Source organism: Nelumbo nucifera, chromosome 6 (genome assembly GCF_055504915.1).
Source record: "Nelumbo nucifera cultivar China Antique chromosome 6, China Antique-T2T, whole genome shotgun sequence".
Classification (NCBI taxonomy): Eukaryota; Viridiplantae; Streptophyta; class Magnoliopsida; order Proteales; family Nelumbonaceae; genus Nelumbo; species Nelumbo nucifera.
The window spans coordinates 53,833,466-53,905,554 of NC_142654.1; the positions used below are offsets into that span (position 1 = coordinate 53,833,466).

Genomic DNA, 72,089 nt, shown 5'->3' on the forward strand with positions numbered 1-72,089 from the left:
CACATAGGATACACATCAGTCAACCGTTGGGGGAAACGGTTCATCGATGGGGTCCCGATTTTCGAGGCATGCCCGATTTTTTAACAATCAGCTGAACCAAACAATTAGATACATGGGCGTTTGTTGAAACGCCTATGTGGATCCAACGTAACACCGTTTTTTTGAAAAACGGCCACGGTTCCAAACATCCCCTTACAAAACCGACTGGTTTTGTGAAATTTTTTTTAACATGTAAGTGCAAACTTCTAGAGGTCTTAACATTACGCACGAATGTTTAATGGGGGTGAATCTTTCTTTTGATTATTAACTTTTCAAGATATATGTGTTCCCAAGGTGCCTTGTCCCACTATTTTTGCCAAAAATTGGCTTTTGGCCTCAAATCTCAATTTTTAATATAAAAAACTGAAACTAAAATAAAAATATGTTATAAAAGAACATAATTATGTATTTTGAATATTTGCATGTAATTATTATAATGTATATATCATATAACTGTGCATATTATTATATGAGAAAATTCTCAATTAGTACCTTGTACTTTGGATGACATGTAATTATTATAATGACAATCTAGTACCTACAGTTAAATAGTTGTTAATCAGCCGTTAAGTGACATTTTAAAAAGACACAAATGCCCTTTCGAGTGTTATCTAATTTTTTTATAAACTATGCAAACATTGACCAAAAAAATTAATAGTCCCAAATCCTTGCTTCTTCTATTCAAAAAAGTTGGGGTCACCAAAATGTCCACTCAAACGTAACCCCAACTTTCTTGAATGGAAGTAGCAAGGATTTTGGACTTTTAATTTTTTTTTTTTTGTAAATGTTTAGATGGTTGATAAAGAAAATCAAATGACACTCGAAGGGCATTTGTGCCTTTTTTAAATGTCACTTAACACCAAGTTAACTGCTAATTAATGGCAGTCAAGGTTCAAAGTATCGACACGTATCGACCCTTATCGACCGATACATATCGTTCTGGGAACCCTCCGAACACCCCTACAATGGGTGTATTGGAGGTCCGACCGGTTCAAGAGGTAGAGGAGACCTAACCGGCCCCCCTGAACCGGTTACAAAAAAAAAAGACCAAAATGTGTATCGATTCACCCGATACGCCCCTACCAGCATATCGAGCATATCGATATTTTGAACCTTGATGACAGGTACTGGATTGTCACGTTTTGAAAATTCAAATACTGAATTGTCGTATTTTAAAATTTGGAGACCAAAGTGACACTAAGCACAAAGTACAGGATACTAATTGGGAATTTTCCCTTATTAAGTTATTATATATATGTTAAACCTCCGACCCATAAACCTCTCCTTCCCTTCCCCTTTGAATTCTGATAAAATCCATGGTACCACTTTTATGATATTGATTGGTTACTACTTTTACGATACCAATCGATTGCTCGCAACTTACACAAGAAAATAAGTTATTATATATATGTTAAACCTCCCACGCATAAACCTCTCCCTCCCTTCCCCTTTGAATTCTGATAAAATCCATGGTTCCGCTCCGCTTGATTAGTTACCACCTTTATGATATTGATTGGTAACTACTTTTATGATACCAATCGATTGCTCGCAACTTACACAAGTTTTTCTTTGTATCATAGTCGAACCCCAGAATTCAAGTACAGTGAAGCTTTGAATTTTCCCTTGCGAAAAGTTTCAATACCAAGAAAAAAAAAAGAAAACCTTCCGCCGCAAGTTGCAACTAAATAAAAAATAGAAAACAAAGTTGGGTGATTAAATTTGAAAACCAGATCGTTTAATCACAATATTGATTGGAACTTGGAACACTCTCAACACCTGCACCTTCGATAATAAATTAGGTTTTGAAAATAATGCTGAGGGGAAAATAATGAAAGAAGGGGATGGATTCTATTTACTGCAAATGAATCTAAAAAAAAGTATAAAAGCCGGGCTGTCTGCCGTAGAGAAAATCCTGGGAACATGATTACATTAACTCTTAACGACAAGCTCTATGTTCTCCCTGTTATTTCCCTGTCCAGTTTCATTCTTTTGGCACTGGGAATGGGGGGTTGCTGCATGGTGCCAACCCGCTGCTGAAATGACGAATCATGCTGATATGCACAATTGGCCCCATGCCGACATCCCCTAGAGCTGTTGAAGTAGATGCAAGGCTTCGGGATCTTGGGTTTTGTGCTCTGTACTGGTTCTTGGTTTGCACTTAGAGTTTGAGGGCTGTGGCAATTACTGAACTGCGGAAGGGTGAGATCCTGAGCTTCTGGTCTTTCTCCCCCATGTTGTTGAATCAGGCTTTTATAGTAATTTACATCTTTGACGGGAGGTGCTTTTGCAGCAGGATTGGGGATTGGAACGACTCCAGGTGGATGTGGTCGTGGATTTAAGTTGGGTACCGCTGCATTTGTCACGGGGTACAAGTTTCCCGTTGCAGGGGCTGCTGAAAAGGGTAAATCTGATTCTGTCCTACTGATGTGGACAGGATGTGGGCCTGTCAGCGGGCCTAATGGGATCATAGGTGGTGAGCTTGGCTTGGGTGTGATTTGTGGATTTGAAGGTTTTGTATAATCCGTAACCAATTTCTCAACCAGCTTTGGGTTGCTCAGTATTTTAATGAGCAACTCATGGTCAATCAGACTTCCCTGCTCGTTGCTTCGCATGATTGCAGTAAATACTGCAGAGGCAGCAGCAACCACGTCAGGTTCTACACCAGGGATGGTAACAGAAGCAGGCTTTTCATTGTCTGCAAGATTTGGAGCAACTGTTAAGTCGCTTTTAGAGGTGTATGCAGATCCAGGAACCAACAGGCCTTGTGGAAAAACTGGCTGCTGCACACTCAAAGAAGTGGCAGTTGGAATTACAGAACTGCATGATGGATCTGGTTCTTCATCTTCGATGGGCGTGATGGGAATGATAGGAGTCTGACGATCATCCTGATAATAGTTCTCTATATCTGGTGAAACAGATGGGCTGCAAGAATGGATGAAATGAAAGTAGGATTAAAAGAACAGAAAAACCACGAACAGACAAGGTTGCAAAAGGAAAGACAATATGCACCTTGGAGGAATGGCAGAAGGGCGAGGATACACTGCTTCAAGCACTCGCATCTCTCTCTGGTTTTGAACTTCAGCCTCTTTGCTTTCTTCCCCGGCCACCACTTGCCAATTGTGATTCAACACAAACTGTGCAAATTAGAGAATAAAGGAGATGGTAATAAGATTGCGGTGTTTTGGATTCTAGAGCAGGAATTCAAACACTTCAATGGAGTAAAGTCTTGCTCATGAATTGCAAGGATGATGGGTTTTAATTTAAAATTGAAGACTCGGAAAGAAACATAAAACATAGGCACGCTTACTCTGGGAGGACATTTCCATTTAATAAGAGGGATCTGGGAGAATTCTTTCTTCACTTGATTAAAAGGTTGAGCACCTTCAAACCCAGGAGGAAGATGGTCATCATAGTTCATTCCACTTGAATGCAGTAGCCATGATGCCTTTGCTTGGAGGTGATCTTGAGCTCCGATTCCAACCTGTGAGGGAGAGTCCTCAGATAGGAACAACCTCACCTGTGTAACAGAAAGCATTAATTAATTTACCAATTTATGGTGATCATTTTGGCAACTGGTGCATAAGACCATCTAGCTAGCATAAATTTCAGAACTCCCAAAGGACCAAAAGACTTTGATAAAAAGATAAATTGTATTAAAAATTCCAGACTGAACCCTCAAAGACTCCATTCAACTGAATTTCTTGCATTTTCATTATATGAATAGTATGAATGTCTTTTTCTGTTGATAAATGAATAATAATTTTATTAATAATAAGAAATGAAGTGTACATTCACCCTAAGAGGAGGCTCGAGATGTTACCTCCCCTTAGAGAGTATGAATGTCTTGATGCATTATTTAGGACTTTGTTTTCAACCATTCCAAGTTTATCAAGAGATCATCTTTAATTTCCATGTCACAAGGATGGGCAATTAACCTAGATGTCTACAACAGCAAATTCTTGGAGACAGCAAACCATGTGAGATGCACTTCTTGTTAAATATGATAATTTACTTGATATATGTTATCGAAATTCAGTACACATCAATCAAGATCAAAGCCATATCCCAACAACTTGTATATAATGATTAATGACGGTACTAAACATTCATACAATTGATTCACAATTTGTGGCAACTTTCCTATAAAACTACAAATGTTAGCTAGGTCGACATTTTATATGTTTATTCCTAGAAAACTGCATTGATCTGAATTTGTAGGGGGGTCACATATAAAGAATCAAACATTTACTTGCAGGATAGAAACTTCATGATCCCACTAAATTTATAATTAGAAATAGATTAATTTTGAGCAATCCATTAGAGGACATTCAATCCAATAAAGGGCTTCAATATTATAAATCAACCTCTCCTGCTTTAATTTAAACAGCATTTAACATGTTTATCTTAGCTATCTCTTGCTTTAATTTAAACAGCATTCAACATGTTTCTCTAATCTCAGGAAAAGAAATTTGAACCAATGATTATTAAATATAATCAATCTTGGTTTAAGCATGAACCAAGTGCATTCAATTTAAATAAGCTGAAGCCATTGAAAAGAGTATCTTATGTTTTGGGGTTAACCCACTTCAGTTTTCCAAGGAAAGAAAATAGAACCAAGGAAATAAATCAAACAAAACCAACTTTCAATAAGCTCAGTGAAACATCATGGTCTTAGTTCCTTCTATTATGCTCTTCAAAAAATTCCCCAAGGAAATAAGCTTATAAACAAAGACCCTCAGGTAGAATATTTTTAGTGTTTAGTATGAGCCAACAAATTGGGAAGTTCATTCCCTCTTTGTGCTTAAACTTTGGCTAGTTAGTTGATACTTCTAAAAACTTCAGTATGCTATATGATAGAACAATACAAACATATTAGATTTTAGAACTTGAGTATCTTAAAAAAATTTGAAATCCCTTTTTGCACTTGGCAAAAAAAAAGGAACTAACAACATATCAAGGGAACTTACTCAGGCTATTCTCATGCCACAGTCAACAATTACATGGAGGTTCTACTTTAGCTCCATATATCCATCCCTGACAAGAAGGTCAATGATTGTTTTTTCGATGAATGGGAAGGTCAATGATAAATTGCAAAAGAATTATCCACTCAATAAATAAAATGAATATAACCCAAGATAGGTGGCCCTGAAAATGGATGTGTCAAAGGTCTATGATCAGATGGACAGAAAAATTCTGGAAAAAGTCAATGGATGGTTAAAACTTCATTCTTGATCCTTAATGGGGAGGTGGAAGAAAAATTTTGTAACCAAGTGCTCTGAAATGAAGCCTTTGTGGTTCTATTGTTGGGATGGAATTATGACCCAGATGCTGATTAAAACTAAAGCTGAAGTAAGGATAGAGGTATCAAAAATTCAAAATTAATAGACTGACCCCTAGCATATTATACCTGTTCTTTGCAGATTCTTAATGGCACTTTGGAAGGTAAACATATATGAAGTTAAGAAACTTAAGAGATTCTTGAGGAATTCAGAGATGTTGAAACAACAGATAAACTAATAAATATCAGGAATCTTATTTAGCAAGATTATCAACCATCAAGCAACACAGAAGAATACTAGATTGCACAATGAAGATGAGAATTGTGATATATGAAGACAAATACTTGAGTGCATAGTTGTCAAGGCAACGCCTAGGCGACAAGGCGCCCTTTGAAGCTCACCTCGCCTAATCGCCAAGCAGTTTTATACTTCCTACTATAAAATACTTTTTTATTCAATCTTTTTTGAGAATATAATTATAAAATAGACATTATTAAACTAAAATAATCATTTTGTATGTTTATATACTAATTTCTTTTTATTATTTTCTTATTTATTAGGGTTTGATCAATACAAACATTGCTAAATGCTGTATTGCACCCTCAAAGACTTAAAAACCTGATAAGTAAGGAAGAACTTAAAATTTTATCTAATCAACACATTTTCCTCTTCCATATATTCTTCTTCTACTACTACTACCAATACTTTTTATTTTCTTCTTTTCCTATAACAAAAATAAGGGTTCAGCCCCTATATTTTTTGAATTTTATTTTCCTTCTTCCTTTTCTTCTCATGAATATGTTGATTTTCTATTCAAGAGCATCCCCTTGGGATTCTAGCAAGGACTACAACAGCATCCCCCTAGAAAGCCATTCAAACTACTTTGCCCGTGCACTCTCTCTGGATCAGGTATGACTTGCACTTAGGCAACCTAATTAAATTCTGGGAACATGTTTGGGTTGGGGATTCCCCTTTGAAAGATCAATTTCCAACTATTTTTGCTATCTCTACCCTTAAAAATGAATCAGTTTCCTCCTTCCTAGTACCTTCTAACTCACCTTCTAGATTCGGTTGGAACCTGGGGTTGAGAAGAGATATAATGGAAACAGAATTAGGTTGTATTTCAGCCTTATTATCCATCATTGAAGGGATTTTCCTAGAGCCAACAAAGGAAGACAATAGAATTTGGACACTCATTCTCGGGCTCCTACACCAGTGCCTCTTTCTTCAAAGCCCTGATACAACCTTCTTCTGTTGGACTGTCATTTCCTATTAAAGAAGTGTGGTGTCAACCTATACCTCTGAAGGTTGGGAGTTTCTGTTGGGAAGCCTTTCTGGAAAGAGTTAATACAGGAGATTTACTTCAAAGAAAAAGACCCAATAGTTGCTTGTTTCCTCATTGGTGTGTCCTCTGTAAATCTGATGGTGAGTCTGGATACCATTTACTAATTTCCTGTCAGTTTGCTAAAGCTATTTGGGAATGGCTTACTTATTTGTTTGGGTACAGGTCGACTCCCCCTTTGAATGCAAAGCTTATTCACGTCCATGCCCAACTGCTCAACAAAAAGGGCAAAGTTCATGTGGAGATGTGTAAGGGCTGCAGTTTGTTGGACTGTTTGGGAGGAGAGAAATCGCAGATTTTTCTAGACAAAGAGAGAAGCTTGGAAGTAATATTGGAGGTTATTCACATTAGGGTGATACACTGGTTAAAAACTTTGGAATTGTTTGTTGATTTCTCAATTGATGAGATGCTAAGGAATTGGAAGGAAATTGCAGAATCAACTTCAGCTAAGAAAGCTTCAAGTTCTTGTTGGACCCCTCCACCAAGCAGCTTTATCAAACTGAACTTTGATGGCAGTAGTTTGGGCAATCCAGGGTCCTCTGGAATAGGGGGAGTGATAAGAGATGAAAAAGGGAATCTGTTAGCTATGTATTCTGGTCCAATTAGGGTGGGAGACTCCTTGAGGGCTGAGATATTAGGAGCTCTTAAAGGCATACAAAGGGTCAAAGACATGCACATTAAGAAATTGACCATAGAAGGTGATTCTGAAATTGTAGTGAACTGGTTAAAAGAGGACAAATCCAAGCTCTGGAACTACAGCAATGAAAAGAGGAAATTTAAGTGGTTGAGTAACGACATAGAAGTTAGTTGTACATGGGTAAAGAGAAGTGCAAACTCATTGGCAGATGGCTTAGCTAGGCAAGGGGTGAACAGAAACTCTATTTTTTGGGCTGTTCTGTAATTGTTTACGGTTTGGGTGTACATTGATGTATTAGTGAGTTAAGATTTTTTAGCTCCTTATCTATGTACTTTCTCAATCTTTAATAAAATTCACTGTTATTGATCAAAATATATATATATATGGTTATGGTACCTAGGGAACTACCCTAGGATCTATGTTTTTAACATAAAAAAATCCATCGCCTAGGCGACTAGGCGACAAGGCACCCCCCAGTCGCCTAGCCTTGCCTTGGCGCCTTGAAAACTATGCTTGAGTGCAAGGCTACTAATTGGAAAGAAGACGTAGAGTGAGAAGGTGAAGACCCAAGTTGGTTCAACAACAGAGTGAGAAGGTGAAGACCAGAACTATTGTTGAAGATGGGAAGGAACAGCTGACCCAAGTGGTGGCTCAGTCCATTAGGCTCCGTTTGGGAAGAGTGCAAATACAAATACGTATAGTGCATTCTGGCCCATGCAAATGCAAAGTTGGTTTAGTTTTTCATTGATAAATTTACTTTCTTGCCAAACGATTTTTAGTTGGGGTAAAATACAAAAACCTCCCCTCAAGTTTCTGACAATCATAAAAACCTCCCCTATAGTTTCATTTTAACAAATACCTCTCCTGAACTTTTGAGAAACTCAACAAAAACCTCTCTTCTGTCACCTTTCCAGACGGAAAACGTTAGACTGATGCACCCGTTTTTTTTTCAAATATCCATTCTACCATTTCATAAATTATTTTATATACAAAATTATTGAAATAACCATGTTTTAACTTGACAAAAATGTTAGAATATGACCTTTAAAGAAGGTTTTTGTCAAATTAAAACATGGTTATTTCAGTAAATTTGTATGTAAAATAATTTATGAAGAGGTAGAATGGGTATTTGGAAAAAAACTGGCTCATTAGTCTAATTTTCCGTCTGGAAAGGTAATGGCAGGGAGGTTTTTGTTGAATTTCTCAAAAGTTCAGGGAGGTATTTGTTAAAATGAAACTATAGGGAAAGTTCTTATGATTGTTAGAAACTTGAGAGGAGGTTTTTGTATTTTACTCTTTTAGTTGTAATGGGTGCAAATGCAAATCCCAAGATTGAAATACACCTTTTTAACACACCTTTAAGTGCAAAATTTGCATCCAAATAATGCAAATGCAAAGTTGGTTTAGTTTTGCATTGATAAATTTACTTTCTTGCCAAACAATTTTTAGTTGTAATGGGTGCAAACACGAATCCCAAGATTGAAATATATCCAAAGGTGGTAGACTAACTCTCATCAAGGCTACACTCTCAAACCTCCCTATCTACTTTCTCTCACTTTTCAAAGTACCAGTTAAGATAAGGAATAGATTGGAGAAAATCCAAAGACATTACTCTGGGAGGGAGGAGAAGATAAAGTTTGCCACTTAGTGAACTGGAAAACTGTTTGCAAGCCCAAAAAAGAAGGTGGGCTAGTGCTGATCAAGAAAAAAAGGTGGGCTAGGCTTGGGACACATCTCAGAAAGAAATCAGACTCTCCTTGGGAAGTGGCTTTGGAGGCTCAAGATGGAACAAAACTTTGTGGGCCTCGGTCATCCGCAGCCAATATGGTAGAAGCAGTTTGGGATGGGGCAACTCTCTTCCTTTACCAGCTCATTCCTCTCGAAATCCTTGGAAAGGTACTCTACAGTCATTTGCTTCTTTTTCTCCCTTTCTTAGATTGAAAACTGGAAATGGGAATACCATTAAATTCTGGACAGACCTTATGTGGGGAAATAAACCTCTCTGTGAAGCTTTCCCCTCTCTTTTTAGGTTAGTGCGTGATAAACAAGCTTTCATTTCTACAACCTTGATAAGAGGATCAGAGGGCCTCTCCTTCAATTTCAACTTCCATAGATGGTTGCGAGACTCAGAAACCCCCACAATTACTTCCTTACACTCATTGCTCTCAAAAGTTTTTATCTCTCCCTTTACTACCTTTTCTTTCTTTCAACATAACTGCCAACCCAACCCTCTCCATTTCTGGGCAAAGAGGTTTGGCTACCCACAGTCCCCCCTAGAATTTCCTTCATGGTTTGTGAGGCTTCTTGTGCAAAGCTGAATACCTGCGACAACCTCCAAAAGAAGTTTCAAGGCAAACTCTACATCTCTTCATCTATTTGTCTGATGTGCTATAATGATGGGGAATCTATTGGTCATCTTTTTATCAATTGCATTGTGGACAGAAGTCTTTGGCAGTTTTTTCTTGACTCTTTAGCAAGGGGCAGTCTCAGATGGACTCCCCCAAATTCTGTTATAGAGTTTTTCAACCCTTCACAAGGGCTAAAGATTAATGTGGGCAAGAGAGGAAGTTGCTTCTGGAAAGTAATTATCCATGCTGTGTCAAGTGGGACATCTGGGAGGAAAGAAATAGGAGATTATTCGATGAGAATTACTCCTCCTTGGAGACTCTTACAGATCATATCCTAGCTAATATCAACAGCTGGATGGTGAATAGTAAAGTTTTTGGGGGTATCAATCGGAGTGAACTGCAAAGGAAGAGGCCAGCTCTACTGTCAACCACTCCCTTTCACCCTCAGCCTTTCTCTAAAATCACCCCAAGAAGAATGTGAGTACTTTCTGAACTTTGATGGCAGCTTCAGGAGAGCTATGGAGGGCAGTTCAGATGCGGGAATAGGAAGGTTTGGTTTGTAGATCAAATGGAGAATTGACTAGGGCCTATAGTGGTCCTTCCAAGGCTGCTGATGCATCAGAAGCAGAGACTAGGATCCCTCTTGAAGGCATCAGAATTGCCAAGTCGCAACAGCTTAGTTTCATTGCAGTGGAAAGAGATTCAAGGAATGTTATAAATTAGGCTTCTGGACAGACACTTGACCCATGGACGCTCTCCCACCTGCTGTTAGAAATCAGGGAGCTCGCCTCTTGCTTGCATTGCAGTTTTAGATGGATTCCTAGAGAGTTTAATCAAGTGGCTGATAGACTTGCTAATCTGGGCTGGGAAGGGATATTTTGTATAGTGCACATACATTGCCAAATTACTAGTGGGCTTTGTCTTTTGTTTTTGTTTTGCTGACAAGACCTTGTACATTCCTCCCTTATTTAATGAAATCAGTTACCTTTTCTCAAATATAATATATATATACATTTTTAACATTGATCAACTTTGCTCTAATTTTGGATGCAAAATGCCTTGAAATTTATGAAAGTTGTCACTTTCAGTACATAAATGCATTCCTACCAAACACCAGCAAAACTGAACAAGAGTGCATATATGCACGGAACCAGCACTTGCACTCTTTCCAAACAGAGTCTTATTGTTTATGAAATTCCAAAAAAAATCAATACCCAGAAAAGTTCACAATGAGTTGGAAAAAGCCTACAGAAATTTCTGGCAGAAGCACAATAAGAAGGCAGTCAACACCATAAAATGTAAAAGATGTATAAAGAGATGGGGGGCTAGGCCTAAGGAGTTGGGAAATGAACATGACTTCAATGGAAAAATCAATGTAGAGAATAATTAAACAATAAGATCCATTATGGGTACATATGCTGAAATACAAGCATTCCCTATAATATACATTCTTCCAAGCAAAGAAACAAGGAAGTTTGGATTTATATAGGCCTCTAGTCTGCAGCTTGAGATAAACCAAGGACAATATTTGTTAGTTGGCAGGAGATGGGGAGAAATTAATGTTAAAGTAGACCCACAGGTCCTTGCCTCAAGCAGCAGTCTTATATAATCAAATAGATAGAGAAACATATAAAGAACTTGATATGAAGGTAAAGCATCTGTTCAATCCTGACACTAAGCTCTGGATCAAAAAGATAAACCCACCCAGAGGCACCACAAGTACATAGCACACTCTAGTGAGGAATATCAACCAGAAACAACTCACAAGATCAAACCACTTGGGAACAATTTACTTCCAGCTGGATAGTGATCTAGAAAACCAAGGTCCCATTTCACTTTCAGCCGTTTTTCAGAAGATTAGTGCTTACATGAAGCATGAGTTTACAAGGAAGAAGATCAACCCTGTTGGCTGTGCAATGGCACTAAGAAGAAATGGATCGCCTTCCAACTCATTGTACATTTGCACAATCAGTATATGGTTTACCCTTCAGCTTCATATTTCACCAGATCCACAGAACAATGATGTCTAGCAGTAAATATCTAACTAGATCAACTCATTACCTTTTCCTAAACAATAACAAGTTTATAAGAAAAGAGTGGTGACACTGAGACTAATCTGGGACAAAAAGAACATTAAAGTGATTAGTAACAAGAACCCGGGCATCCAAATTATCATCCAACAGATTCCCTAGTCTCTGCTAGATGAAGAGGACAAAAATGAGGCTATCAAAGTCAGAAAAGTAGAGACAATGTGCACAAATACAGCAAAGTGCACATACCATTCCGAATCAATGTTTTAAAATGCGAAGGCGTGACGTGAGGCATTCCACTACCTAGAGGCATGAGGCATAAGCCTCCCGAACACAAGGAGGTTTAAGCCTCCTTGAGAGGAGGGGGATGAAAAGGAGGATCTCACTTTTCTTTATTTTTAATAAAAATCTTTTACAGTAAGAAGAATGAAGATGCATAGCACTAGTTGAAAGGGGGGGTCTTTGAAGCGAAGGTGAGTGAGCTGAAAAACCAAATTGGGCTGCATTGAAAGGGGCACTTGGGGGGGGGGGGGGGGGGGGGGGGGGGGGGGGGGGGGGGGGGGGGGGGGGGGGGTCAGGGGGCAAAGCCCCTGGCCCACTTTCCTTCCCCTTATCTTTTCTTCCCTTCCCTTTTCTTTTTTTCTCTTCTTTTATTCTCTTTCTTTTTCTTTGTATTTCCCATTTCCTTTCCGTTTTCTCTTTTTTTTTGTCTTTTTATATTTAATGTGCATGAGGCATACGCCTCTTGCACTTGAGGCGCACGCCTCAAAGGTATCAGTGCCTCTGGCATACGCCTCAGGGTGTTTTGGGGGCACCTTGCTTGGAGGCGCGCCTACAAGCATATACCTTCCACGCCTTTTAAAACACTTCTGAATATATACAATAATATATCAACTCGTTTTATTGATGGAACAGTTCACCCTGAATCTAATGATAAACCAACTGCAAATATACTGTTTAATAATGAGCACCATTGTTTATGCAAAGTAGACAATATTATCACTTCTCCATGCACCCGGGAAGCCGAGTGTTGAGATATCTTCATGGCTCAACACTTTTTTTTTTATCAATAACCACAGAATTCATTAATATAGAAAAAAGTTACAGGGAAGGGGAGCTAAAGATACTTAACTCCCCAGAAAAGAAATACAACTGATTTAAACACTCAGACCCTTACAATTGAGCCCAAAACCCAGAATTCTAAAAACTCCTTGCCTAGACAATCCATCAGCAAAAAAGTTAGCATTTCTTTTAACCCAAGTACATAGGACTTCCATATCCTTAATCAGCCACTTGAATTTTCTTTTCTCATTGCTGTAGCTCCACATCTTGGAAGTGTCTTCTTTTAGCCAATCCACAACAATCGCAGAATCTCCTTCTATAAGCAGTTTCTTGACTTGAATTTATTTGGCCCTTTGTACCCTTTCCAACACTGCTAACACCTCAGCCCTCAAGGAGTCTCCCACTCCAATTGGACATGAGAACATAGCTATTACATTACCTCTCTCATCCCTTAGGACCCCCCCAATACCCGAAGGCCCTGGATTCCCCATGCTACTGCCATCAAAATTTAGTTTGATAAAACCAGGAGGTGGAGGGTTCCACATGAGATTCAAAGTCTTCTTCCTTGTAACTGAGCTAGCAACTTCTTTCCACTTTCTTAGCAATTTCATGGCTCAACACTTAAGACGACATATTTAGGATATCATTGATGCAGGTCAATCTGACAATCAATAGGTTTCAGCAGATTGTACTTGAAACAGTATTTCCAGTTCTTATAATTTAGTTTTATTCCTAGAACTAGAAATAGCAAAAGATTGTTCATTCAGCCACCTGCAGATCAAATTCCCAATAATGTCATTTTGTATGCATTCCCCAACTCGTGCTTGTATCCTTTGTATGGCTAGTGGTGAGACCCTTCCTCATTTACTAATATCTTGCTCTTTTGTATCTTGCATTTGGAAATACTTCTCTTCACTCTTTGGTCGCAGATGGGCTCCCCCGAAAGATGTGGTTAGCTTGTTCACCTCCATCTTCTTGAGGCAACAGAAAAAAAAAAGGGGGGGATGATGTTTGTGGAGGCCCAGAGGGTAACAAGAGCAGCTGTGGTATGGAACATCTGGGAAGAAAGAAATCAAAGCATTTTCAATGAGAAGAGTAAATCTATGGAGGAAGTGATTGAAACCATAAAAGTCAGATCTGCACATTGGGTAACATGGAAGGAAGTTGCACAATTGAATACACATAAAGAAATTATCAAAGTGGATTGGAAACCTCCAAAGCCAAATAAATTGAAGCTGAACTTTTTTTTTTTTGATAAATAAATTGAAGCTGAACTTTGATGGTAGCGCTTTTGGAAACCAGGGGAGGGCAGTATAGGGGGAGTCTTTAGAAATCATCATGGAAAAGTTGTGGCTTTATTCCCAGGACCAATTGGTTATAGAGACTCAGTTCAGGTAGAAATTATGGCACTTTACAAGGCTTGAAGTTAACAGTACTATTAGAAGCTAGAGAGTTGGAAGTAGAAGGGGACTCGCTCTTGGTCATCTCTTGGGCTAAGCAAATAAACTCAGCACCCTGGAAATATAAATTTTCATTCAGGGAGTTGATAGGTCTACTTTATTTTGGGCAAAGCTATAGCTAATCATAGCAAAACAAAGAGATGATGGTCCTAATTTGGGGTAAATTGTATGATGATGTACTCTGGACTACAGAGTACCTAAAACACTTGTAATCTACTTTCAGTTTAATAAATAAAGTTACTTTGCTGATAAAAAAATGCATTCCCCAACTCAGATTTTGAGTGTTCTGTCTGTTGTAAGGGGGTGATATTTTCTGGTTGTGTTTTAATAGAAATTTGCTTCTAAATAGTCTTTGTTTTCTCAGTAGACAGTGTTAGAAAGTTAGGAGAGGAGAGAAAAGAAAGACTTGGAGTCAAAAAGTTGGGTTGGTGGTGCCAGCACTTCTATTTATATTAGGGTATCCCAACAAATAAGTTAAAAAGGTGTACAAGGACAAGAAAAAACCCATGTGGCTCTAAGTACAAGTACTAACGCTCCCCCTCAAGTTCGGAAATAGATATCAATCATACCCAACTTGTCACACAAGTCATTGTGCCACAGGTGGTGTAGGCCCTCTATGAAGATATATACAATTTGCTCTTCAGAACTAACAATAAGGAGTGCATACTTAGCCGCTCATGATTTTCTCCCTAATAAAGTGTTTGTCCACTTCAAAGTATTTGATCCTATCGTGAAGAACCGGATTGGAAATAATATTGATAGCTGCCTTGTTGTCACAATACAATGGCATAGGACTATCAACAGCAAATCTCACATTTTAACAAATTTTTTATCCGCAAAATTTCAGCAACAACATAGGACATAACTCTGTATTTTACTTCCACACCGAACCTAGCCACCACACTTTGTTCCTTACTCCTCCATGTGACAAGATTTCCTCCCATGAAAGTGGGATATCCACTAGTAGGTTTCCTATCATCTATAAAACCAGGCCAATCAGCATTTGTAAACACCACCTTTAAATGCCCATACTTTTGGAATAACAAACCAGCCTCTGAATACTTCTTGAGATACTTGAGAATCCTTCCAACAGCCTCCATGTGGGTAGCCTTAGGGGCATGCATGAACTAAAAGGACATCCACGACATATGCAATGTTAGGCCTAGTCATAGACAAATACAAAATCCTCCCCACAAATCTCTGGAACTATTTCACATCCTTTATTGTTTCACCATCACAATCACCCAACTTGTGATTAAAATCAATAGGAGAATCAACTGGCTTTACTCCTAGTTAACCTGTGCCCTGTAAAAGGTCTAGGATGTATTTCCTTTGAGAAATGAAGAACCTCTTTTTTGAGTGGGCAATTTCAATTCCAAGAAAATACCTCAAGGAACCTAGATCTTTTACCTCAAATTGGTGGTTAAAAACTTCTTCAACTTTAGAATCTTACTTGTCCAATCTCCAATGACCAATGTTTTAAAAGCGCAAGGGCACAAAAAAGGCACAAGGGTTAATTTGTGCCCAAGGCGCAAAGCGCAAGGCGAGGCGAACGCCCTTTTGAAGCAAGGTGCAAAAATTTAAAAAAATGCTAAAAAATCAAAAAAAAATGTCAAAAAAACCAAAAAATATTAAACATAATATTAATAAAAAATATAAACTTTAAATTTTAAAATAAATGTTTTAAAAAACCTATTATCTAAAATTAAAATAGATAAACATAACATGTAAAGCATATTCAAATGTGAATTTAAAAATAAAATCAAACATATAAAACATTTTCAAGCATGTAAAACCCACAATCTCTTTGTTTCTCCTCAATTACATTACTTAAAGTAGCTAATGTGATGTAAAACATATTACATTCCTGATTCTACGAGCCACCTTTGTGCCGTGCCCTTGGGCTGAAGCGCAAGGCGCATCAGGCGCACCAGGCGTGTGCCTTTTGAAAGGGCTGCACCTAGGACCTAGGCGAGGCACCTACCCTAAAATGCGCCTCGCCTGTACGCCTAGGCGCGCCTTTTAAATCACTGCCAATGACTACTATGTCATCAACATACACTATTGCTGCTGCAATTATACCTTCCCCCTCTTTACAAACAGCGTATGGTCAGACTGACACTACTTAAAACCAACCTATTGCATAGCTAAATGGAACCTGTTGAACCAAGCCCTCAATGATTGTATTAGGCTATATAAGGATTTCTTCAATTTGCGCACTTTTTGCTCACTGCCTTTAGCATAGAAACCAAGAGATTGAACCATATATACATCTTCTTCTAGATCACCATTCAAAAGGCATTCTTAATATCTAACTAGTGAAGGTCCCATTCAAAATTGACTACCAAAGAAGGAATCTATGGAGTTCATCTTGGCAATCGAGGTAAAGTTCTCAGCATAATCTACTCCATACACTTGTGTAAACTCCTTTGCACCAACTTGGCTTTATATCTTTCCATTGTGCCATCATCCCTATATTTCACTGTAAATACCCACTTGCACCCTACTGGTTCTTTTCCATTAAGAAGGTCCACCAACTTCCATGTACCATTTTTATGTAAAGCACTTATTTCCTCTTTCATTACACCTATCCATTCAGGGACCAACAAAGTCTTTGTCACATTCTTAGGGATAGGAACACCGTCAATGAAAGAAAGAAAAGCACAGAATGGAGGTCAAATGTTCTCATAGGAAACAACACAGGAAATAGGTACTTGGTGGAACAAGACTTGACACCCTTTCTTTTAGCAATAGGAATGCCAAGATCATCAGCAATAGAAGTATTTATATCAATGGGTTCAAACATATCAATAGGGATAATGGTACCTGGTTGAGAAGGATCTACCCTCAAAGATTCCAATGATGTCGGTGGTACAACCTCAAGTTGTTCTGCTACTTTCGAACTTGATTGGCCCTTTCAGTAGCAAAGAAACACACGAAATGAAGGAGGATCAGGAAGAGGAAGAAGTTGAACTTGTGCGTGTCTCCTCAACCCTACTCTCCCCTTGGGGAGAAACAAGAAAAAATGGGTTACTCTCAAAGGATACATCCATAAATACATAGTATTCCTAGAAATTGGATCAAAACACTAGTAATCCTTTTGAAAGGAAGGGTAACTCAAGAAGACACATGGAATAGCACGAGAGTCAAGTTTACCACGAGAGGGAGATAGGTCATGTACAAAGCAACGGCAACCACACACACGCATAGGGACAAAGAACAAGGGAGATTTGGAAAACAAGAGGTCATGTGGGGCCTTATACTCCAACACCCGAGATGGCATACTGTTAATGAGATTAAGGGTGCAAATGGATCGAATCATGATCTGATCCTATTTTTGTCAGATTTTTGGATCATATCAGATCACATCACATAATATAGGATCCAATTGAAAATCATATTGAATTTGAATCACCCAAAAAGGATCTGATCCGATCTAACACACACACATATATAAAGACATGTATATATTAATATATAATGAAAATAGTTGAAAAAATACATATATTTTTTGTTTTTCTTTATATAAACTATTTTTTTCTTTTAATAATTTATTAAATTTTTCAAAATTTGAATCGGCTCGGATCGTATTCAGATATCCAACATAATGGATTCGAATTCGAATGCTCTTTCTAAGATCCAATTGGATCTTAAAATTGGATTGAATCCAAGATATGTGCTATTGGATTTGGATTTGAATTCAAAACATTTGGGAACATTCATATGAAGCAACAACCCACGAGCAACTTCAAGATGACAGTTTTTTCTTTCTACAATGCCATTCTGTTGGGGTGTTCTAGCACATGAACTACGGTGAAGGGATCCATGTGAGGTGAAAAACTCAATGAACTCAAAATGGAAATACTCTTTGGCATTGTTAAACTAGAAGGTTTGAATTTTAGTCAAGAATTGGGTGAATATCGTATGTTGAAATTCTTTCACAATTTTTGGAACTTCATCTCTCGCCCACATTGGATACACCGACACATATCTAGAATGATCATCAATAAGCATAATGAAGTACTTATACCTAATCTCGGAAGGTAAGGTAGCAGGGCCTCAAATATCAAAATGAACAATATGAAAAGGAAATTCAGCTTTACTATTCTTTGATGAGAAAGGATTTCTACAATGTATGCTCAACTGACAATTTTGACATTTCAACTTGGACATGGACACTGACTTCAACAATTCTGGAAACAAAATTTGCAATGACTCAAAAGACAAATGACCAAGACAACTATGCCATAAATAAACCTAACTCATACTAGACTAACACATAGACTCTATAGCTACAAGACCAAACTCTCTGGTTTCAAAACCAAATTTATTTCCAATACATAGGGACCATCAACCATACTACCTCTACCAACCATCTCCCCCGAGGTCAAATCCTATATAACACAAGGAGAAAAGGTTACTATGCAGTTAAATGAATTTATAATGCTACTTATGGAAAACAAATTTACAGGAAGTTTAGGTACATGCAATACATTTGAGAGAATAAGGCCACATGGGAGAATGAACTATCAACTAGTCTCACCTTATCTCTCCCAAAAAGTAGGTTATAGGACGAAAATAAATTGGACTTACCCATCATATGATTCGAGGCTCCAGAATCAATGATCCAAGGAGATTCTGAAGCATGAGAAGATACGTCGAAGTCTATGGCACAGTTACCTAATGTAAACACAAAGGAAGTGGATAGAGTAGTGCCAAAATCCATTTGACGAAGTGTCCTACCATACAACTTGAGATGGTCACAGAATAAGTTGATAATATCTTCCTTTGGATCGAAACCAGAAGGACGATCTCGGTTCATAGTCGGACACTCAGACCTAAAGTCCAATGTTCCGGAGAGACCAAGTTGGTTGAATTGTACTTCTTCTGACCCTGCTGACTAGGCTTCTTGTTTTGTTCTTGAACAGACTTCTTACTTAATTCTTGCGCCCGCTTAGGCTTTCCATAGGGATCCCAACAAGTGTCCTTAGTGTGCCTGGACCGCTAGCAATGAATAGACCAAACTTTATCTTTGTCATCCACCCATTTTTGAGAACCACCCTTCTTAAAGGAACTTCCATCACTTGCATTTGCACCCCGTCTAACTGTCAGAGCAACTAGCTCCCCCTCTGAACTATTCATCACATTCCTCCTACTCTCTTCTAATTGCAATAGGGCATACACTTCATGCACTGATGGGAGATCTTTACTTCCCAATATCTGAACCTTAATAGATTGATACATAGGGTTCAGCCCCAAAAGAAAGGCAACAACTCATTGTTGAGAAATCAAAGACTTGTAGGCCTTAACATCCACATCATATTTCCAATTCATACTCGGATAGTGATCCAATTCTTTCCAAATTGAGGTCAAATTTGAGTAGTATACGGAGAGACTCCTCTCCCCCTGCTTGCAGGTTGAAGAAGTACCTTGCAATTGATAAATCTTTGCATAATGTCATTGTTCTGAATAGGTAGATTTAGCTTGCTCCCAAATGTCATAAGCCGTTTTTGCCCACATGAAGGTCTTCCTCACCTGTGGTAGCATGGACAGTAACAGCCACAACATCACCATGTTGTTTTCTCGATCCCACTTATCATGGTCTATACTCCTTAACTTCGGTTCTTTAATCTTACCATTAACCCATCTTTCCCCCTGTAGTTATGTAGAGTTTAATTCCCTTTGACCATTCTAGGTAATTGAGTCCATCAAAGGGAATTACAGCCATATGAAAGTACATATCAAATCCCCCACTCACTCCACCGTCACTAGAGGACACACCAGAGACAACTGAGTCCTCGGAAGACATGCTAGGAAAAGTCTAATTGCACTATTCAATCACAAAGAACAGCAGAAAAAGAAAGAAACTATCACCAATGCCACAAGAACACTTGACTTCACACAAAGCAGCACTATAGAATCATTCCCCTCTGTTCACACCAAAAAAAACACCACCACACTACTGAAAAATTCCAGAAGTAAAAAACAGTCTATTCCTGGTCTGGCAGCCCCTATGAAGATCACTTCATCCTATTTCAAGCCACACAAGTACTGCAATCACCAAAACAATGTAGACAATTGTTGTTACAGCAGGTACAGGTCATCCAGACGAACACAACCCACCTACCCTGGGTACAAAAAGAATCACACAACCCACATGGAACTGAAAAAACACCTTCGTAGCATCTATTCACCCCCCCCCCCCTATAGGTGATTTCTTGGCACACGACCAAGAAATAAGAAAAAAGAAAAAAAAAAAAAAAAAAAAAACAGCACAGGAACCACTTACAGGTCAGCTGATGCACTTCCCTCTAGGTTTGATCCAAAAAGAAAATAAGTCTAAAGGAAAAAACTTGATCACACTGTCTTTAATCCCAAAACCAATGCTCTGATACCATGTTTTTTTAGTAGAAAGTGTTAGAAAGTCAGAGAGACGAGAGAAGAAAGATTTGGAGTCAAAAAGTTGGGCTGGCAGCGCCAGCACTTCTATTTATATTAGGGCATCCCAACAGATAAGTTAAAAAGGTGTACAAAGACAAAAAAACAAGTCTCTGAGGCTCTAAGTACAAGTACTGTTAACAGTCTCCATACATCAACTTAAGTTTTTCATTGCAAAATGCTACTGGACAGCATTGTACTATGTTATTATTTTTCTGTTCCAAGTTTTATCATGAAACGCTATAATATCATTTAATACATTGACAGACGTATAGCAGTTTGATACACAGAGAACAATAAGGTGACTCACTAAATCTCAGTTTCAGAATTCAAATGAACTGACAGGACGGTAATTAGCCAAGACAATAACCCCACAAGGGATCATTTGAAGGATATTCTAGCTATATTGGAAGGGGTGGATGGGATATGGACCTAACCTCTGGCATTTTTTTAAAGAAGTAGTCATTATCATACTTGAACCCAAGTTCTCATGCTTGTCAGCCTTAGATTTTACCATTGCACCAAGAAATTACCCCTATTTTCTGAAGAGTATATATCATATCCAAAATAAACATCCCAATAACAGATATGCAACAACCAGTTTTTTTTCTCTAATCAATATGTCATGAATGAATTACAGGAAATCAAACTCTATGGAATGCAAAAGTGAGAAAATAGCATGAAAGTGGAGCTTCTATGACCATAATCATAGTAATTACTAGGGTATCTTAAAACAAATTTCACCACAAATTAACCATGCATCATTAAGTGCAGTAAAGTATATCAACAAGCCTAAGTGCAGTAAAGCATATCAACAAGCCTAAGAGCTCAACCAGACATGTTTTAGGAACTACAGAGAATCAGATCAACTAATTGGATGTAAAGCAAGCAACTCCTAGAATCAGCTATTCAGACAGGCTACAAACTCAATCAAAAAACCATAAATCTTAAAATTAAGCATGAAGTACCAATCTCAAAACTGCTGAGTGACAAGAAAATCTGGAGTGAACAATAGGCATAATAAAAGAACATTGTCCTAACAAATACTAAGCATTCAATCTTGATGAAAATGCAAAAAGTAATGAGAAGTTACTTCCACATGAACAAGTAAACAATGTCTAAGGAAGCAGCTCCAAAAAGGATTAACCAAGACATAAATGCAGATCCTCCAATCTGCTTTCAAGTGGTCTTTATTATCTGGCCGGGGGTGTAATTGTGACATTAGACTAATCTGGGCCTATTTATGCATTGACAGTGTGAATGAGCTCGAGCCTGTTCAATTGGGACACACTGTGTAAGTGCCCTTGCAATGGAGGAAAATATAAATTGGCTCCACCAACTACCTATACCTCTGTGCATGGATTCATGAAACGGTAAGTATTTCAATCAAGTGCCCATTACAGAACTCCATGGATCAAATTTAGGACCACTGCACTCCGTATGTTTTTATTTTCCAGTTTACATTCATTATAGATAGTTTAGAAGAGCATCTACCACAAGTTAATAATATCGTGTTTATATACACGTCACCAGATAAATGTTGGTACATTTTAGAAAAGCATTTCATCATCCTATTATTAAAAGAACATTTCCTTAAATTAGTTAATTTGTGCACTTGCTTGTGATTCCTGGTTCACCTAGGATTAATAGAACACTCATGCAATACTGTGAAATTCATAGCCACCCCACCCCCCCACCGCAGAAAAAAAAAAAAAAAACTTTTCCATTATTATTAGCCTCAGATATTTGTTTTAAACACATCTGAACATCTGCGTGCCGATGTTCTGCCAGCTCCATACATGATGTGCAAGAAAATTTAAATATACAAGCATGTATATGTTTCAGCAACATTAATTTTCACCAATGCTTTTACAATTAGCATGTTACACCTTGGTCAAGGTTCAGGAAAATGTCCTGAGGCTCTCAACCTAGAGACTTTTAGCTGAAAGTATAATGCACATATTCACATCTTGAGATGTCCAATTCTAAGGGCATACTCATAGATTTTTTAATAAGATTCTCATTACAAGACTGAGTAAAAGATCAATGGTGAGTTTCAATTGTTAGTGAATGCAAGTTATTTAGATTACACTTCCTTTATTCCATGTGACATATTTAGGCTTTTTGAAACAATGTTCAAGTTTCATTATAAATTAAGGGTTTTATCAATATGCAATAAAGTGTTTCCAAGAATGCAACTGTTTGTTGGAATTGAAATATCTCTTGAATATGTAAATAAACAAAAAAAAAGTGCATGGCTGTATGCCTCTTTGTTGCAACTGTCATAGATTCTGTCTGTATGCTTGTTTTTGGAGCAAAGTCTGTCATCATTAATTAATAGAAATTTTACCATCTTTCAAAAAAATGTAAATAAACAAAAAAAAAACAATCTTAAATGAAGCACCGCCATGCATCTTAAATTTAGGCAATGTTTGGACGGACTTTGCATATGTATTTTTAAAATCCAAAAGTAAAATTTTTGCCTTTTTTGGTAATAAAATAAAATTTATTAAAAGGAAAAGAAATTGATACGCAGAAGGTGACCAGAGGTCACCAAAAAGAAAAAGAAAAGAAAAATCTCCAGACCCCACCTAATCCTTCCTGGCAAAAAACAATCAACCCGGAAAAGATTTGAAATGTGTATTTTACTTTATAATTTATAGTAATATAAATGATTTTGGGCTTGTAATTTGTAATTTATACTATATAAATGATTTGACAAATTGTATTGTCATAGCATGTTTTTCAAAACACTAGTATGATAAAGGCATTAGTTCAATGTAGATGTTTTGTTACTTTCAGTCATGCATCACCCATTAAAACAATGAGAAGAGCTGTCATACAGCATCTTACTAACAAATGACATTGACAATAGTAAAAGATGCCACATGTCATTCTCTAAATATGCCATGTGTGATCTAATGCATAAGATATCCATGTCTTACCCATTAAAAGAACTAAAAAAGATGTCATGTGGTATCTAACTAACAAATGATATAAATATAATGAAGGATGACATGTGGCACTATTTGAGTATGCCATGTGGCATCTTCTTGAAAATGGCATTCTCTGGGTATGCCATGTCGCACTCTCTATGTTTGCCATGTGGCATTAACAAATGCAAGAAATATCTGCATTCCCTGCATCTTACCAATAATAGCAGAAGATGGTATGTTGCATTTTATTGACTGATGACACCAATAGTAATAGAAGATTACATAGAATTCTCTAAGTATATCACAGGGTACTAATTTATGCATGAAACATCCATGTGCATTGTGCACCATTAAAACAATAAAGAACATTCACGCCTTCCCACCTTAAGGGAAGTAAAGCACAAAAGCTAAGAAATCTGGCTTCATGCTTTTATACTTTTAGTACTTTTGCCTTTGAAGCTTTAAGTTTAAGCCTTTGAAAACAGCATCATCTAAATACCAAAATGCACCTTATATCCTTTTTTACTGGTATACTTTATACCCATTTTTGCTTCCAGAATCACAAAGGTACCATACAAAAGCCTATCCAAAAAGCACCTTATCTGCTTATATGGTAATTGTTTCGTTTATACTTTTATTCAGATATGCAAATATAATCTGTTTTGTATACATCTTTGTACTTGTTCTCATTTTAATTCATTATTCTTTGAGAGAAGAATGAAATCAAAAGAGGGTTACACCTCAAGCATCTTAAAGTCATGGCACCTTGCCTCATGCCCTTGATTTTTAATACATTAATTCGCATAGGTTCAATGGTTCCATGGATTGTATCATTCAGAAAACCATACTATCCTCCAAGACATTGCATGCAATAACCTCGAATATGGATGTTTCAAAAAGGCATGGCCAATAAGAGAATACAAGGGCAAATGAGTTAATTAACTGATGCTGCATTCCTGATTCATGTTTTCAGCATCCCATAGAGAAGTGATTGGTGGGTTCCTCATCTTGGTCACATTCCTGGGAGAAATATCTGATAAGGCTCCACACAGGGTCAATGATTTTTTACTTCTACCCAGACTCCTGAGTCCAGTGTCCCTCTGATCTGTTCTGTCTCCTTTCTCCAAAGGACGCCCCCCCCCAACCCATTGTAAAATAAACCATCAATTCTCATATTCAAGGATTGAGAGATCTGACATCTGATATAAAAGGGTTCATCCACTCATTCTTCACATCAATTTCATAATCATACTTTCAGGATAACTATTAAAAAATTGAACACGCACATTTAAGACCATTTAACTGATCAAGTACTAGATTTTCCAACATTTTACTGATCAAGGTGATCTGTAAATGATTTTTTCAATATGTTGTAATATCCAACTTAAGTTTGTACAACAGAAAGAATGACTTTAGATTGCTTCAAATTGTGCCACGATATTTCCTAAATATTTGACAAGCATTAAACTGGCCAATTATCTTTTAAAAATAGAATCAAATTTACAGTTTGTTTACTTACAAAATTCAATAATTAAACACCTTTATTAGCCTCAATATTTTAGCTTAGGCTTCCAGTCTTTGTTCTTGTCAACTTAGAAAAAGCAATGGCTAAATTTCCTTATTAGCCATAGATTTATAGCATATATGCATATTCAATATTTTCAGCCAAAAGCTCCCTTTACTCCTTGTTTTCTTTTTTTTTTTTTTTTGATAAATGTACTCCTTGTTTACTTACAAAAGTAATGATTAAACATCTTCATAAAACTCTGCTATTACAGTCCAAAACCTCAACATTTGTTGGCCTAGTCTCCCCATTGGTGTTGTCAAGGCTTAAGATGATTAACTTTGATTAGCATGTCAGGTCCCCGAAACTATTCCCCATCGCATCCTTCTACTCTTCGACTGTTTTTCTTCTCAAGATAATTGAAACACAAAAAAATGTTGGATATGAAGGACTGAGTATAAAAATCCTTTTTTTTCCCTTTTCATTCTCTCTTTTCCCCCTTTATTTTGGCTAGTAACCCTACTATTATGTTCTTCATTTGGAATGCTAAGAGTGAGAATCCAGCTTTAACGTTGAGGAAGTAATTTGGAGAACCCACTTAGACAATGTAACAAAGAAAACTGGCTGCCAATTTGGGGGAAGAGGGTGATGACTCATGACTCATGAGTAAGTACAGCGGTAAAAGAAAAATGAAGATCAAAAAGAGAATAACAAAGGATTTTGTTAAAAGGAGCTAGGTTTCCACGGGGAGTATCAAATCTAAAATTTTTGTCTGAAAAGATTCAAAAACTATATGAGAAGCGCAGAGAGATAAGATTAGAACGGGAAATAGAAGAAAAAAAATAGCTGAAGGAAAGGTAGATATTAAAGAGCACCAGGAACGGACTGCTTAGACTTTAGACTAAAATCCACAGAATTTCGTATTTGGATATTTTATCATTTTATTGGTAAAAAAGAAAATATTTTTTTTCACGGAACGCCTAGGAATATAAATTAAATTCTTTTTGCAACAATGAGAACTGAATCGAACAAAGTCAAAGTAGAATGAATCCAAAAACTAAAACACATTAAAGTGTCTCTCCTTGTTGGCGAAATAAACATTTTTGATGAAGATAACGCAATTTTACCTGACAAAGGTTTACATCAGGAGCCCAAGATACCCTTTTTGATTTCTGCGATCCCCGCATATTAATAGACACAAAATCGCGCACTTCTTCCCGCTTCGATTTGTCAACAAATTACAGTAATCAAAGACGGTATTTTAAGATCGATACGATCGACGAGATTCAAAACCCTAATCTACTAGTCCGATTCAAACTGTTAACAATTTAAAGTGAATAATAACCTTACTTCCTTCACTGGTTCCGATCTTTCCTAAGGAGATGAAGTGAATGTAGGGAGGGATAAAGATATGGAACTCCAATGAAAGTAAGGTAGACAACAAGCCCTAGATGCGTCTGGTTTTCGCTTTCATCTTTTGTTTTTCTTCTTTTTCAATATTTTAATTGTTTTAATTAATTCATTTATCTATTTCGATAATTCGATTCCATGCTGTGATCTGTGGGTTCGACTATGATGCCGAAAAGACATGAGACCTAAAAAACTTATAACCAATCAAAGGCATGCTTATAACCAATCAACCGCCATCATTTCATGTAGGTTGTCATCAAAATGCAGGTTGGAGTTTGAGTTTCGATTCCATGATTCCATCCTGAAAGCTAGGCTGAATCAGCCCGAACCAACCAAAAAGAGTTAAATTGGGTTAGGTTTAAGTTTGGGTTATAGTAGTTAGTAGGGTTGAAAAATACGAATGCACTTCGGTAAGGATAAAGGCAAACTTCACTCGGATCCAAAGACAGTCCATGCTTATATGGGATTTATTAAGGAAAAGTGAAACAATGGATATTGATAATTATATTAATAATTTTAATTTGTTATAAAAATAATTTAACAATTTAGATTAACTATATTAATAATTTTTAACAAAAATAATAAATTACTGCTAATTATTTTTTATATTATTTGTTAGTGTTTTATTTTATTAATCATTAAATGTTATAATTAAATTAATCTATTAGATTAACTTTTTTAGTCATAATTAAATTAATCTAAGTCCCAAGTTCAAGGTTTATGACTATGAAACAAATCATCGTCCCCATCTCTGTCTTCATTCTCGATTGGATATTATTATCAATCCCCACCCTTACCAAGGCAATATCCATCATCATCCCCATCGGGTCAAGGAAGCTGAGTACCCACCCGATAGGATGGGGAACATTGCCATCCTATTTGCATTCTAATCTTATTAATTGGTTAATTGTCATAGAACTGTATTTTGATCTTAATAAATAAAATTAGATTTTAGCAAATTTTTAACTAACAACTATTAAAAATTAAGAAATTAATAAAAATTAGTTGTTAATAAAATAATAATAAAAAGAAAAATTATTAAAATAATAAAATAAACCACTTGCATTCCATATAAAAACTATAAAATTTAATTAAAATATTAAAACTAATAATGACTTAATTATAAATGTCTTAAGACTCCTACTTAGGGATGATCATTTATAACTTAGCCTAAAATCCCGACTAAACCAACAAATTTTCGGGCTCAAGCAACTAATTTCTTTTGAGCTAAGTCTAGCTCAGATCTATACCAACCCCACATGATGTAGACAATAAGATTGTAAATGGTTTGGATTCAAATCAAAACCAAATTGCATCTTCATGTACATTTAATTATGAAATCTAGCCGCCAAAAGTCAATGTGTCGAAGAATGCGAGAAGCCCAAAATGGGTGATTTTTGGGAAGCTCTAAATGGAGCTTTTGCATTTTTTTCTATTTGTATTTGCACAGAAAGACGTGCCTTAACCAAACGGGCTTCAGGCTACTCAAATCTTAATGCAAAAGCTCAATGCGTCTTTTGACTGTTAGAGCTACCAAAATATCTTCCCAAAAAGACTTGCCAAACGGCCCCTATGTTGGGTTTTGGATCATATTCGCATTTAATCTACAACTATCTTATTGTGTTTAAAATGACAAAAAAAAGTTTTGAAAAACCAATTATTTTAAAAGTATATATGTATAATAAATGTATATAAATATAAAATATTAAAGTTATCAATTATAAACGTTATATAGTTATACATAATATATATGTATGCATAATTATTGGAGTGCGGTTGCTGTTGTTTGGTTCATTTGGAGTTGAAATTCGAATCAATTAACAATTTAATTATTAATATTAATATTTTTATTTTATTATTTATTTATTACTTAGTAGTAATATTATTACAACTAAAATTATTTTTTCTATCCAAAAATACATTGTATTAATATTTTATTTATATATTATTATTGTTAAATTTAATAATTAATATTTTTTTTGCTATTATTATTTTAGTAACCTTTTATTATAGTACTATTATTTTATTATTATCTTATTATTAATTTAATAATATTTTATTACTTTATTAATATTAGGGTTTTGGGGGTTCTGTATCATGAGTTCTTTAGTCCTTAAGGGGGTATTTAAAATATCTCTTAATTGTCTCTCTTTTGTAATATAATCTCTCTCTCTCTCTTTAATAATATAATATATTATATTGGTAATAGCATGTTACTTTAAATATTAATGATATATAGCTTTGTTAGTGACAATTATTATTATTTTATATTTTTTAAAACAAAAGGAAATAAGAAGAATACAAAAAAGAAGAAAATAGATAAATATCTATGCTTATTTTTATAAATACAAATATAATTATTAGTTTATATTTTTAATAAATGGTTATTTTATTACTTTTTATTATTAATTTTAATTGTCCTATTAATATTAATTATACTAATTTTTATAAATAGTCATCCTTAAGTACAAATTAATTCTAATTTTATTAATTTCTTAACTTTTAATAGTTGCTAGATAAAAAAGCTTGCTAAATTTTAATATTTGTATTAACTTATGTAAATATTATTAGTTATTTCAATATATATAATTTATTTTTATTAATATGACTATTACTATTATTATTATTATTATTATTATTATTATTATTATTATTATTATTATTATTATCATTGTATGTCATGTATCACACCTTACGGCTAACCGTTTTCAGAAATAGGTCAACATAGACCCGTTTAACTTTATATCATTTTAGTGGATCTTCTACTTTATATAAGTCTCTTGTGTAGTTTGGGCACTATGCACAATAAATGTCTCAACTCATAAAAATTATTAATTAATTAATTAAAAATATATTAATACAAAGTTATCTAATAAAATAAAAAAGAATGCAAGTTCTATTTGCAATATATCAAACCCATATTTAAATTATAATATTATTAAAACTATCAATTAATATTTTTCTGTATTTAAAATTTTTATTTTTATCAGTGTTTATTAAGTTTGATTTTAAGTGGAATTGAAATGTTTTTAATTTTATTAGTTGAATTTTATTTAAATTTCCTATTACTAAGTTTGACTTTTACAGTGTTTTCAATTTTTAACAAGTTTTGTTAATATATATTAGTTTTAAGTGAAGTTTAGTGAATGATATTTTTCATTTTTGTTGTTTTACGTTTGATTGTTTCACCTCAACCTATTTATATTATTTGACTTATTAATATTTTGCTTTATTATATTGTATTTCTCTTTCTCTTTCTCTCTTAAATGTCTTTTTTAAATATAATAATAACATGCATTAAATAAGGGGGCTTTTTATAGTTCAGTCCACCTCTAGGGTGGAGCTAAGATTTCTACGGGTGGACTGAATCCTACCCATGGATTGATGCCAAATTCACGCGTATGATGCAGTTTATAGGGGGGCTACTAGTAGACTAGGAAGGGGTTGCAATTTCAGATTTTTGAGATGGATTGCAATCCACTTATCCCTAAAATAAGAGGCCTTAGAAAATCCAAAGGTACCTCTCTAATAGTGTGCAACTTTATTAGTCTAATCAAAATAGGTAATGATTACCTTTTTATATTTTTAAAACAAAAGAAAATGGGAAAATACAAAAAATGGAGAAAATAGATTAATAACTTCTCTCAAATGAGAGACTTGCTGACATGGACTGTCCAATTTTATTATATATAGAAATATTAGCGGGGACCTGTGTGATGCATGGGAAAACCCAATTTCTAACTTGCTGGTAAAAAGGATCAAAAGGATATAGTAAATGCCATCCATATGCATAATCAATTATTAATTTTCAAGAATCATATATTGATTGAATAATCAATAAATTTTCCATAATTTCACAAAATTAAACTATAATATATTTTATTTTCAAATAAAATTGATCAATAATTATCTAAAATTGTAATTATAATTTTTAGAAATGTAATAATTACCAACAATCAATTACTAAAATTTTTAGAAAATATTGATAATAATTTATTAATAAATATTAATAGTAATTTATTAATAAATTAATTATTTGTAGTTATTTTCAGATATTACTATTATTTTTGTTATAAATTTAAATAACTATTCATGATTAATTATTATAAATAATAAATTATTAATAATAGTAATGCTTTAATTATACTATATTAATTAATGCCTTGCTAATTATTGTATTAATTATACATTACAATTATTGAAAATTACTATCATTATACTTATCTTATATCTACAATATACTTAAACCATTTAGGGGGTGTACAGTCGCCCCCCAAATGCTCGACACGTGTAGATCTAGCAGGCAGCTAAGAGGTTTCCAAATGCATGTAGAATCACGCATGAGCCTTTTCTTCTGGAGGCTCCAAAGGCTACCGTCAACTTGGAGCAGGAGGTTGTTTCCATTGACATTATCTATTATATACTTAAAGCATTTGGGGGGTGTACAGTCGCCCCCCAAATGCTCGATACGTGTAGATCTGGCAAGCAGCTAAGAGGTTTTCAAATGCGTGTAGAATCACGCATGAGCCTTTTCTTCTAGAGGCTCCAAAGGCTATCGTCGACTTGGAGTAGGAGGTTGTTTCCATTGACATTATCTATTATCTACTATATACTTAAAGCATTTGGGGGTGTATGGTTGCCCCCAAATGCTCGACACATGTAGATCTGGCAAGCAGCTAAGAGGTTTCCAAATGCGTGTAGAATCATGCATGAGCCTTTTCTTTTGGAGGATCCAAAGGCTACCGTCGACTTGGAGCAGGAGGTTGTTTCCATTGACATGGCATCCATCACCTCAAAGTAGGCATCAGACAATCCAATGATCTTCTTGTTCACTACCAAATCTACAGGGTAAGGAACACAAAATCCCTCCCCTACTACAGTAAGAGGAGGAGGAGCAGGAACCCCATATACCTAGTGATGAGTTGCCATCAACCAACTTAACAAAAGTTCCTTCTGACACTCTCTCTTTCCCCTTTCTCTTTTGGCGGTTGCATGTAGATCTGGTAGGCAACGCCCTGTGCCACTAAGCCTACATATATGTAATGTCTCACACTCTTTCTCTGTCTTCCTCCTTTCTCCTCTCTACGTTATGGCAGTCTATCAGGCACAACCTATAGTGTAATGTCTTGCACTCTCTCTCTGTTTCCTTCTTTAACGCTCTATCTTTTCTTATACGTTACGAAAGACACAACACAACCCTTCCTTCTTTTCCCCTCTTTCAGTCTCTCAGATTTTTCCTTCTAGCGCTCTCTCTTTCCGCTTTCCATTTTCTCTCTCCTCCCTCCCTCTTTCTATACCGACGGATCCAGCCTACACTATTGGCATTTGGGAATGTTTAATGGTTACGATGGGAGTAAGGCAATTAGTTCTTTTAGTTTCTTCCTTCTGATGCTCTCTCTTTCCCCTTTCCATTTTCTCTCTCTTCCCTCCCTCTTTCTCTTCTGGAAGTTTCTGACCTACACTATCGCAGGTAACCTCATGTTTCTTCTTCCTTAATAATTTTCCATCTTAGTTTTTTTTTTAAGTTTTTTCTACTAACGGCAAACATTACCGCTCAGACCACTGGGATCTTCGCCCAGAATGACTTCATCTTGGGGCAAACATCGCCGCCCGGACCGCCGTGGATTCGACCATAATCCACCTTGTTCTTGAAGAACCTCAGGAGCAGATGGTTGCTAATGGGGTTACGGCATGGAGATGGTTGCAAGGACTGCAGGAGCAATCCTAACACGGGGATGGTCTGAGTTTCTTCCTTCCTGTTGGATTTAATGGGTTTGATTGGTCAATTACATGAGAAATTGCACCTGTACACTTGATTGGAAAATCAGTTTTTTCTCTTACAAAAAAAACCCAGTTTTGAACTTGTCCCACATTGGAAAATTATAAGTTTTGTTTTTAGTATTTCAATAGGAGTTGATTTACACTCCTTAGAATTAGTAGAGGAGAGTATGGGGATTCGATACCGCGCAACACGCACGCACGCGTGTGTGCGGCGCAATGAGGCGCTTTAGAGGCACACTTTGCTCGCACCCGCGTGGCTCGCGATGGGCAGCTTTGGTTTTGGTGCATTGCTGACCGCTGATCACCATTGATGAAATCAATGATTCGATCGGGTATGATCAAGAGGCACAATTCAAAGTTAACAGTCACTAACTGTTAACTACTTTTTAAACAGTCACAATGTTTGAGATTGTGACTGTTCAAGGTGCCTTCTCTAAACCAGCACCTACTTTTTCTTCATACCTATTCGCAAATTATTTAAGGAACATGAATCAGACTCCAAAACACACAATTTTGAAATTCACTCTCTCTTTCTCTCTCTCAGTCCGGTCTGCTACAGTCTCACAGAAGGTTTCTTTGGAAACTCTTCAACTTTGCTGGTTGCAGATTCTCGCCCAAGGCTCTATTGTATCCTGGGAACGAATTTTCCTGTAACCCAACAGCAAACTCAGTAAAATTGAGTGGGGGCAAATAACGTTCTAAAGACGGTGTCTTCAGACGCGCCTCAGAGCTTCTTCTCCAAAGTTACAGTGACCCCATCTTCTCCAACAATTTTAGAACGTTATTTTGCAATGGAGGTGGAAGCAAGCATGACTTCGATCAAGATGATGAACCAAGATCTTGTTCTACAAGACCAATTCGATGGAGCAAATTTTAGCCGATGGCAAGACAAGATGATCTTCTTTCTGACCGCACTGAAGCTATACTATCTGTTGGACCCGAATCTGCAATCACTTCCTGAACCCACTGACAAAGACTTAGAGAAACTAAAGAAGAAAAGAACAAAACGAGAAGATGACTCACTTCAGTGCGATGACACATACTGAATGCTTTATCAGACCGGCTCTACAACTTCTACAAGGAACTTACATCTCCAAAAGAAATCTAGAAGGCCCTAGAATTCAAATACAAGGTGCAAGAAGCAAGTACGAATAAGTATCTTATTGCAGAATACTTTGACTTCATCATGAACGACCATAAACCCATACTGGAGCAAGTTCATGAACTACAGGTGATAGTCAACAAAATTTGATCCCTTAACATCATCCTTCCTGAATCTTTCCAAGTGGGAGCAATCATTGCCAAACTTCCACCCTCTTGGAAGGATTACAGGAAGAAGCTTCTGCACAAGGCTGAAGAACTTACCTTAGAGCAAATTCAGCAACACCTTCGTATTGAAGAGGAGTCTCGAATTAGAGACAATAGGGATAAGACCCTGACCGGTATGCTGAAATATAAGGTCAATTTTGTGGAAAATGGATCGAAGAGGACTGACCCTGCATTACATGTAAAGAAGAAGGATGGGAGCTTCAAGAAGAGCAACAATAAGAAAGGATCCTGCTATGTTTGTGGAAAGAAGGGGCATTATGCCCGAGTCTGCTGACATCGGAAAGGCGAAACCAAGTCTGCAAACATGGTAGAAGACAATCTCGTGGCCATGATTACTGAAGTCAACATGGCAGAATCATCTTCTGGATGGTGGTTTGATTCAGGCACCACAGTCCATGTTTGCAAGGACAAGTCCTTGTTCAAGACATGAAGAAGTGACTGATGGCTAGGAGGTATAGATGGGAAACCAAACATGTGCCAAAGTTGCTGGAAGATGCAGCGTAGAATTGAATTTCACCTCCGGAAAGACATTGACTCTCCTGAATGTTCTCCATGTTCCTGACATTAGAAAGAACTTGGTCTCAGTAAATCTTGTTTCTAAGAGGGGATTCAAAGTTATCTTTGAATCCGACAAACTAATCTTATCCAAGAATGGGATGTTTGTTGGAAAGGGATATGGTTATAATGGTATGTTCAAATTAAGTATTAATGAAGGAAAAAATTCTGCTTGTGTTGTTGATTCTTTCTCTTTATGGCATGATAGATTAGCACACTTGAATTTTAAATCCATAAAGAACATGAGCAAACTTGGTATAATTGTTTACAATAATGAATCAACTGAAAAATGTGAAATATGTGTAAAATCTAAAATGGCTAAGAAACCTTTCCCTAGTGTTGAGAGAAATTCTCAACTTCTAGAACTAATCCATTCTGACATCTGTGAACTCAATGGTGTATTAACTAGAGGAGGTAAGAGATACTTCATAACATTTATAGATGACTTTTCTAGGTACACCTATGTCTACCTTATGAGAACTAAGGATGAAGCCTTTGACATGTTTAAACTATATAATTTGGGATAATTCTTTATGTGAGTTTAATTCTTTATGTGAAGATTACTTTAAAAATGAGTTTAATTCTTTCTGTGAAGAATTTGGGATAATAAATCAGTGTTCTGCTCCCTATACCCCTCAATATAATGGCCTAGCTGAAAAGAAAAATATAACACTTACAGAAATGATAAACTGCATGTTGTTAAAAGCTAATGCACCCTTAAACCTGTGGAGGGAAGCACTCCTAACAGCCTGTCATTTACATAACAGAATTGTTTCTAGAGTAAATAACAAATGCCCATATGAATTATGGACAGGAAGAAAGCCTAATTTAGCATATCTAAAAGTATGGGGGTACTTAGCATATTATAAAGTTCCAGATCCTAAAAGAACCAAATTAGGACTCAGAGCTAAGAAAAGTATGTTTGTTGGATATGTAGAACATAACAAGGCCTATAGGCTTCTAGACTTAGAGTCCAACATAATAATTGAAACTAGAGATGTTGAATTCTTTGAAAATAAATTGTGTTATGAATCTACAGAAAATGAATCCATAGAAAATGACAGAGAAACTCAGATCTCAATACCTGTTGATAATAATGAGACTGAAAGAAGAAATGACACAACTGTAACACTTACAATAGGACTTAGAATAAGTCAAAGACAAAGAATAGAGAAACATTTAGGTTTAGATTTTATCTCTATTTAGTCAATTGTATTTTTGGTTGAGGTTGATAGAGAGAAGATTTTAAATAAAATACCTATTGTCCTAAACATTGAAAATGATCCAAAAACCTATAGTGATGCCATGACCTCTAGAGATGCTGTCTTTTGGAAGGAAGCTATAAATGATGAAATGGATTCAATAATGTCAAATAACACATGAGTACTAGTAGATCTGCCTCCAGGATCAAAACCAATAAAATGTAAATGGGTGTTTAGAAGAAAATACAACACTAATGGAACTGTACAAACTTTTAAGGCTAGATTGGTTGCTAAAGGATTTAGTCAAAAGGAAGGGATTGATTATTTTGACACTTATGCACCAGTGGCTAGAACAACTTCTATTAGAACACTCATAGCATTAGCATCCATTTATCACTTATCTGTTCACCAAATGGATGTTAAAACTGTTTTCTTAAATGGTGATTTAAATGAAGAGGTTTATATGGAACAACCAGAAGGATTTGTTTTTCTTGGAAACGAGAAGAAAGTTTGTAAACTGGCTAAATCACTATATGGATTAAAACAAGCACCTAAACAGTGGCATGGGAAATTTGATTCTTGCATCCTAACTTTTGGTTTTAAACATAATAGTGCTGATAGATGCATCTACTCAAAATTCACTGAAAATTATGGAGTAATTGTGTGTCTTTATATTGATGACATGCTTATTGTGGGTACAAATATGGTTGGCATAAATGAAACTAAAAACTACTTATCCTCTGTTTTTAAGATGAAAGATTTAGGAGAAGTAGATACCATCTTGGGAATAAAAGTTAAAAAACATAGTAGGGGCTATGCATTAAGCCAATCACATTATATTGAGAAAGTACTTGAAAAATTTAAGCGTTTAGGGTTTAAAGAATATTGCACGCCATATGATTCTAGTATAAAGCTAGTAGAAAATACTGGTAGAGCAATTACACAACTTGATTATGCTAGTGCAGTAGGAAGCTTGATGTATGCTATGTTTTATACCAGACCTGATATTGCATTTGCAGTAAGTAAACTCAGTCGGTTTACAAGTAATCCCGACGCAGAGCACTGGAAGGCAATTGTGAGAGTTCTTGGGTATCTCAAGAGAACTTTGGAACTAGGCTTGTTTTACTGTGATTATCCAGTTGTATTAGAAGGGTACACTGATGCAAGTTGGATTACCGGTAATGGAGATAACAAGTCCACATCTGGATGGATTTTTGTCCTTGGTGGGGGTGCAATCTCATGGGCATCTAAGAGACAAACTTATATATCTCACTCAACCATGGAATCCGAATTCATAGCCTTAACGACTGCTGGAAAATATGCTGAATGGATTAGAAATTTATTATTGGATATAAAACTTTGGCCTAGTCCTATGCCTCAAATTTCCATTTACTGTGATAGTGAGGCAACTCTGTCAAGGGCCTACAGTGGTACCTACAATGGTAAGTCCATACATACAAGTCTGAGACATAAATTTTTTAGGCAACTGATTCAAGATGGAGTCATCACTATAACCTATGTGAAGTCACATAAAAACTTGGCCGATCCTCTTACCAAGGGCTTGGCCAGAGAATTGGTAAGAATGACAACCAAAGAGATGAGATTAAAACCCTTTACTTAGTCATCTGTAATGGTAACCCAACCTGAACTGAAACCATCAATATTGGGTTTAATGGGTAACAACAAGTTATAGCAATGTGACTGTTAGCACTCACATTGAGAAATTTCCCATCACAACATAAACAGTGTTGTCTGTTATGATGAGAGGTTGAGATAAACTCTTAATGAAGTTCTGAAATGTGTCAAATAACGGAGCACATAGTGGAACTTCACCTATGTGAACATAGAAGTGGTGCCGCTTCTCATGAGGGTTTGGATTTACTCTCGGGATTGTTCATGAAACCAGGAAAGAAGCACATGGCCATAACAGTGCTGAGCAAAACTTGAAACTCTTGCAGAGACTGGACATTTTTGTGTGTATAGGTGTCTCCAGTCTGTTTTGAGAGTAATTGGTTTAAGGTTTTACCACCAATAACTTTGACAAGGCTCTGAGATAACTATACTAACAAGAGGTTTAAGTTGATAAACACCTTTTGTATGCATAATTGTGTCATAGTAGTTTGGATTGAGAGAGAACTATGTAATTGATCAATCAATGTGGGGGATTGTTGGATTTTAATCTCGTAAGAGATTAAATCCAATGGGTTTGATTGGTCAATTACATGAGAAATTGCACCTGCACACTTGATTGGAAAATCAGTTTTTTCTCTTACAAAAAAACCCAGTTTTGAACTTGTCCCACATTGAAAAATGATAAGTTTTGTTTTCAGTATTTCAATAGGAGCTAATTTACACTCCTTAGAATTAGTAGAGGAGAGTATGGGGATTCGATACCGCGCAACGCGCGCGCACGCGTGTGTGCGGCGCAATGGGGCGCTTTAGAGGCGCATTTTGCTCGCACCCGCGTGGCTCGCGATGGGTGGCTTTGGTTTTGGTGCATTGCTGACCGTTGATCACCGTTGATGAGATCAACGGTTACGATTCGATCGAGTGTGATCAAGAGGCACAATTCAAAGTTAACAGTCACTAACTGTTAACTACTTTTTAAACAATCACAATGTTTGAAATTGTGACTGTTCGATGTGCCTTCTCTAAACCAGCACCTACTTTTTCTTCATACCTATTCGCAAATTATTTAAGGAGCATGAATCAGACTCCTTAACACACAATTTCGAAATTCACTCTCTCTTTCTCTCTCTCAGTCCGGTCTGCTACAGTCTCATAGAAAGTTTCTTTGGAAACTCTTCAACTTTGCTGGTTGCAGATTCTCGCCCAAGGCTCTATTGTATCCTGTGAACGAATTTGCCTGTAACCCAACAACAAACTCAGTAAAACTGAGTGGGGGCAAATAACGTTCTAAAAACAGTGTCTTCAGACACGCCTCAGAGCTTCTCCTCCAAAGTTACAGTGACCCCATTTTCTCCAGATGTGATCATAGCTGGTAGTAATTTGTTGGTCTGGACTTTGATTCACCTACTATTAATTTTCTGATGATGGCCTTTCTGTATATCCCGTACACAGTCAGCTTGGAGACATGTGATATATGAACTTGTCAATAAACAACTGACCTTCTCTTTATTTCTGCCGATTGGCTTTCTATACATTTGCTAATTGTCAGCCTGGATACATGTGAACTAGTCAATAAAAAGATATATTGCAAGTTAATTTATTTATGTATACATTTTGCTGATGCATTTTCTCTTTGTTTTTGTTTCCAGGTATTATTACATAGGTGTCCCCTTGGGCTGAAGTAGACAACCGTAAGCTTGTTGATGGTCAGAGTCAGTTGCTGAGTTACTCGATTTGGATCGTAAGGAGTAAGCATCTCTTCTCTTGCTTCTGGCCTTGTGTTGTTGCTGCCTCTTAAAATTCAACCTAACAGGAGCCCTGCTCTCGCTGTTGCTGGTTAAAGTAATTGAGTTTCCCTAATTATCTGGATTGCCTGAAACTCTACAACAAACTAGAGTTTGTAAGGTGAGGTTTTGCAGGATCAGTGGGTTTGTCTTGTTATTGTTTGGAACTTTGTTGAACTTGCAGGATATTATTATCTGGCTAACATGAGAATACAGTAGAACTCTATAAACCAAAAACCCAGCTTTCCCACTTTCAAAAGAATATTTACCTTTTCTCAAAAAAAAAAAAAAAGTTCCTTCAGGAATTTCAACAACTATATCCCAAGGAGAAATAGATTCTTTTGTATCCACTCCTGCAATCCCTTAATCCCCTTTTCAGAGAAGAGTGCATTTCTCTTGTTTGACAAACTCATTAACACCAAGGCGTTCCTGAGGAGAGTTAAGCTTATCTTCAAGACCTGCCAACCAAAGAGATGTAGCCAGATGGACAATAATTGAGGGATCTGAGTCACCAAGGACAGCCTGCAACTCCCTCTGAATCCATGGTTGTAGTACTCATTGCTGCATCCTTTCCTCGCTATAGGTATATCCTGTGATATTCTGATGGTGGATGAATGTCAGACTTAGTTTTGATGTGGACCCAATTTTGGTGATGCAGAGAGTGATAAACTACATGCTCCAGAAAATATTAGAGTAAAAGCATTTTATTGTAGCCTCAGCAAGGAGCAAAACCAATTTGTCTCTCAAATGCTGATCTGAAATATTGACTTGATAGATATGCTGCCATTCCATCTCATGAAAACAAGATTCGACCATTTGATGATTCCATGACCCATCATCAGAGATGAGATCTTTAACCGATAATCTCCTGCAAGACAATTGATTAGATGATTTTATTTCTGGGATTCCATTTGGAATTGAAGGCACCCAAGGATCTGAAATGAATACCCTGGACCCGTTATTTATTTGCCATGTTGTATTCTTTTTCATTCGCTCCCAAACTGAGAAAACCTGTTTCCACCATAATGAATCATCTTTTCTTTTTCTCAGTGAATAAATGGAACTATTATGAACATACTTCCTTTTAATAGCTTCTCTCCATAAGCCCTTTTCCTCCAAGAGTAATCGCCATATCTGTTTGGAGAATAAAGCCAAATTGAACTCCTTCATCTTTCTGAAACCCAAACCACCCGAATTTTTTGGCTGGCAAAGAGTATCCCAAGCTATTGTGTGCCCTGGTTTGCCCTCAGTTGAACCATCCCACCAGAAGTTTCTTTGGGCTTGTTCTAACTTTCCTAAGACATGTTGAGGCAATATGGCTGAACCCATTTGATAGATAGGAACTGCCTGTAAGGTCGATTTGATCAAAGTAGTTCTGCCTGCTTGTGATAACAATTTTGCTTTCCATAAGCTAAGCCTCGAATTTACCTTCTCTAGGAGCTCAGAATAGGCATTTCTCTTAGCAGCTCTTAGAGAGAGCTGAACCCCTAAATACCTCTCTACGGGTTTGAGCTTTTTTATATGGAGGATCTGCCTTAACAATTTTGATATTCTCCTGTGAACCCCCGGGCTAAAATGAATCCCAGATTTTGAGGTATTTATTTTTTGACCCGAGTACATCTCAAATTCATGTAAAATTTTTTGCATTTGTTTTACCTGATTCACTTCAGCTCTACAGATCAGCAGACAATCATCTGCAAATAGAAGGTGAGATATTTTTGGGCCAGATCTGCAGATATGTCAATTCCCCTTATATTCTTTTTTACTTACTCCCTTACAAGCATACAGGATAGTACTTGCATACCTATGATGAATAGGTAGGGGGATAAGGGATCACCTTGCCTTAATCCATTCTGTAGAGAGAAGAATTCTTTTTGGGTACCCTTAACTTTGATAGAGAACTTAGGGGTGTCAATACACCATTTTATCATTTCACACCACTTTTTTGGGAATCCCATATTATGAAGAACCTAGATTATAAAATCTCTTTTCATTCTATCATATGCATTTGACATATCAATTTTCATTAGGATCCACCCCGGGCCCTTTTTTGCTTTCTCATCTTGTGCAAAATTTTGCATTCTTTTCACCAAACATTTGGCTAGGATCCTGTACAACACATTGCAGTTGATCTGAATTGATTTATTTTCTCTGGCAGTTTGATTTTTGGTATGTAAACCAAATTTGCAGCATTTATTTCTGGAGAGAAGCTAGCATAGTGAAAAAACTCCCTAATCTAGTTACACACATTTGCTTTGACAATGCTCCAAAATTTCTGATAAAAGAATGGGGTAAAACCATCCGGTCCAGGAACTGAGTGGGGTTTCAAAGATTTTACCACCTATTCAATTTCCTCATCTGTAGGAGGAATCAGCAGTTTATTTGCTTCCTCATCTGAGATTTTCTCAAAATTCAAATCATGAAACTCAGGGAGTTGACTATGTTCACTATTCCCCACCTCCTCAGCTTGATTTTTAAATGCCTCTGCTACTTCTTCTAAAGACATTAAATCTTCCTCAGATTTTTTTTTATAAATTCCAAGGCATTTCTTCTTCTGTTCCAATTTGTAATTTGGTGAAAGTATTTTGTATTCCTGTTCCCTTCCTTGAGCCATAACTCTCTAGACTTTACTCTCCATAAAGATTTTCCCTTTTCAACCATTTTCCATATTCCCTCATTAGGAACTCTTTCCTGTATTGACCTTCCGAATTATTCACCCCTTCCAACTCAGTTAATTGTGCCTCTATTTCTGTGAGCTTGGCCTCAACTCTCCCATATCTGCTATTATTCCATTCCTTTAAAGAATTTTTGCATCTTCTTAATTTTCTTGGTATTTCAATACCTTTTGGAGTTGCGTTCCATTGTTTTTCAGTTATTTCTTGGCATTCTTCCTCCTCGGCCCATATTGGCAGAAAATGGAATTGCTTTGGACCTGTTATCATCTGGGGGTTTGTTCCAAATATTAACAAAGCATGATCCGAGAGGACAGTTTTCAAAGATGTGATTTTTGCTCAAGGATGAGCTGTTAGCCAATGAATAGTAGCTAAACCCCAGTCTAATTTCTCTCTGACATTTTTAAGTCCACATTTTTTATTGGACCATGTAAATTTACATCCCACCATTTCCACTTGACTCATGATCTCATTTAAATCCCCAAGTAAAACCCACTCATGGATGTTTGTCATTTTCTTATTTAATTCATTCCAATATTTTGGCCTTTCTCTTTTCTCTGGGTGACCATAGGCTAAGCAAAGGTACCAATGTTGGCCATTTTGAGTTGTTTGAATCTGTACAGTGATCCATCTGTCAGTTATTTCTTGTACGCTGATAGAGAGACCAGCTTTCCAACTGCACAAAAGACCTCCAGAGAGCCCTTGTGAAGGGTTATAACAAGAGGTGGGGTAACCCAACATCTTTCCTAGTTTTTTTGACTTCTTCATCAAGTTTTGTTTTAGCCAGGAATATGATGTCTGGGTTTAGTCTCCGCACTTGTTTTTTTGTTTTTTAAATAGGTAACAGTATGAGGGTTATTACAGCCCCTAGCATTCCAACTCACAATTTTCATGGGGTATGAGTTTTGGAGCAAACTAAAGAATATAGGTCTTGTAGAAGGAAAGAAAGCATAAATAGGGGCCTTTTGAAAACTTAAGAAAGTTTTGGTAAGAATAAGGGGTACCTCAAAGTTATAGGAGTCTATGTTTGGAAGAGATGTAGGCGATAGTTAGAGTGGTACCCGGCCTCTATCCACCTCCATAGCAGCTGCCCCCAGGTGTTGAGAGATTCCTCCTGTCAGAGTAGAGTCTTGTACCAGCATTTGGTTGTGAATTTGTGATGATGATTGTGGCTCAGTAAAGAAGAAACCAGGTTTTCATTTAATAGGACAAGCTCCTGCTCAGAGATTGAAAAACGATGTTTAATTCCACTTGGCTTGATAATTTCTAATGATTGTCAATAACTTGCAGTAATGAATGAGTTTTTCGATCCATGATATTCTTTCTGGGTCTACCTCTCTTCTTCAATCCCAACTCCAGATCCACATACCCAAACCCGCCCGATTTTGTGATATAACTGGTTCATATCCTCTCATTCTTTGTGGTGAGATAAGGGCAATTTATTTGGCGTGAGGGTCAGGTTATCTTGTGGACCTTGTGATTTGGAGCCCATCATTTCTGCCAGCTTCTTCTTACCCCTCCTTCCATGCTCTCCAGATGTGTGAGGTTTCCCCTGCATGGGAGCCATGTGTCATTTCATTTTTTCTGGCTTTTCATTACACCGTTTTCCATCATTGCGAGTTGACTCGTTCTTGCCCGACGATTTTCCCCTTGCATCATCCTTCATTCCTTCTCTGTGCATGCTTTCCGGTGTTCCTGTTCATCAGTGCCGAACGATCCCCGCCAAAAGCCTTGCCATCTGAAGGCTCAGAGTTTGTTCCTCTTCAGGCTGTACCTTATCTATGACCACCTTTGCAGAATCTCTCAACGGGGGATCCGCTACCAAGTACAGAAAGAGACACGGGCACTCACGAGGATGGTTACTGTGGCTTCAGCATGACAAGAATGCGGTGAATATGTAGGAGTCTTTGTTTCACTGTGAGACAAGAGAAACCTTTTTTAGCAAAAGAAATATAATAATAGTTAGAGGCAGGAAGGCTAGTAGATTTACTACCCGCCCAACTGATATGAATAAACAGGAGACCTGAATGGAAAAATAAAAACAATTTAAAGCAATGAGGCCAGTCGAGAGATCAAAACTGAAAAGAGTAACGGAAGACCTGAAGGGAAAGATAATAATAATTTAAAGCAATGAAGCCAGTCGAGTTAACAACATGCAGTAGCTAAGAGGGAAAGCCTAGTGACGTGAACGCAGGAAGCTAAACATGCATGCACCTTACTTGAGAGAGCACAGAAGAGAGGATATATTACGAAAAAGAGAGAAGAAATTTTGGTAACAAGCTCACGTCTGAGTGTTTCAAAGAGACCATAAGTAACGAAGATCAAATCATCTCCCCAACAAATCTTGCATGTTTGATCCTGATTCACGTCAATCTAGTTGTTCAAGCCTGGTTGGTTGGTTGGTTAGGAGGTAGAATCATGGAAATGGTGGAATTTCTCAATGTTCAGATCAATACACATGTTCAGAATATCAAAAAAGAAAAATAATTTTTCTTCAATGGGTTTTCTTAGTTATTCTCTAAATATTTCCACTTTATTTGCACTGGTTCCTTTTTCCCAAGATTCTTTGTACTCTATAATTAAGGTTTGCACTCTGTCATGAGCTCATGAAGTTATTGAACCTCCACTGCATTTCTCACTCAAGTTATTAAACCTATATGGAGAAGGTACTGTGGATTTGGTCCAATTCATTCACTTACGTTTTAATTTCTCACTGATTATTCCTCCTGAGCATCTCCATTGCATTGCTTCCTCTGATAGAATAGGCAACCGTTCTTCAGAAAAGCTTTAGTTTCTCACCTCATACCATAGGACCAAATAAGAACATAGTTGCAGATAATCCATCGCGAAAATGGTCTTTCAATGGCATCACAGTACAGTTTGGAGTGTCAATTGGGCCAGATTTGGTCCAAATTGATCAGGTCCAATACGAGCCCATTACAGCTTACAGATAGGTCCAATCCAATTTGATGAATGCTCTGGACCATGGACTGGATATTGGTTCAATCCGACCCAATTCAACTAGTTCAGCCCATTGTTTTTACAATGGCAGAAGAGGCCAAGGAGTTCAGCCCTAATTTCCCGTCAAAATCGGTCACGGACACATCCGACCAACCCCCGACGATGACACTGGATTTTTCAACGAAAACCACTATTTTCTTGTCTGTCTCCACCTGCATTTCTTCCATTTCGTTAATCTCCAACCAAACTCCTTAGATAAGGACGAGCCAACCAACTCTGGAATGAGATCCATAGACGAGGGAGCACCAAGATCGTCGTATGGAGACTGTTTTTGGCCGACGAGTACTGAAATGAATTGGCCATTGCTTCACAAACCGAAGATGGTAAAAGATGATTTCTAAAAGTGAAACCCTAAATAACACGAAAAGAACTATAAAGAGCAAAAACCCTAACAGAACACACTATAGAAGAACAAAGACTACAGCTAGATACATTAGATTCTTTTTGCTTGAAATAGTTGTTCGTAGTGATCAAGGCTCATAGTTCTCACTTCTCAATTTTCCATAAAAATTGTATCCAATTAATGTTGCCAAAAGTATCACAGAGTTGAACCCTGAAACCATATTAGATAAACAAGTTTTGTCATCCTGAATTGGCCGATAATTAATAACCATCTATGCTTTTTAGGTTTTTTTTTTAATTGTAAAAAATTGTTTGCACATTTGACATGTTGCATGGTCTTAGTATTGAGCCATCTCCAACTTTGTTGGCATTTTAAACTTTAAAGGGCTCTCTCCTATATCCATTCTTTAACAAGTATGAATAAATTGAGTTATTTATCCCAAAGAATGAGGTAGCATAGAATTAGTGTAAATTTCTGAAGTAAAATTTTTACTGCAAGCGCCCAGCCGGTCGATGAATCTGAGGATGACCCAGAATCGCAACCTCAGCCAATTACTGAGCCAGAAGCTGGTTCCGACCAAAGAGCCCAACCCCATCAAGCGATACTACCGAAAGGTGGCCTACTTCCTAGAGGACAACTGGAAGCGAGTTTGGGTGCTGGCGCTCTGGGTTTCCATCTGCGTCGGCCTCTTCACATGGAAGTTCATCCGGTACCGGCATTTTCTTCATCAATCTGTTCGTTGGTGAACTTGGCAATTAAATGAGGAAACTGGGGGCAGTTAGGTAGTTTTAATTTTTGGCTTTTCTCTGTCAACTGCGAATGGAAGAGACAAAGTAGAGATGGAAGGGATCATGATGTGTACAGAAGCTGAGATTTTGGTAAATCTTATAGTGATGATGATGTGTGTGTAAGGAGGACATTTGCATTGCTGGAATCTCTGTAAACTATTTTTTCATTCTTTCTTTTTGGGTTTGAAGAAGGAGAAGAAGAGTGCGATATAAATGTGATTAAGCTACAGAGATTTTTGCGTCTGCAACTGATGAATATCAATACAAGTAGCCTTTAGTTTTCGAAAATTTTCAAGTTTGTTTCTTTCTATGCTTTTGGGTTCTTTGTTTTCTGATTGTTCAGACTAGAATTGAGTAAGTAGTTCTTTTTTTTAACCAAAATTAGAGAGAAAAGAATTGATTGAAGATTATAGATTGCCACGTAGGTTACAGTTTGCACCACCCATTACTGTATTCAGCAACCAGTTGCAGTGGTTTGGGAAACCGAAAACAGGTTGGATGGTTTATTACGTATGGGCGTGCTCAAAGAACATCATTTCATTGCTGAATGGATTGACGATTTGATGGGCGGTGGGACATTACTTTGACCACAAGTGGACCAAGATGATGTTGACTACATCTCTTGATCCATAGAAGTTTCGTCATGGAGATAATATGGAGGCTGGAAACAGTTGGATGCTATAATAATTTTGGTGCTTTTGGGGTCACGATGCTAGTGCTCATGATCATTGCGTACATATTAGCCCAGCCTCTTGGTTCAGAAGTAATAGGCTCGGGCTTCTGAAACCCCTCAAGAAGCTTACTGGTTTCAATGCCTTCTGGCACTCACACCACCTATTTGATGCGAGCGCTTGATTCGTGCCTTTAGGTCTGGCTATAAGAAAGTGAAGATTTTGAAGGTAAGATCAAATCTCATAAAACCCAAGATTATATCATCAATTGCAAGAAATTACAGTGGAGATTCATTAATTCCTTGTGCATACTTCTGTTCATTCTCAATTCCCCAGGTTGCCGTCTATCGAGGAAATGTGCTGGCACTCCATATGTCTAAACCCCAAGGATTTAAGTACAGAAGTTTGCAATATATGTTCAACTGTTCCGCTGTTTCTTCTTTGCAATGGTACACACATAATTGAGCAAAATTCTGTTTGGCTCCTACCATATAAAAATTCTGCAGCTGGTTGAAGTTGTTACTGATGATCTTGCTTTGTTTCTTCTATGTTCTTTCTTCAGGCATCCTTTCTCTATTACATCAGCCCCCGGAGACGATTATCTGAGCATTCATATTCGCACATTAGGTGACTGGACATCGCAGCTCAAAGCTGTATTTGCTCAAGTACATGATGCGTGATCAATCGATTGCAGATTAACTCCTGTGTGTGTGTGTGTGTTTTAGCAAGCAATTAATAATCTTTCATGTCTAAGCACGTGCAGGTGTGTCAACCCCCAACCGAAGACCAGAGTGGGTTTCTGCGAGCTGATATTAAAACAGGCTCCAACCCCCTGTGGTAAAGTTTTCTTCAATACTCCATGAGTGTTCTCTATGCTTTAATTTTCAGTTTTAACTCTGAAACTCACATGATGTCTGTTAACCAAGCAGGTTGCCAAGACTGTTGATCGATGGCCCATATGGAGCCCCGGCATAGGACTACAAAGAATATGATGTCCTGCTCCTTGTTGGGCTGGGGATTGGAGCCACACCACTGATCAGTATAGTTAAAGACGTTTTGAACAACATCAAGCAACAGAACGACGTTGAGGAAGGTGGTGCCGTAGAAGCGGGATCCAAGGCCAAAGGAAGAAACCTTTTGCCACGAAACGAGCCTACTTCTACTGGGTCACCCGTGAACAGGGCTCATTTGAGTGGTTAAGTGGAATACTGAATGAGGTTACAGAGTATGACCGAGATGGGGTCATCGAGCTTCACAACTACTGCACCAGTGTCTATGAGGAAGGTGATGCTCGATCAGCGCTCATTGCCATGCTCCGATCGCTCCACCACACCAAGAGCGGAGTAGATATTGTGTCCGGGACACGGGTGAAGACCCATTTCTCTAGGCCAAACTGGCGGAACGTTTTCAAGCACGTCACTGTTAACCACACTGGTCAACGTGTCGGTAAGCAACTAACTAGCTCCCTTCCGTTGTCTGAACTCTAAACACACAACTATTCCATTCATGATCACTGAGCTTTCTTAGAACCAACTAAGGATGGATTGACCGGCGAGTTACGACAATTAGCGCAGAACTTCTCTAGGAAGACGACGATCCAGTTTGATTTCCACAAGGAAAATTTTTGAGTTCAGAGCTTGCACAAGGATCGCTAGCTATATACGTAGTACATAATATTGTAGTGCATATGATATACCACAAAGTGTGATATTTTTGTTTTGATTGTTTTTTTATTTGAATTTTTTAGTTAGACACTTGTAATTTGTAAGCAATTATGGTTCCAATATGATACATATAAAATTTGTATTTCTTTTGGGAATTATATGTTTAATAACTTTGTAAGATTTATAAAATTTGTATTTCTTCTATTTGTTATATAATATATATTTTTCATAGATTAATTGGTTTATTATATTAATGATTCGAATTCGGATTCCACAACTATAACTTCTATTGTTTTTTTTATTCTCCCAGTTACTCGGTATTACTCGCCCGTACTCAGCACGGGCGCCCCTCGCTAGTTTATTAATTAATGCATTACTAATTTATTAATCTGGTTGGACTGGACCGGTTCTAAAAACAAACTGAACTGGTGTGTTATTTAAAATGAATTAAAGAGGAGTGTGTTAATAAAACAAAATGGACTGGCTCGTTGAAAAAGAGCTGGACCGGTGTACCGAAGTAAGTTTAAATAGTGGGTTTGGAATCGGATCTGAAGCGGCTGCCCAAAATCCATCCCATTAAACTCATCTTTCCACCCTTGTTTCCCTCCCAAACGCCGTCCAACGACTTTGCTGGCGATTAAAATTTAAAACATTGTAAGGCATACCTAGAAGAATGAGCAACCGCTGATTGGACTGTGTTTGATGTTGATCATTTCTATGCCTCCCCACAAATCCCAAACTATTATTTTTCAAAATATGACTGCCCAGTCAAAATATGACTGGGCAGGTTTTTCCCAACCCTAAACAGGGACGAAGCGGGGACGGGGAAAATATTTTTTTTTTCAAATTGGGAGTGGAGCGGGGCCGGGTTTTGTATATAGCTAGCGGGGATTCGTGTATTAAGCAAAAGATAAATAATAGAAAGTGTCATTTACTAAAATACACTTATAGTTTCATGAATTTACTAAAAATATACCCAATAGTTAGCATTTTACTAAAACACCATTTATAATTTGCAACGGATTTAATCAATCTTCCATTAGATGATAGTGGAAAATGACATTGTTGACCATAATGTTTATTGAAATAAATTTAATCAAAAGAAAAATAGAAATAAAAATACTTTTTGCCCTTAATAAGACACAAGCAACCACTCTATTGACTATATTTAGCCAATTTTATTTTTTGTATAAAAAAGTGTTAAGGGTATTTTTGGAATAAAAAATCTGGGCCTAATGGCAAAACAAACACTCATTTAATGAAATGTTGATTAAGTAAACAAATTGTAAAATAAATGGGACATTTTAGTAAAATGAAAACTATAAGGTAGGTTTAAGTAAATATGTAAAACTATAGGGGTGTTCTAATAAATGACTCTAATAGAAACACATAAGAGTATATAATTGCTTTATATTTTCAACTTTTTCAATAATTAATGATTATTCATATTTTATATACTACTTTTAATAATTTTTTATAATAAATAAATACCAATAATTAATTTCAATTAGGTTTATTCATTAAACTTATAAAATCGGCCAACCTGATAAACTCGACCCGAGTTGGTTGGTTTTCTAGTATGTTATGTCGACTTTGGTTCAAAAAACTCCCAATTCAACCAAGTTGGATTAGTTTCACTTTGACCATTTGTAAACTGACCAAAACCGAACGACCTAACTATGGATATATATATATATATATATATTAATATTTCATATTTTAAATGTAATTTTTAATATGAAAAAGTGAGAAATTTCCCATATTTCTTAATCTAAAATGTTTCATTTCGTAAATCTAATTTTTAACTTTATTTTTTAATAATTGTTGTGAATAAGGTGGTTAGGCTACATACGGGAGTCTCCTTTAAGGACAAAGGAAAGCTGAAGTGCAAAAGGTGGGCTAAAGGCTAAGGCAAATGAGGTGATAGAATGATTATCTCTTTATGAAATGGACCCATATTTATAGGGAGGGATCCTGGGGTCCCGAAAGGAAGGAGCCAAAAGTGTTTGATTTCCATTAGGAAAGGGAATCTTGGATTTGGTGCCAGTTGTTAGGTAACACTACTAGGGTTTCGCCATGTGTCTTATGTGCTACTTCCTTTCGTGGCCCTTTTGAAAAGACGTGGCATGCGTGATGACACCATTTAGCTTGTGCACGCTCATTAGGCTCACGGGGTGTCTCGTCACGCATGTTATTTAACGACGCATATGTTTTTGTTATTTGTTTATGATCTGTGGTGAGTCTATGCCCATTGCGATTCTGTGATGACTTTAAACTCATCGCAAGTCCGGAGCTCATTTGCGGTTCTACGATGGATTTAAACTCATTGTAAGTTCGTGTAGATCTAAAGTTCATCACAACCTGTTTCAGCTATGAGTTCATCACAAATGTGTGATGAGTTATGAACTCATCACAAATGTGCGATGCGTTATGGACTCATTACAGGCATTCACATAGTATTAGTTTAACACCTCCTCTGTTTTGATGGTATAAGTGACCACCATGTACCTACAATTGCACTGTGATTTTTAAAATTAAATTAAATTTTTAAGTTTAAAATCTTTTGAACCGATTGACCTTTTGTGAAAACTGACCCAAACTGATACAACTTAAGTGGGTCAATTTTCACAAAAGGTCACTCGGCTTTAGTTGACTAACTCCCCAACCTGACCAGGTCAATTTGGTTAGCCAAATAACCTACGACCGGTCCGAACCAACTCATGAACACTCATAATTTTAGCTAAATTAATAGTTTTATCTCTAATAGATAACAATAGTTTAATCTCCAATAATTATTAAAAATTTATAGCATAAACACGCAATTATTGAAAATATATTGATAATGAAAAAAATACAATAATTACAAAAATATAGTAACTACTAAAAATATATGAACTTAGTCAATAAATAGTATAAAATCTCAAATAATAGTTTAATCACTAATAAATATTAATTAATCAATAAGTTATAAGAAAAATACAACAAATACAATAAGTACAATAAATTAAATTTAAAAAATTCAATAATAGTAGTTTAATCTCCAATAATTATTGAAAGTTTTCTATGAAATAACAAAAATAAATAAATTTATACATAATCATTGAAAATACATTTATCACAAAAAACAATAAATAATTAATGAAATAAAATAAATATTAATTTTAGTATATATAATTATATAATAAATACAGATTAAGAGTTTAAAATTATTATTAACAAATATTAATGTTTTTGAAAGTTATTTTCTCGAATTACTACTTGATATAAGTGAAATTATTTATTTACAATATTATGTAAAAAATATTTAGTTATTTAAATACTTAAATAATATTTTTAGTTATTTAAATACTTAAATTTATTACATAATTTCTTCAGTTTAACTACTTAAAGTCTAGTTATGTTAAATATTTTTATTTAAAATATTTAGTTATTTAAATAATTAAATAATATGTAAAATATTAATTATTTATAGAATTTAACTATCCATAAAATCATAATTTATACTATTATTACATAATTTCATATTAATTTTGTAATATATTAAATTATTATTAATTTCGATATCATGTTATAATTATTTTTCTACTTTTAAGAAATTTTTAAATTTATTACATAATTATGTTATTTTAACTATTTAAAATCCAATTATGATAAATATTTAAATAATCTATAAAATACTTACAATTTTTTGTTATTTGAATTTTATTTATTTAAAGCTATTACATATTATTAAATATTTTAAAAATATTTAAATTGATAATTCGGAAAAACATAATTGAAATTGTTAGTACATAATTTCGTGATATATTTTGTAAAAATATAAAATTATTTTTTATGTTTTTAATAAATATTTTAAAGTTATTATATAATTTTGTTAGAATATTTAGATAATTCTTAATTTTTTTAATCCAAACTTTCTTTAGATAGATATAGATAAAAGTAGGGGAGAGGATAATTAGGAATTAGAGATAATTTAGGAGAGAAACTCTTTACTAAATTAGAGATAATTTTGGAGATAAATAGGAATTAGAGATAATTTTGGAGAAAGTGGAGGAGGTAGTTTAGGGGAAATTTTAGGAGAAGGGATTATTTAGGTTATGGGAAAGTGCATCTCATCGGTTTTTTAATGTAATCAAGATAAACAATAATTACTACTTTATATTTTTAAAACAAAAGAAAATAAGAAAAAATACAAAAAATGGTGAAAATAGATAAATATCTTCTCTCAAAGGAGAGATATGCTAACATGGACAGACCACTTTTAATATATATAAATTCTCTGAACCCGCCCCAAACACGAAGGTAAATTAGTAAAATATCTATAGGTTTAATATTGATATTTAAAATATCTCTAAGTTTTTTCCTAAATTCTTAAAATCTTAGGATCCCATAATTCTATTTTTGAAATACCCCTAAAATATTATAATTTAATTCCTAAATACCCCTAAATTCCTATATCCTATGTGTAAATTGTTCATAAAATAAATAATTTTTAAGTAGTTGCCTTGAAGCAGGAAAAATTCGAGGATTCCCCATTCCCAACGGGGAATGGATGCCTGCCCCAAACCTGCCTCGCCACCGGGGATGGGGCAAATTATCTTAACTACGGGGCGGGAATGAGGAGGGGGTGCCCTGCCCCAAACCCGCCCCGTCGCCATTACTAGAGGGAAGCATGCCTTGAACTTAGGCTCCCACCCAGTGATATTTAAAAGGCCGAGGCTTTCTAATCATTTGGAATTTGGGGATCCCCTAAATTTCAGCATCCCCTCCTTTTTAATTTTAACTCTGGGTCCAAGCAACTTTCGAAATGGCAAGCTTTTTTGAAAGTTCCTATAAGCATGGTGAAGGCATAATTTAAAATCAAAATTGCAAGGGGAAGAAGAAATACACACATAATCATGGGAACATACTTCATCGCTTATATTAATTTCATTTGAGTCCTCGTTGATGTATGCTTAATAGATCTAATCGTTTATCTCATCTTCAAGAGGGTCAACCATTTCTATATCAATTTTTGGATGCTTAAAAGGAGAGGCGAGTCTTTGAAGTTCAACATTGCAAGAGAGAAGAGATTTTGACGTCCCATTTCTAGTACACCCAACGATCCAATTGTCACAACCCTAATTGATTGGGGAGATAAGGGTTGGGTCAACTCTGGTTCTATGTAAAAGGTAGCCACTTCTCGGTTCATATGCATATTGTATGCAATTATGTATTATAATATGTATCTATGTATGTATAAGTGAACGCTTTGAGCATGCAACCAATGATATGCCCACGCCAACGACAAAATTCATATGACTAGTATTGACTACACAGAGGTTGAACGATTTCACTCCATCGAAGGGTTAAAATTCCTCGAAAATAGGCGGAACTCGGGGCCACAATAACTAAGCATTTGGACGGTCTAGATTGACAGAAACGTCCGTCGCGTTGGAAAAGCACCCGACCGTGTACCTTACGTACATTGTCGTCTACTTCTCTTTCGCTGGGGTTTTTGCCTTCTGCTATCAGGTTTTCGCGCCGTCCGTGTTGAATTTGATAAGGTTTATGTTCTTTGAATCTCGGATACCGAAGAACCAGAGCAGGTGCAGTCTCAACGTTAGATCCGCGTTAGCTTTGATTTCGCATTTCGTTACTTTCTGCAAATCCGCCTTTGGTTTACCTGTTACTCCCTTTAAATTATGAGTTAGGATTCACTTCCATCAATTATTTCTGATCGGTTCATTGTTTTATACGACTGCTGAGCTCGAATGTAGTGTGTTGAATCATGGGAAATATTGATTCCCATTCTAGGGTTTTGGTTGTTTTGGGGGCTGAACACTTCGGCCATGTCGAGTACTTGTCAGGGCGTTAGGTTCTGAGGGCAATTTCTGAAGGACAGTCTCGCGCATAAACGGAGACGGACCGATTCTGATAGTTAATTTGTTTGTATGTTTTTGATCCAAAATGCAAAGAGACCGAAAATGGGATCATCTTCAACTCTTATTTGATTCGTTACCTGTATGCTTTGGTTTTCTATTAATTGATTATTATAGTTTTCATTTATTTCTATTAGTGAGTTTTCGAACTTGAAACAATGGCGGTGGGAATGATGAAACCCGTAAAGGCTGGTCTAGAAGAACCACAGGAGCAAGCCCATCGCATTAGGATTACTTTGTCATCCAAGAATGTGAAGAATCTCGAGAAAGGTCCTTCCTTTTTTTATATGATACTTACCCTTTTGTTTGTTAATTTATCATGCCTGTGTTCAAGGCATAAACAGCTTTTCTTTTGGTCTTTAACAGTATGTGCTGACCTTGTGACTGGTGCAAAGAACAAAAGGCTGAAAGTCAAAGGTCCAGTGAGGATGCCTACTAAAGTTTTGCACATCACTACAAGAAAATCTCCCTGTGGGGAAGGTTAGTTTGTAAACATATTTTTGCTTCATTCTAGAAAACATTTGCCTGTAAACATTTGAAGGATGATGAATTGATGTGGATAGCTTTAGTCCTCTATGTGTAGAACTAAAAAATTTAAAATGTAGTCTTCCTAAAAGCACCGGCAATAGTCATTTCTTTCTTATTGTAATCTTCTATCTTCCCTTGTTTGTCTTGGAAATGTTGGGGAATGACACATGTTGGTGATCTTTGAATTTAACATGCTGTTTGGTTTATTCCAGAGCACAGTGATTAAAATTTTCTCATACACAGTTTTACGGTTTTACTTTCTGCTTAATCACCATTCCTTTGCTCAGATCATCTGAGGGTGCATTTCCTGGTTAGCAATTTGTCAATCTTTGAACTTTGAAAAAAATTTAGTTATGAGGTGCGTGAGGGTTCTATTTGATGAATTAGCTCTTTGTTCCAAAGGGAGTTGTAGAGCTAGTAATCAGAATGATGCTGGACAGTATGGTTCTTTTTAGTGAATATTTGTTAGTATTGTTATTCTGTTCTCTACCACACTGATCCAGTAAAAAGATCTCTTCTCTATCATAACTTCATAAGTTTGGGACAGTGGGGTTATGATGTGGTTATATAGTTTCCCACCCTATCTTGTTATGTTGATCTGTAATTCATGGAGGGTGTAAGGTATCTACAACCCAATGCCTGCTTTATTATCATCTTTGAATGGTGTCTATTTGTGGGTATCTGTGCCTACCATTTAATCCTACCTGATTGTCTTCTAGGCCATGCCTTGACCTTATCAGTTGATCTTTGTCATTTTACTTTTGGTGTCCTTTCAGGAGAGTGATATATTATTACCAGATTTTTGGCTCAGGGAACCATATTACCCAGATATAGGAACTACACAGCTGGGCAAGGTGTTGGATATGGACTATATACATTAAAAAAAATGAAATATTGGACATGGTATGACACCTTTATACAGACAGGTATTCAGGTATCATATTTAGGAAGTCAACAAGGTGTGGACCCTCATGCAGGGTTTATGAGCTTATTTCTAATTGTTAGTTCTGACCTAATTGAGAACTCAAGTTTTAGATAAATTTTGGGGCAAATTTCTTAAACTACCGCTAAGGTTTAGGAAATTGACTAACTATACCCCTATTATTTCAGTATTGTCTTAAAGTACCCCTACTGTTTTGACAATTGTCGCACAGCTCCCTTCCCGGTAAGTCTCCATCATAGACCGTTTACATGTGACTTCACGCGTTTGATTTAATTTAAATTATACCCAAAATACACTTTAGCAATTACCGCACATCCCCTGTCAGAGTGCGTAGCCTTTCCTGTCCTGATTCTATTTCCGAGCCAAAGCCATCAAAGAATGCTTGATAATTCCTCCTTGAAGAGACTACGAGGAAAGAGTTGGAGAGGGAGAACGAAGAGGGGAAGGGGGGTGGAGAAAGATCACTGCCAATGTTGGAAGTTGCAGTGGTAGCGGTAGTTTTGGTCCATCCAAAACAGAGGTGAAGGGGGGAGGAAGAAGATCACTGCTGCCGCTGGCGGAAGTTGCAGTGGCAGCGGTGATTTTGGCGCTCAAAAACAAAGGGAAAAGAGAGCTTTGTTGTTCGAACTGAACAGGCCATTGGTTAGAGAACTCTAATTTCTCTTTCTCTGCCATTGGTTAGAGAACTTTGGAAATTCGCCATCGGTTAGAGTCTGATTTCTCTCTCTGCCATTGGTTAGAGAACTCTTGAATCCACCAAATCCTCCTTCAGCTCGATTCTATTGTTTGATCAAAATCTCTCTCTCTCTCTCTCCATCTCTCTCTCAACTCTGATTCTCTTGCTGCTGATCCGAATCTCTCTCCTGACGTTGAGCACCCAAACAAATTTCCCATTTCAAATGGGAAAGCAAAGATGATTTAAAAAATGACTGGCAAGAGATAGGCCTTAGCAGTTTCCTTCTTGCAGGTAATTGGGAAAAGCAAAGATGCACAATTTGTGAAGACGCCGCCGCTGACGATGTAACCACTATTGGAGGAACTGGGTTCTTCTGTTTCAAGCGAAGCATCATTCTCAGCCGAGTCACTTGAACCCGTGATCAGGACTATGAAGATAATTGCAGACAACGTGAGTACAAGACCATCCAAACCCAGCCAAAGGCAAGGAGAGACTGATTTTCCGATTGTAAAATTCTGGTTGTATTGGATGTATTTGATGGAGGAGAAGGCAAAGGAGAGGCCTTGCAAGAGCTGAACGCTGCGAACAATGGGCAGAGGGATGAAACGGTAGAAGGCCGGTGGCATCGGTGCATCACACGCCCAAACCCCTGCAGGTGCTGTTGCTTGTGTTGGTGGTGGAACTAACCCAATAAAAGCCAGTTGGCAAGAGACAAGTTTTGTTCGAATTGGTCCATCGTCTCCGACATCTTCAGACGGGTTTTGTTTGAAGTTCTCACTTTCAATAAGGTGTCAAAAGTTTCATTTTGAAAATTTAAAGAAAAATGATGGGCAAAATAGTCTTTTTAATCCTTCCATTATGGACACTGACGGTAAAGAAGATTTAGTCAATTGTCAGAAACAGTAGGGGTACTTTAAGTGTACTTTAAGACAATACTAAGGGTATAGTTAGATAATTTCCTAAACCTTAGGGGTAGTTTAAGAAATCTGCCCTAAATTTTCACTTAAATTTCGATTCTCCTTCAGAATCTTGTGGAGAAGAAAACTGTCCCCATCCTTTGCCTTTCTTTTCTTTTTATCAGAAATAGATCTAGCAGCTTTTATTTGAAAGTATGAAATGAAAGATGCATATATAGAGGAGTTACAAGATTTAGATAGTGGTTATTTAGTTCCACCCCAGAAATTTGCCAAGTGCACCTACAACAAGATCATGATACTACTTTCGATTGCCTGTCTTCCAAAGCAGATCCTCAATACAAATATTCTCTCTTATTGGCTGTAGTATCAGTGTGTCCAAGGTCCTGAGCCAGTGCTTTCCATCCATCCCTTATTGGTACTACAAAATACGAAGTATAAAATTCTAGTATACATATGAAAAACATTCGAGTATATAGCTCCCTTGTCTTCTGTGCTAGTCCTATTTATTTATTTATCTTTATGTTTTTTATGCATTCATTATTCCTCCATACATTCCTTGTTTGCTATGTTCTCTGGAATTAATGTGATCCTTGAAACTAGAATCAGACCACAAAATTGTGTTGGCCTGCCATGTAATTTTTAAAATACCTATGCTACCCCCATTTGAAAGAAGCAAAATTTCACCAAACACTAGTATCGCTTATTTGAACAAGTACTTGTGTTAACAATAAGAACTCCCAAACATGGGCTTATTGTGTTAATATAAGAACCTATATGTCAAAAAAGTAAAGGTATAGAAGAGATCAGTATTTCCTGTATCAGCTGAATCTTAACCCTTTTGTTCTACAAGGCAAATAAATGAAATAATAGATGCTGCGCTACTTGTGTCATCATGCTCTAGTCTAGGCACTCAAAATTGGCTCTTCAAGTTTGAATCTTTTCGCTAAACATGTTAGTCTGCCATGTTGTGTAAGATTTTATTGTGATGTACTTGCACGAGCATGACATACTGATATCAGTTGGATTGAGAATGATCAGTTGTGCTTTTGTGGTTGTGCATGTACCTATGTGTGTGCTAGAGATATCACCAAGTGTTAACTACATCTGCCGATGAACTGGCATCTTCTGTATAGGATGTAACTCATTGCTCCCGTTATTCTTTTTTTGCCAGGGACAAACACTTGGGATCGTTTTGAGCTGCGTGTCCACAAGAGGGTCATTGATCTTGTCAGCTCATCTGAGGTTGTGAAGCAGATCACATCAATCACTATCGAACCTGGTGTTGAGGTTGAGGTGACAATTGCAGATCCATGAAGACTCTGGACGATGGACTTATTTTTTTTTTCCTTTCAGTTTTGTATGCTAGGAAGCAGGGAAAGAAAGAACTTTAGAGGATTAGAATAGCAGTTAGCTTAAGAGGTGCATGTTTTTCTTCCCAATTATTTCATTTTCTACTATTCAGGGATTCAATTGTCATGAAAGACCACACTTTGGAATTACTAGGTTTAATCTCTGACAGTAACACACAATATCAACTTATGTTTAAGAAACCATGGTGGTATTAGTTGAAAGGAATAATCTATTCTTCAATTGTAAGGTGGTGTATTTGTAATTTGTTTCAACTACAATTTTTTTTTTTTTCGGTAGATAAAGGCTACAACCTATAAATATTCAAAATGATTCACTAATTTTGTTTTACATCAGGATCTTGCATGACATCCGTTTTATTCTTGGGCTGTGAATAAAGAGAAAATAATTGCAAAAGTGAGAAAGTATGAGCAAGGTGTCGGCCATTGCAAAAAGCAGGTCCTAGATGCCATGACGATACCGAGCGGGCAACGTGCAAGTTGATGTTGAATTACATCAACGTTTAGTTGGTCTAAATGTCACTTTAGTGTTTGGATTTAGATGGGATGAATTTGGGGATTTTAAGGAATTCAAACGAGTAACCCCTTCCCTCGCAAGCATGGTTTTTAAAAACGAACCGGTGACCGAACCGGTCAGGGGTCCGGTTACCTGTTCGAACGGTCTGATCGTTTAATCTGAACGGTCGGTCTGTTCTGACAAAAAAAAAATTTAAAAAATAAAAAATTGGAAAACAGTCAAAACTATTCAAATGGTGAACGATTAACTGGCCAGTTCAGCGGTTTGCTGATTAAAATCAATGGTTTTGAGGGAAACAACGGTTTTGAAGGAAAATGAAACTGATCAAGTGATTGGTTTTGGGTTTGAAAACAGTGCTCCCAAGGTGTTGTAATTAATGATAAATCACTGTTATGTATTGATAAAAAAAGTAAATCACTGTTATAAGGCCTTCCTATGCATAATCATGATTCTATGGGGGTATTCTTTTTCTGGATTTTGAGAGGGGGAAGTTGGTCAATGGGATTTTGATTTTCATTTATAAAGAATTTCATATTCTTTTTTCAGATTTATGTGGGGACTAGGGAAAGTTTATTTTTCTGGGTATTATGTGGGTAAATAACTTTTCCACTTTGAAGAAAGTTGTCAACACTTGAATGAGACAAAAATGCCCATTGTAATAATGGATTTTTATGACTAAAATGGTCATTGCCTTATCTACATGGGAAATAAAAGAACATGGGTAAATGCACATTACCCGGATAAGTAGCTTACTAAATAACAAACGGGGCTTAGGAATACAGAATTTTAGTGACGACACTTCCTAAACTAAATTTCTAATTGGATGGCATAGGAAGTTAAAATCATTCATTCGTTGATAATTTTCCTCTCGGGTGGAATGTAGATTTCACCAGAGCCAATTTCACCAGAGCTAATTGCAGTGGAGTTGGATTTTATTTATCTAACTAAGTGAATTTATCCAAACAAGTGTTTCCTAGGCAAAAGTTGTTTGGATAGATTTGATTCTAACATTCTAGTGTGATATAACTTATTTAGATAAAGAGAGGCGGGAAGAGGAGAGCTATAAGCAATTTATCCACCCTCTAGGAGGATATCAATTATCTTTGGAAGATTGTTTTAGGCCCTGTTCGTTTTTTGATAAGTTATTTATCCGGGTAAATGCAGCTATTTGGGCAAGTTTTTCTTGAAAAACACTTATCCAGGTAAGTTGCATTTACCCATGTTCTTTTATTTCTCATGTAAATAAGGCAATGCCCATTTTAGTCATAAAAATTCATTATTAAAAGGAGCATTTTTGTCCCATTTAAGTGTTGGCAACTTTCCCCTTAGGTGGGAAAGTTATTTATCCACTTAGGAGATGTGTAAGTGATATAAAAAAAATAAATTTTCTCTGATCCCTACATAAACATAAAAAAAAATAAGATTCTTGATGAATGGGAACTAAAAACGAACGAAGCCTTAAAAAACACACATTGTAAGTTTGAGGCTTTGAGTTTGTGTACATATGTACAATTAAATAAAAAAGCATCATGAGGCTCATGTCATGGTTCATACATGCAAATGCATTGAACCTCAGTTGGGGTTGGGGAATTGGGCCAAGTGGCCAATCCTAACAATGTAGTAGACTAGTAGTGTATTGTGGTGTTGTCTCATTCTCGCATTTCCGGCACAATTGGCGGGAACCGGGAGGCCAATGATTTTTTTTTCTTTTCTGATGAATATGAGATGGAAGGGCAATGATTCATCAATTAAGCATTAGTGAATAAAGATTAGACAGAGACAGAGCCCCCCACATACATTGTGAATTTGTGATGAGTTGAATCAAGGAGCGGTGGAACAACTGGATCCCTCCACCCCACAGCCACAGACAGAGATTAGCCCCAAGTATTAGTTGCAACCCATCTTGGTAAAAGACTTCTTATGCCATATGCCATTTGATATGGTAAAATAAACCAAAAAGTACCAAATCGATCCATCCACTTGTCTTAAACTTAATAACAAACCCCCCCCGCTCTCTTTCTTTCTCACTTCTTTCTCCCAACCCAGTCCATATGCGAAGAAAGCAGAGCGAGAAGAGGCATAAAGTGATCAGAAGAAATGGCATCATTCGACAATGACTCCTCCAAATCTGGATCTACAGCTGCTGCTGTTATCAACGGCGGTAACACGACGTCGGCGGCCGCTGCTCCTCCACAAGGCCGTAAGACAGCCTTGATCACTGGCATCACCGGCCAGGACGGTTCCTACCTTACTGAGTTCCTCCTCAACAAGGGCTACGATGTCCATGGCCTCATTCGCCGCTCCTCCAACTTCAACACCCACCGCATCAACCACATCTACATCGATCCCCACAATTCCCATAAGGCCCGCATGAAGCTACACTACGCTGACTTGACTGACGCCTCCTCCCTTCGCCGCTGGCTCGACACCATCCTCCCCGACGAGGTCTACAACCTCGCTGCCCAGTCTCATGTTGCCGTCTCCTTCGAGATCCCCGACTACACCGCTGACGTCGTTGCCACTGGTGCCCTCCGCCTCCTGGAAGCCGTTCGATCCCATATCTCCGCCACTGGCCGCACTCACATCCGCTACTACCAGGCCGGATCTTCCGAAATGTTCGGATCTTCGCCACCTCCTCAATCGGAATCCTCCCCATTTCATCCCAGATCGCCCTATGCTGCATCCAAGTGCGCCGCGCATTGGTACACCGTCAATTACAGGGAAGCCTACGGCATCTTCGCATGCAATGGGATTCTCTTCAATCACGAATCGCCCCGCCGTGGTGAGAATTTCGTGACTCGGAAGATAACTCGAGCAGTGGGCCGGATCAAGGTTGGGCTGCAGAATAAACTGTTTTTGGGCAATTTGCAGGCCTCGAGGGACTGGGGTTTTGCGGGAGATTACGTCGAGGCAATGTGGTTGATGCTTCAGCAGGAGAAGCCAGACGATTACGTGGTGGCAACGGAGGAGTCTCATACGGTGGAGGAGTTCCTGGAGGTGGCATTTGGGTATGTTGGATTGAAGTGGAGAGATCATGTGGTGATCGATAAGCGGTATTTCAGGCCTGCCGAAGTGGACAATTTGAAAGGGGATTCAACCAAGGCGAGGCGTGTACTGGGGTGGAAGCCCAAGGTTGGATTCGAGCAATTGGTGAAGATGATGGTGGACGAGGACATCGAATTGGCGAAGAGGGAGAAGGTTCTCGTTGATGCTGGTTACATGGATGCACAGCAGCAGCCTTGATTATCGGAATGATGGGTTCGTCTTTGGCTCTTTGCTATAACAAGCACAAGGTTTTGGGTTTTCAGTCTCTGTTTTCACTTTTCAGTAGGGTTAATGCAATGTAAGATCCTCATTTTTTTTTTATCGTTGTTGTTGTTGTTATTACATGTATTCTCACGTCTTCTTTTCATTTCATGATTGATTGATATTCATAGATCCAATATTAAATTCCAGTAATTCGATGTAATTTCCACTATGCGTCTCTGGCATTTATTTTTTATACGTTTTGGTTCTTTTCAAATCAGTTGATCTGGAAGAATTCAGTCTGTTTCTGATAATTCCGAGTACGCACAATTCATAGATCCGCTACCCCTAATGTACATCTTGTTCTCTCTGAATATTACTGATGTAATTACTTTGTGGTAGGCTGACGTACTAGTTCTAGTTCAACGGTTCAACCCAACTACTTGGGATTTGATTTCTCTGCCGGTTACTCTTTATTAGGCTTTTCCTGGGAAATTTGGGGATTGAAGAAAACAGAAGAAATTTCAGTTTCAAAAGCGGAGACAGAAGAGTCACATTCTTAAACAGTTTTTTTCTTTTCCCTTTTTTGGGCACAGTGCAAATTCTGGGTAGATTAATGGAGGGAAGTAAAATTGTTTTTGACTTTTTTTGTCTTTAGTTGGGTACCTTCTTGTTCTATCATTTTTCATTTTTTGGTTCATGTCAACGTATATTTTGATCGAGGGGAGAAGTTACAGGGCTAAATTACGGTTATATGGTACCATTGCTATTTCAACATGCAATGTTTTGAGTGGATTTATACTTAAAACATAAACAATACGAATCCTGTTTGGTGAGAAACTAGTGCTTTTTATCCATGCCAGGACACCACAGTGAATAAACGTTGCCAGATAGGTGCTATGGGTTCATTAATTTTTTTCTTGATTTTGCAGACAAATCAATTACAAATTTTCAGTGAATAAACACATACCACATCAATCAAGGTGTCTAAACACTAGACTTTTTGTAGAGTGGAAAACATCAAATTCATGTTTCTTGAAACACCCCTAACAGGGATTTTCATGAGAAGTGTTTTATGACTGTTTTAAGTCAAAACAGTCCAACCAAATAGAAAATTCACTGTTCAACTCAATGAGCCTATTTGGTGCTGATGTGGTGGAGTTTATTCTTGAAACATCACTGCGTCGTCCCTTTTCCTTGGAGGGTCTTTTGAACTTCGATTTCTCTGTTTAAAAAAAATTTAGACCATCCATGTGCCATTAGGCTTGTTGCTCTGGGGGCATTTCAACATTGTACCATCATTCTAAGCCAATATCTTGGTTTCTAATCTGTTGATCATCTCATATATGCCACAAGCGTACCATAAGAGATTTCTGAATAAAGGAGGGAAAACAATCTATCAGTATCACTTGTGACTTGTGAGGCTTAATTGACCCAGATTCGAGTATAAGGTCACCTGCATCAGCTTTCCCTTGCTGTAAAGCATTGCAACAAGTTGTAGAGTGATGAATCAACGTCAACGAACGCTCTCTTCCCAAGATGATGTAGTAGACCACAGCTCTTTTACTCAGCTACGACAAGATGATGTCTTCTTCTACGATCATCTAGGTGTGCTTGCCACTTGTTTTCAAAGTAGAATAGGTAGGAAGTTGTTCATGTTGAAATATTTGAGTTATATTTTTGCCCCTTCTGCAATAAAGATTTCCTCCTCAGAAACAGCCTCTATGTGCAGGGGTAAGGAAGGCTGTGTACATTTGTCCCTCCCCAGACCCCGGCGGGATCCTTGTCCACTGGGCTGCCCTTTTTACAATGAAGATTTCATGTCTTTCTTGCTATTTATATCAAATTAAATTGATAGGGCTTGGAGACAAAATTTTCACTGTAAATGGAGCAGAAATAATATCTGAAATACTTCATATTCAGTCAGAAATATTTTACAAGCAACCTAGGAAGAAGGGGATGTATTGATTTATTTGCTTAATCAACCAAAGCAGCAGAGGAGAGGAAATGATCGACCAGCTCTCGGTTAGCACAACATTGCCGATTATACCAACTATTAGGGAAACAGCCAAGTTTATGCCTATAGCTTCAATGAATTCATGTTGATTACTTGCCTTTGAGGGATTTACAAGGCAAAAACAATTCAAACAGGATTATCCTCAATACAGGGTTCACCTCTTACATTGTATTGGAATCCACTCGACATCCCTCGTTTACAAGACATACAAATATTAAAAAAAAAAAAAACACAGTTAAAAGAATGCAAGAGTCCTAACCTCACGGAATGGTGATGCTGACAATGGCAGAAAGGATTATGCTCTGGAACATAGGACTCGAAAAGGTTAGCACAGAATCTCAGAATGAATGCCAAAGACGCTATTGGAGATTTGTCTGGATATCAACCTGCATATTAGATTGCCAATTTATAATGGAATAGAGATATACATCATGTGTATAAAACAACAGAAGCTTAGGAACTTACAGATGCATAATAAAACTTAAAGGAAGGATACATTATTAAGTTTGATGATCATCATCGTGCTCATTCAGAAGTAGAATTTGTTCCATCTGGTTCAGTAAAACCACGTAGTAGTAGAGATTGGGTCATTGGAGGAACAGGTTGATCAGGAACAAAGTCTTCTCGTGAGATCACAATGGAATTGAATCCAGAGCTTCTTGATGGAGTTGTTGAACTTACACCGACATGGGTCTCTTTTGTTTTAACCTTTGGACCCTTATCTGAGATCCGACACCCTCTGAGTTTGTCCATGGAAGGTAGTGGAGTGTGGTCATGGAAGAGAGCAACATGGCTGAACAGCTTGTCCTTTCGCGTGAAACTGGTCCCGCAGGAGCACTTCCAGTCGTCTTTGCCACAGTGTTTCTCATGCGTCTTCAAATCCGAAGCAACAGAGAATTTCTTACGGTTGCAAATGCTACAGATGTAGCTCTTATCGCAATGGCTCCTTCTGTAATGGTTTTTGACGCACAGGATGGTCTTAAGTGGCCGAAATTTCTCGTGCTTCTGGTTTCTCTTGCAACCCTCAAAGGGGCACGAATACCGCCTTGGTTGGACGAGTTCCAGTTTTGCTCTCTTATTAGGGTTTGCCAGAGCTTCTGGAGTTTTGAACTTGTCGCCATGTCCACGCATATGCATCCTGAGGTTTGCATCTCTTTTGAAACCCTTGCCGCAAATTAAACAGAAATGAGTATTCAGGGCCAGGATTTCCTCCTTATGAAGCTCCAGAACTTCATACCCCGGGCTTGGAACCTTCTCCTCTTCTCCTTCCCCATCTGCATCAGTCGAAGAGCCAGACTCAACCTCTTGAGCAGAGTTATCTAGTTTCTCTTCTTCCACCAACCTGTCACAATGCCCTGGATCAATGTTGGTCCCATCTGCAGAACCTTTGCCTTTAATTTGCCGCAGATCTTGAGCTCCTAAACCCATGGTGTCCCCTAGTAAATTACTCAGATGGGCTACTATTACGGTGTTAACCTCTGGCCGGGCATTCTGATCCTCTATCTGCTGATCCGTATGAAGTAATCTTCTGGCCATAGAGATCATCTGAGCTATTATTGAACCAATTTCTGCAACTACCAGTTGTCTTCGGGTGGCGGCAGCAACATCGCTACCTCCTTGAATACACATGGACCTCACCACTCCCTGAAGATCATGGACCTTCTGTCGAAGAAAAGCCAAATTATTGAGGAAAAACCTAGGATTACATTCTTGATAAGGTGGAAACTGTGCTAGTTCCACTGATTGCAAACCATTGTTATCGATCCCAGCGTCCTCGTGGCAAGGTCGAGACATTGATAACTGTTGCAAATTCACATGAAAAGTCTCCACCTTACAAGCATTAGGTCTAGTAACAAAAGAACTTAAAAAGCAGAATTGGCCTCTGAAACGCTACTCTGGACATCAATCTTGCTTATACCCAGTAAGATCAGAAAGAGAAAGACCAGATCCATCGCAAGTCATGGTTTGCAGGTGTCTTTACTGTGGCCGAAACTCTTAAACTCTTTATTCTTAAACTTGAGAGTAATCTCTTCCCCCTTCCCAAACACCTCAGAAAAGAAAAGAAAGAAAGAAATAAAGAAACCAAAATATGAAAAGTGGAAAAGAGAGAAAAAAGGGGAGAAAGCAGAGGAGGGATACTGTCAGTTAAAACGATTAAAACAGAGTACGAGATGAGCAACCACCGCAGGAGGAGTGAAATTTTAAAGAGATGGAGTGATGAACAGCGGAGACAAGGAGAGAAGTTGGGGTTTCGGATTTGATGTTAAAGAAAGAAAGAAGCAAACAGGATTTACATTTACAGATTTGGTCCAAGATGCCTGAACGATCATCAAATCACGATGTACTTGGCAGCGAGATCTCCGAAAGACGAGACAAGTTTGGATTTTGGAACGACAAATGGAAAGCTCCTATCCACTTGATGAACCCAACTTCTTTCACCCTGCCGGCGGCGACCGAGTGAACAACTCTCCGATATTCGTACGAAGGACCTTGGTTTGAGTAGAAACAAACGACAGGCGTCTCCGTTGATCGGCGGCAAGATGAAGAAGATCTAGAATGTGAGATCTAACGTGATCGTGAAGAAAAAACAATGTAAATGTTTTTCAGCCTTTTTCTGAAACGAGGAATTGAGAGTGATGCTATTATACACGTGTAAACCAAACTGTGTTCCAAAGAAACAGAGGTGGACGGTCTGGACCGGACCTCAATGGATGACCCTGGACCATATATACTCCAGGGAAGAGAAAATATTTTTATATTATTGTTTTATTAACTTTCTCGAATTAAATACATTTTTTCGAATTGAATATCAATATATGGTTTTCTCATGAAGAGTAAAATAATCAGCTAAATAACAACATCTACAACGGTAATAACCGTCATCAGGTGCTTCGTATTAACAAATATCGTTGTTCTAAACGTACATTAAAAAAAAAATTACACGGTCCAGACCGTCAAATCGCATTGAACCAAACTGAAATTGGTAGTTTGGTTTGATCTGCCTTCCTAAAAAATGGTTTGGTTTCGTGTTTTGAATTTCATAAATCAGATTACATCGTAAATTGAATTTTTAATAATATATTTATTAATATATATGTATATATGTATTCATTTAACATTTAAACATATTTCATAACTCTTAATTATATAGATATTTCATACATGATTGTTATTGGCATGGTTTAAAAAAAAAACGATCCGGAAATGGAAGTGATGAGGAGTAGACCTGGGCCGGGCCGGGCTCGGGTCGGGCTTTCACTTGTCATTAAGGGAAGTATGCTAGGCCCAAGCCTAAGCCCGGCCCGACCAATGGGCCTATAATTTGGGCCCGAGTCCGAGCCCGAAGCCCGACCTAATAAAAAAAAACAATTTTCCCTATTCAAATTAGAATTAACAATTCAGATAGTTTTTTTTTCTTATTTAAATGAATAATGGCCTACAAGATGGTTTTTTAACCCTTTCTTTTATATTTTAAAACACATTTTTACATTCTTAAATTATTTTTTTTTTCAAATGGACATAACCACATTACTCACTTTAAGTTTAATATTAGGTCAGGCCGGGCTATTTTGACAAAACCCGAGCCTGACCCGAATTTATTGCGGGCCAAGCTTTTTGGCCCGAATTTAAGCCCGCAGGCCTATAACCACGTTCAAGCTCGTCCGGGGGCCGGGCCGGGCCGGCCCGTCGGGCCACCCAGCCCATGAACAGGTCTAATGAGGAGTAATTTGGCCCAACCTATCAGCACCCGAATACGTAGAAGCAACCTGCTGATTGGATGATGAATCGACACTTCTTGCCATCTCAGCAAGTCAGGTAAGTTCGGGTACCTCGGGCACCTCAACCAAGACCGAGGTCCGAGCAGCTTGTGATGGCCCGATCTACCTAGGTGACACATAGCCAACTTATAAGCTAGCCAGCTGTCTCTGACCTCTTTGGGATCATGATGCACGTTTGCGAGCCTTATCCTCATCCCTCCCAGATTGTGCGGACTAAATAAGCCTTATCAGCTAGCATGAATTGCACCTCCTAGCGTGGAACGAATTCCTAGTAGCGCGGACCAAAGAACTCAGAGGTGTTTTGTGAGACCTACGACAACTCACCTATATAAGGACACCAACCCCAATGTATTAAGGTACACGTGATTTACTGCTCACTAGCCTACTAGCATACAAGCTTTTAGCTCGCACAACCGAATACTAGCTTAAGCATCAGAGCATCCACATCGGGTAAGCCACCCCAGGTCCTCTGAGCCTTCCTCTTTTGTAGTTCGACCGGCAGCAAAGCAGACCAACGTCCGAGCTGCCCTCTAGCTAAGAGCATCCAGATCGCGCACCATCAATTGACGCCATCTGTAGGAACGCGACATAAAAGCTAAGTTCCTACCCTTCTTATTTACTTTCTACAAACTTCAATGGCTTCCTCAAGTACTGGAAAGAACGTCGAGATGCCCATCACCGGGGGGCAAGATTAGCCTACACTCAACCCGCAAACCCCCCTCTATGACCATACACATTGCCCCTCACTCTTTCTGGAGTGTCAACAGCACAAAATCCAGCCTTTGTAGCACAAGTCAACGCACCTTGACTTCCAAGCCCGTCTACTATATAAGTATACTGGGTCTAAAGGTCCGTTTACTATATAAGTATAGTTTTGCAGGCATTTGAGACCAGGTAACCCGACATCGAAAAGCTGGCCTATGCATGCACTAGTCTTGCAGCTTGGAAGCTATGCCCTTACTTCCAAGCCCATACCATTATCTTCCTAACTGATAGACCACTGAGGCATGTCCTTCAGAAGCCTAAGGTCTCAAGCAAGTTGACGAAGTGGGCCATCAAGCTAAGTGAATACGGCATCCGATTCGAGCTACGCCTAGTCATCAAAGCACAAGTCTTGGCGGACTTCGTTGTCAAATGTAGGTTTAGCATGCCGACCCCTGAGGTGGCTGGGCTGACTAGCATGTCGGAGGCTTCGACCAGTGTGACACTCATTCTAGGTAGGGAGAATGCCCCGGCCTGGGACGAGGAGCCTTGGATCCTCCACGTGGATGGCTCGTTTAATCAGCGAGGAAGTGGAGGTGGACTCATACTATACGAGCCAAGCAAAGTGAAGCTGGAGTACACTTTCCGGTTCGGATGCAAAGCGTTAAACAACGAGGCAGAGTACAAGGTGTTGATAGCCGGGCCAACGTTGGCGAAGGAGGTTGGCGCAAAGCACGTTGTGGTATGTAGCGACTCTTAGTTGGTCGTGAACCAAGTGAATGGCAAGTACGAGGCTCGGGAACCCGCCATGATGGCCTACTTGACCAAAGTGATGGAACTCCTGCTCGGCTTCCACTTTTGGTTCATCCGGCAAGTATCAAGGTCGGAGAATGCCGAGGCCGATGCACTCTCAAAGTTGGCCAGCACTAGTGACATTACTATGAGGATAGTGTACATCAAAGACTTGCCTTGACCTAGCATTGTTAGGGTGGCAGGAGAGGCCGCTCCCATGTTGCAAACAGAACTGAACTGGATCGACCCGCTTGTCAACTATCTGCTCCACGAGACCCTACCAACAGAGCACAATGCAACTCGGAGGGTAGAGTGTTAGCCAGCCCAGTATGTTCTCATTGATGGGCAATTGTATAGGAGATCCTTTATGCTCCCCTACCTACGTTGCTTGCGACCCTTAGAAGCGAGCCAGGTGCTACACGAGATCCACGAAGGTCTCTGTGGAGGGCATTTGGGGGTAGGGCGCTTGCCCAAAAAGCACTAAGGCAAGGATACTACTAGCCTACTATGAAAGCGGATGCACTCGAGCTCGTCCGGAAGTGTGATAACTGCCAGAGGCACGCCAACATACTTCACCAGCTCGTTGCCGACCTAAAGTATCTGACCACCCGTGGCCTTTTGCCCAGTGGGGGATAGGCATCCTCGGTCCTTTCCCACCTGCAATCAGGCAGAGAAGATTCCTAATCGTGGCAGTTGATTACTTTACGAAGTGGGTGGAGGTTGAGCCCTTGGTGACTATCATAGCCTGGAACGTACAAAACTTCTTTTGGAGGAACATAGTGTGCAAATTCGGATTGACGAAGGTGCTGAAGCGGTTCAAGGACATCAAGTTCCAAAATTAGTGTGCCGAGATGGGAATCCAACAGAACTTCATGTCGGTGGTGCATCCATAAGAAAATGGGCAGGTCGAGGTGATGAACAGGGCAATTCTTCAAGGGCTGAAAGCTCGGCTAGCGTGAGCTAAAGGTTTCTGTGTTGACAAGTTGCCCAGTGCCCTATGGGCCTACATGACTACTATCAAGACTGCGACAGGCGAGATGCCATTTAACTTGACCTATGGTATGGATGCCATCATCCCAGCCGAGATCGAAGTACCGACCCTGCGACAGGCGAGACGCCATTTAACTTGACCTATGGTACTGAGGTCGAAACGTTGGAATGGAGGCAAGTGCCCTGTGCCTAGAATGTCGACAACCTAAGGAGATATTACTTGTGAGCTTGGGAACCAAGCATCCGCCAATTTTTCCAAGTACAAATGACCACCCTCTTAGGCGATTTGGTTAGGTTGCATGTTGGCTAAATTATAATGGAGAGTGGACCACGAGTCACTCTAAAAGCCTAAGGGCCACGGTGCCGAACCAATAATGACCTCAGTGCTAAAGATGAATAAGACCCAGTCGCTTTCTAAGTATATGGGCAGTGCAAGCAAACCTTACTTATGCTTCATTGGTGTACAGACAGTTCAGGTTATGTACTTACCATGTCTGTTCACCTCGGCTCATAGCTACTTCAGGTTACCCCTCGTCATGACTAGTTATTTTAGAAGCTAGGCACCTCAGAGCAACCAACACTTGGAAACTTTTTTACGAAAAAATTGTTGTACGTGAGGTGACAAAAAGGAGAGTTGCATTTCATTTCTTCAAAAGAGTCTGATTCATACATTCAAAAAAAAAAAGAAAGAGAAAAAGAGAGAAAAATCTACTAGACTGAGCTTGGAGGCTCGATAGATGATTGTTTGTACAAGGAAGTCCATCCTCGCCCCCACCTTCAACATCTTTAGAAGCATCTTTGGCCGACTCAGTCTCTATAGCATCCTCAGCAGGGGCAGCTTCCTCCGTCTCCATGACCTACTCGGTAGAGGCATCCAGGCTATCCTTCTCCATGGTCCCCTTGTTAACGCCATTGCCACTCTCTTCCTCAGAGTTAGGGTCCTTGTCTGCTTTGAGCACCTGCTCCGTAGTGACCCCGACAGTGGTGATGGATCTGAGGTCGAGGTCGGGGAATGAACGCCTGGCCAACCAACGACATAGTTTGAAGCCCTTCCGAAAGGCAGATGCAGCAAGTTCCTACTTAAGTTCATTAAAATTTGGAAAGCCTTTGTAGGTTTTAAAAGCAAGCACCTCAGCGTCCTTGATCGCTTGAGTAAGAGGAGCTTCATGCTCGGCGAAAGCGATCCTTTGCTCCTCGGCCTCCTTCTTCAGTCCTTCAATGCGCTCCCCCTTCAACTTCAACTTGGCCTCCAACTTCCTGATGGCATCGACAGGACGACAACCTTTAATAGCTTAGTCTGGTACTCCACAGCTGCCAACTTAGCAACTTGTACCTTTGCATTGGCAGCTTGTTCCTTCGTCTCGGTGGCTTGCACCATGATAGCATACTGCTCGGACTACTTCAGCAGAGAACGAATCATGGAGTTCGTCTACAAGAGAAGCAAAATTTTGCTAAGTATAAAAGGAGAAATAAGCTAAAGTATAGTAGTGAGATCAGAGATGCACCACCATGAGGTGACCTACTGCCTTGGTGGCCACCTCAGCAAGCTACATCTCGGCATACTTGGAAACTGATGATGCACGATCTGGCCGGTCTTAGCTGTTGATGGTCTTGCCTCCGAAATGAGTAACAGGGACCTGAAACGGGAGGAGAAGAGAGGCTCCGGGGAGAACCCGGCGTAAGGGCTCCGAAGCTTAAGTTAGAGTCTTTCAAAGGCAAGAATAACCAGATAGCGCGGAAGTTAGCATACCTCGTCCCTGGGGGGTAGAC

The 72,089-nt window shown here is 37.8% G+C and overlaps 3 protein-coding genes and 2 pseudogenes across 11 annotated transcripts; 3 read left to right on the forward strand and 2 right to left on the reverse strand.

The window, feature by feature from the left end:
- Positions 1 to 1,715: 1,715 nt before the first annotated feature.
- Positions 1,716 to 42,806, reverse strand: LOC104590109 (zinc finger CCCH domain-containing protein 6-like). 3 transcript variants are annotated; one of them, XM_010248646.3, is made up of 5 exons: positions 26,426 to 26,565; positions 26,203 to 26,295; positions 3,347 to 3,556; positions 3,049 to 3,173; positions 1,716 to 2,961 (listed from the first exon to the last, which is right to left on the reverse strand). In XM_010248646.3, the coding sequence occupies exons 2-5, from the start codon at positions 26,260 to 26,262 to the stop codon at positions 1,989 to 1,991; spliced, it is 1,368 nt and encodes a 455-aa protein (XP_010246948.1). In that variant the 5' UTR covers positions 26,263 to 26,295; positions 26,426 to 26,565; the 3' UTR covers positions 1,716 to 1,988. The 3 variants fall into 3 exon arrangements, with proteins under 3 accessions (XP_010246948.1, XP_088746060.1, XP_010246947.1); XM_088889934.1 differs by lacking the exons at positions 26,203 to 26,295; positions 26,426 to 26,565 and adding an exon at positions 42,442 to 42,806; XM_010248645.3 differs by having other exon boundaries at positions 26,203 to 26,557.
- On the forward strand, positions 38,435 to 48,082 carry LOC104590117 (respiratory burst oxidase homolog protein B-like; annotated as a pseudogene). The gene is made up of 6 exons (XR_016077450.1): positions 38,435 to 38,729; positions 46,003 to 46,488; positions 46,597 to 46,709; positions 46,823 to 46,925; positions 47,024 to 47,097; positions 47,190 to 48,082. The product of XR_016077450.1 is annotated as a respiratory burst oxidase homolog protein B-like (transcript).
- A 5,271-nt stretch (positions 48,083 to 53,353) lies between these two features.
- On the forward strand, positions 53,354 to 58,499 carry LOC104590107 (small ribosomal subunit protein uS10y-like). 3 transcript variants are annotated; one of them, XM_010248643.3, is made up of 4 exons: positions 53,354 to 53,512; positions 53,983 to 54,115; positions 54,212 to 54,325; positions 58,081 to 58,499. In XM_010248643.3, the coding sequence occupies exons 2-4, from the start codon at positions 54,004 to 54,006 to the stop codon at positions 58,221 to 58,223; spliced, it is 369 nt and encodes a 122-aa protein (XP_010246945.1). In that variant the 5' UTR covers positions 53,354 to 53,512; positions 53,983 to 54,003; the 3' UTR covers positions 58,224 to 58,499. The 3 variants fall into 3 exon arrangements, with proteins under 3 accessions (XP_010246945.1, XP_019051994.1, XP_010246946.1); XM_019196449.2 differs by having other exon boundaries at positions 53,358 to 53,512; positions 53,963 to 54,115; XM_010248644.3 differs by lacking the exon at positions 53,354 to 53,512 and adding an exon at positions 53,526 to 53,855.
- A 2,097-nt stretch (positions 58,500 to 60,596) lies between these two features.
- LOC104590106 (GDP-mannose 4,6 dehydratase 1 pseudogene) lies at positions 60,597 to 62,262 on the forward strand (annotated as a pseudogene). The gene has a single exon (XR_016077346.1). The product of XR_016077346.1 is annotated as a GDP-mannose 4,6 dehydratase 1 pseudogene (transcript).
- Positions 62,263 to 63,006: 744 nt separating this feature from the next.
- LOC104590105 (zinc finger protein STOP1 homolog) lies at positions 63,007 to 66,668 on the reverse strand. 3 transcript variants are annotated; one of them, XM_010248641.3, is made up of 3 exons: positions 64,553 to 66,668; positions 64,316 to 64,442; positions 63,007 to 63,728 (listed from the first exon to the last, which is right to left on the reverse strand). In XM_010248641.3, the coding sequence occupies exon 1, from the start codon at positions 65,848 to 65,850 to the stop codon at positions 64,582 to 64,584; it is 1,269 nt and encodes a 422-aa protein (XP_010246943.1). In that variant the 5' UTR covers positions 65,851 to 66,668; the 3' UTR covers positions 63,007 to 63,728; positions 64,316 to 64,442; positions 64,553 to 64,581. The 3 variants fall into 3 exon arrangements, with proteins under 3 accessions (XP_010246943.1, XP_088745819.1, XP_088745820.1); XM_088889693.1 differs by having other exon boundaries at positions 63,007 to 63,412; positions 63,496 to 63,728; positions 64,316 to 66,668; XM_088889694.1 differs by having other exon boundaries at positions 63,589 to 63,728; positions 64,522 to 66,668.
- Positions 66,669 to 72,089: the final 5,421 nt, after the last annotated feature.

Coding starts and splice junctions, on each gene's coding strand:
- LOC104590109 (XM_010248646.3), bottom strand. CDS start 26,262: ATGCGGGGATCGCAGAAATCAAAAAGGGTATCTTGGGCTCCTGATGTA. Junction 3,557..26,202: donor CTGATGTAAACCTTTGTCAG/GTAAAATTGCGT, acceptor TCTGTTACACAG/GTGAGGTTGTTCCTATCTGA. Junction 3,174..3,346: donor AATGGAAATGTCCTCCCAGA/GTAAGCGTGCCT, acceptor TAATTTGCACAG/TTTGTGTTGAATCACAATTG.
- LOC104590107 (XM_010248643.3), top strand. CDS start 54,004: ATGGCGGTGGGAATGATGAAACCCGTAAAGGCTGGTCTAGAAGAACCA. Junction 54,116..54,211: donor TGTGAAGAATCTCGAGAAAG/GTCCTTCCTTTT, acceptor GGTCTTTAACAG/TATGTGCTGACCTTGTGACT. Junction 54,326..58,080: donor AAAATCTCCCTGTGGGGAAG/GTTAGTTTGTAA, acceptor TTTTTTTGCCAG/GGACAAACACTTGGGATCGT.
- LOC104590105 (XM_010248641.3), bottom strand. CDS start 65,850: ATGTCTCGACCTTGCCACGAGGACGCTGGGATCGATAACAATGGTTTG.